At 40.4% G+C, this 72,089-nt stretch overlaps 1 protein-coding gene across 1 annotated transcript; it reads right to left on the bottom strand.

The window, feature by feature from the left end:
* Positions 1 to 31,251: 31,251 nt before the first annotated feature.
* Positions 31,252 to 62,795, bottom strand: SSPN (sarcospan). Its single transcript, XM_069491070.1, has 3 exons — positions 62,514 to 62,795; positions 37,515 to 37,601; positions 31,252 to 31,664 (listed from the first exon to the last, which is right to left on the bottom strand). The coding sequence occupies exons 1-3, from the start codon at positions 62,793 to 62,795 to the stop codon at positions 31,296 to 31,298; spliced, it is 738 nt and encodes a 245-aa protein (XP_069347171.1). The 3' UTR covers positions 31,252 to 31,295.
* Between the last annotated feature and the right edge of the window lie 9,294 nt (positions 62,796 to 72,089).

Here is a 72,089-nt window from a genome sequence, read left to right as displayed (position 1 = left end):
GGCACCGGCTAAATGCCGCCAGAAGTGCCTCATCAACTCGGAACTTCCAGCACAGCCCCGAGAACGCCGCGCTCTCCCCGCGCTGACGGCAGGCCTGGCCCCGCGCCAGGGCGATCGGTTGCGACGCTGGAAACTCCCTGCCTGAAAACAATGTCTGGGTGTTTTCTGCCTCGCAGGAGCCCAGAAGGAGGGTAACAGGTTTAATACATTTGTTGTCTAATTTGACGTCTCTCCCTCTGCGCACCTGTGTGTGTCATCCGCTTTCACCCTCACGCCTGTGGTCAATGTGCCGGCGATGAAAGGCAGGGACACGCGCAGACTCAGCGATGGCCTCATGTTTATTGTCCTCCGTGTAATAAATAGTGTGCTTGGGTGCTGCGTGAGACAACGCCTGCCCCCCCCCCAAATAAAATCGGACCTCGCCCTGCTTTCTAGCTTATAAACCAAGGTTTATAAACCGGATGGAAGACTAATATCCCCCTCCGGGTATGCGTTTCTAAAACCCATTTTCTTATTCTTCACCCTCTTCTTCCTCTTCCTCCTCCTCCTTCCTCCCCTCCTCACCCTCCTCCTCCTCCTGCTCCTCCTTTCCTGGGCCAGAGGCAGGAGCGCACAGCTGATCCTTCACACTCTCAGGGTCAAGGGAAGGGACTTGGAGTTGTTTTTGAAGTAATCTTCCCTTCCCAGCCTTACTTTGCTGAAGTTGGCAGTTAGGAGGAAGAGACTATGAGCTATGAAGGAAACAGAAGTAGTCATGGGAACACCTCTTCCAAAAGTGTTTTCTAGCAGGGAAGAGTACAGGTGAAGACAAAAATGGTAAATCACAGAATCCCAGAATGGGAAGAATTACTTTGGGTGCTGTAAACTTATCCCCCTCACTTTATAGATAAGAAAAATGAGACCCAAGAAGGCTGGTGACTTATGCAAGGAGAGAGACACACGTCAAAGGATCTAGACTCAGCCCCTCTTGTTTCTAAGTCAGTGCTCCTAAGCGATGCCCCCAGATGCCAAACACACATGTGACTGGGAAGGTCATCCATGGGCCTAATCCTACCCCACTACAAGTTCTTACCCCCTTTTCCCATTGCACTAAAGGAAACGGCCCACAGATGTTACTGTAAGCTGCTGTCAGCTATGTCTCTGTGTACATGAGTCAATTCATATGGGAATAGTGGGACTAAGGGAGCACTGAGTTAGGAGTCATGGGTCCTGACCCGCCTCCACTGATCCGCAGCCTTTGAACGGCGTTCAGCAGAATAATCTAGATCAGTGCTGCCCAGCAGGATTATAACTCAGCCAGCCACAAATGTGAGCCTCTTGTGTAATTTTGACTTTTCTGGTAGACACATTTTTAAAAGTAAAACAAAACAGGTGGTATTAAATTTAATAATATATTTTATTGAACCCAATCTATCCAAACTATTATTGTTTCAACATGTCCTCGATTAAAAAGAATGTATTAGTGAGATAGTTTACATTCCTTTTTTTGGTGCCAAGTCTTTGAAATTCTGTGTGTGTTTTACACTTACAGCACATCTCAGTTCAGACCAGCCATTTCAAATGCTGAGTGGCCACATGGGACTGGTGGCTATTGGACAGGGAAGATCTAGATCTGCCTTCTCATATATAAAATGAGAAGAGAAGACTATTGGGGTTTTCAAACTGCCGCTGCTTAGCGTCCTAGGAATTCTTTAGAGGGGCCTCATCAAGTGTCTGTGTCTGTGTGCGTGTGTGTGATATTTGAGTGGGGTAGAGATGATCAGCTCTGGATCTACTTCCACTTCATGCCAATACATCCAGAATTAGCTGCATTTAAATGTTGGACTTTGGCGAGAGATTTTGTTGGGAGAAGAGGTTCTATGGCTAAATAAAGAAACTAAAAACCCTTGCACAGCATAACCTGCAATCTGCACTGATAGCTCTGGCCCAGATTCTGCAGGGCCAGAAAGGAATAAACAGTCACCTGCCAGGAAAGAAAAGGGTCAGGTGACAAGCATGGGAGCGGCCCTACACTCCAGCTGGCTGTAAAAGACATATGGCCCCACAGCTGTGGCCCGCAAGCTGGTGTGTCAGGCACAAACTGACTCCCTCCTGCAGGTTAATGGATAACAGTTCAGGTTGTCGGCCAGGCCTTTGTCCGGTGGGCCCTAACCTTTTCCATAAGCCTGTGAACTAAAATAAATCTTAAGCCCGCCCCCCCCCCCCAGCTGACTGAATAGACCCCCTTTTGGCCAAGGGGACTCCAGAAATACACTAAAGCTGAGTTGCTGGCCATGAGAAGGGAGGGCAGACATGTCTCATCATGCCCCCCTCCCTTCTTGGAGATATCCTTTGTAAATAATTAACAGGCCTAAGGCTATACAAGACAAAATATAAATCACACCTGCAGGTCATCAGTTTACTTAACAGATCACCTGAGCCTGGGTATATGTCCGGTATGTGTCCAGTGGCTTGTCTCTGATTAACAGACTTCCTTATCTTAACTTAAAACATTCTAACCTTTTAGATAAAGCTTCATTTCTTTAACCAATCACAAATCAAAGACTCTGTAAAGCCACCTATAAACTGTAATCCCCTGCTTCGAAATGTCCTGCCTTTTTGGGCCAAACCAATGCACACTTTCCATGTATTGGTTTATGACTTTACATGTAATTCCTGTCTCCCTGAAATATATAAAACCAAACTGTAACCCAACCACGGGGAGACCACTTGCTCAAGGCTTCTCGTGCATGGCTCTCTGGGCCAGGGTTGCACATATTCGGCTCAGAACAAACCTCTTTAAATCATTTTACAGAGGTTGGGTTCTTTTCCATTGGCAGGCCGAAGTGTCTAGAATCTGGGCTGACTGATACACAGAGGTCACAAAGGGGTGGGCTATCTGCAGAACACAGAGCACTGGCTCTCTTGCTCCCCAGGGGTCCTAGCCCGAGGACACTCTGCCCATGGGGGCTCTGTATGTGGCTCCAGGAATTTTCCATGCTGTCTTCATTTTCAGCTGTGACATATAAGAAAGTACACACGACAGCAAAACAGCTGCAAGATTCAGACAGCTATATCATCAAAGGGTGCCGTTGTGGGAGGGTATCATTAAATCCAGCTTCAAGCACAGCCGCCAGCACACCCACTCCCTTCCCCGCGCCAAGCCAGTGTGAGACGGCCCTAGCGGCTGCAGCCCTGTGGAACCGACTGCTGAGGAAAGACACACATTGTTGTTGGATTATTATCCTCCACTTAATGAGTTATTAAGCAGCCCCACTGCTTCAGTTAGACATATGGTCCCCACCCTTCTGGGACTTTAAAAATACTGTGGTGATATTACCGAAAGCTCAGCACTTGTCCCCGAGGCTGTGTCAAAAGAATGAGGACAAGTGTTTTGAAGAGAAGGAAAAAGTTTATTAGTTTGCTGGGAAATGAGGAGGTTGGCAGACTCCTGTCTCAAAGTACTAACGTCCCATCTGTGAGCAGAAGTACAGAGTTTCTAAAGGTTCTGATTAATCCCATAATCCCAACTTGGGCTATGACAATCTCAGGACCTCCTCCAGGATAATGCCCCCGGCCATCTCTTGTGGCACAAAGAACAAAAGACACTTTCCTGTCCCTCCCAACCACTGGCCTGAGGCAGGGATGTGGGTTTTAGTTCAAAAAGGGTGAGGGGGTTTTGAAGAGACAGAAAACATTTTTACCCTTTTTCAGGCCATTCTCTCTGTTACAGTACGATAAAGACGTCTTCCTCATCAGCTGGCTAAGGACTCCCAGAGTGTTAGGCAAGCCAGAGACGAGCAAAATACATAGCAGTCCCTGACACCTTTACACTGCCAAGGAGGTGATTAAAAACATACCCTGTGCATTCCCCACTTTCCAGCTTTTGTTTTATTTCCCTGTTTTAGTGGTATGTGAGTCTTTGGCTTGTGTATTGTGATATTATGATATATAAGGATTATATATTTCGGTCTTCATCCCTGGTTCCTGGCCAGAGCTCCTGAAATCTTTGGAATTTCCTAAGTGATAAGAGCAATAAAGGTCTTTTGTTATTCATAATGAGCCCCTAGCAACCACACCTGAGTTTATGTTAATGAGGTGACTTTTGGAAAGCCCCTAAGGCTGAGAGGCCGGTGGCCCTGAGATCCAACCCTGTGATTAGAGGATTGAAACTTTCAACCCCACCTCCCAACCTCTGGGAGGGAAGAGGGGCTGGAGGTTGAGTCAATCACTGATGGCCAGTGATTTAATCAATCATGCCTACTTAATGAGGCCTCCAGGAAAACACAGAGGGAGGGGGTTTGCAGAATTTCCAGGTTGCTGAGCACCCGGAGGTGCCGGGAGGGTGGTGCACCCAGAGAGGGGAGCATGGGAGCTCCACGTCCACACCTTGCCCTGTTTAGCTCTTTATCTGGCTGTCCAGTCATATCTTTAATATTCCCTTTGTAACAAACGAGTAATCTGGTAAGTAAACTGTTTTCTTGGGTTCTGTGAGCTGGTCTAGCAAATTATCAGACCCTAGAAGGGGGTCATGAGAACCTCCATTTGTAACCAGAAATTGTGGGTAACCTGGGGACCTGCTGCCTGTGATTGGCATCAGAAGTGGGGGGCAGACTTGTGGGACTGTGGCCTTTAACCTGTGGGGTCTGCCCTAACTGGGGTTAGTGTCGGGATTGTATTGATCTGTGGGACACCCAATTGGCACCCACAGAGAATTGGAGAATTGCTAAGTGTGGGGAAAAACTCCACACATTTTGGTGTCCAGAAATGAAGTATTGAGATTATAAGTGACAGCACAGTGAAAAATAGTTCATGCTCTTGATACAAGTTTAAACAGAAATCTTCAGAGGGAGCGCTAGATGTTTCTGCAAGTATAAGGAAAGACACCGCCTAAGTGTCTTGCAACATACAATTAATAATGATAGCCTTTTCCATGTGCCAGACACAGACCTGCACACCTGTTGCTTCATTTAATTTCACAACACCTTTCATCGGCGGCCCATGATTTATAGAGGAAGAAATTGTCTCAGTGAGGATAGGACACTTTCCCAACGTCTCAAACTCAATGTGGTACAACTGGGATTCTATTAATAACTCAAGTTTAAGGGATATGCCAGAGCCCATGCGCCTTGTGTAGAGCATTCTCTTGCCATCCTAGAAGTGGCCTAATCTGTGTATTTTTTAAAAAGAAAATTCTACAGAAATTCTTTGGCCCTAATAGTAGAAGAGAGGACAAGTTAGTATTTTCCTGCTCAGTATTTATTGATTTGGGAGGGGTTATTAATTCACCGATGCATGCTTAGGTTTGGTAGGCATAGAGAAAGCCCTGTCATTGTAAAGTAAGCATTACCGCTCCAATAGGAGGCCCCTGTCCTCCTTTCTAAGAGCAAGTGTTCCCAATACCACTTTCTTGATTCCTACCAAAGGTCTAGTCTTATGTCTTATTTCTATAGCAAAAAAAAAAAAGGGACAAGTGGTTTGAGGAATTATTTTTCTGATTTGTGGATTAATTATATTAAATCTTACAAAGCTTTTCAAATTAATTACATTGAGTTTTACATTTAATAAATTACTTTTTTTTTTTTAAGAAAAAAAAAGAAAGGAAGTGAAATTTAGATTTCCCAGGAAAAAACTGAGTAAAAGCTTCAGGACCTGAGGGACCTTATTCTCAGCTGTCTCACAACTCAGACATCCTCTGCTATACAAATGTGTTAATCAAGCAAACCAGCGGGAAAGCACTTGGGTTTCTAACATTTGCATTTTAATAGAGGCCCCTTGAAAACCCACCTTTTCTAGACCCAAGAACTGAGACTGAAGTGATAGAATGACCTTCGGTTGGTCTGATGTTTGGATGAGAGTTCCCCATTTTCCTAGATGTTCATTTCACACCTTCTCTCTTCCCAAAACTCCAACACTTCTTCTGATCGTTTCTCTCAGCCTGTGCCTTTTTTCCTATTTCACTGAGAAATAGAAGCAATCAGAAAGAAACTCCCACAGCATCCAGCACACCTCCCCATGCAACTGCACGAATCCTGCCTTCTCTCTACTTACGGGGGATGAGGGTCTCTGCCTTTAAGTATTTTATCATCCCCTCTGCACTGCTCATTGACATCACGTAATCTCCTCTCTCCTGAATCAATATTTTTTCCTTTCCTACTAGGCCATTTCCATCAGTGTGCAAATATTCTCTCATTTTTAAAACAAAACAAAACCTTCTCCTGTCCCTATATCCTTCTCTGGCTGCTGCCATATTTCTCTATTCTTTTTTATTAATATAAAAAATGTCTCAAAAGAGTTATCTGTACTCACCATCTTCTATTCTCCTCCTCCCATTTCTTGAACCCACTGCCTTCAGACGTTTGTCTGTACCATTCAGCTCTTTTGAAGGGAACCAATAAAGACATTCTCCATCCTCTTTCCCTCTGCCCATCTGCGGCATTTAACACAGTTAGTTGCTCACTTCCTCCTCCTTCAAAGTTTCTTCACTTGGCTTCTAGGATGCCAAGCTCTATTCCTCTTTCTTTTTTGAGAGTTTGTCTTCATGTCCTCATATTTAAATACAGCATGACCACAAGCTTGGTCCTTGGTCTTCTTCTCTTCTATATCTGTACTACCTTGGAGATAGAGATCTCAATGAGTTTCATGGCTTCAAATACCATCTTTTTACCACTGACTGTATGTCTCTAGCCCAGACCACTCTCCTTAACTCCAGACTTTAACCACCTGCCTGCCTGACGTCTCCACACAGTTCTTTCAGTCATTTCACCTGTAACATCCACCTAACACATCAACTCAAACCTCCTCCTTACACTGCTTTCCCTTGCTAAGTAAATGAAAACTCTATTCTCCTAGCTTCTCAGAGCCAAAACCTTGAAGGCAGGAAAGGACAAAAATAGTACCTCTCACAGGACTGTTGCAGAGATTAAATGAGTCAATATTTGTCAAGAACTTGGAACAGTGCCTGGGATATAATTAGTACTACATAAACTTTTGCTAAATGATTAAAATAAATAATCATTTTTGGCTCTTCTCTTTCTCTCACACCCTGTGTCTAATTGTCAGCTAATCTACTTAGCTCTTCCTTAAAAATATACACAAAATATGGTCATTTCTCCTCTCCTCCATTGCTAATGCCGCCATCACCTCTTGCCTGGATTACTGCAATAGCGTCTTAATTGGTCTCCTTCCTTCCACCTCTGCCCTGCTATAGCTAACCTCAACCCAGCAACCAGAGTGATCCCTTTAAAACAGAAGTCAGATCATGTCCCTTTTTTGCTCAAAATCCTTCAGTAGCTCCCATCCAAAGGCCCTTCATGCTCTGCAAGCCATATCACCTCTACCTCTCTGAACCTACCTCTGCCATGTACCCCTGACACTCTGTGCTGAAGCTACACTCTTCCTCTTTTCTCTTGCTTGAATGTACCCAGAATGCTCCCACCTATAGTACTTTGTATTTTCTATTCTCTCTGCCTGGCTTGCTTTTGCCCAAGTTTGCTGCGCGATTTCCTCCCTCATTTCCTTCAGACACTCTCAAATGTCATCTCGTTAAAAAAGCCTTGGCCATCCATCCACTCCCCATACGATGGTAACTGTCACCTCCACCATTTCCATTTTCTCCTTTTCTGCTTTTCAGGGTTTTCTGATGCTCTCACAGACTAAATATCAGTATTTATTTGTTTGTTATTTATTTCTCCCCCAACTATAATGTAAGCCCTAGAAGGGCACTGCTATATCTCCAATACCCAGAACAGTGCTTCGCACAGAGCACACACTGAATAAATAATATCTGAAGAATTAACAAATGAAGCCCCATTACCTGTGCAGCTGCCCACCTGCTCCCTCATAAGATTGGCTTTTGTGGACATACAGCCTAAGGAACCCACATTTCAGAAAAATTCTGAACCACGAGATACTTCATATCCAACTTTTGCTGAGGAAGAGAAAAAAATAGATTTATTCTATGAATGTGAGTTAAAGTTGTCTAATTAATTAATTTGATAAAGACCCTCATCAGCTGTGACTGCCCTGCTGACAGATGACCTTTTTACATTTTGTGTCTCCCTTTCCCAAACTACCCTGAAGTCATTCTTTACAGCAACCAAGCTACACATGTCAAAAGTACCACCTAGAGGTTGAAGGGTATACAGTGTGAGCAAAGGCACATAGATGAGAAAGTGGGTACAAAAAGCTGCTTTTAGAAAAGCAGAGCAATTAAAAGATAATTTGTGCCAAGGACATGTAACAACTTGAATGCCAGGCTATAGGCTATATAGTCCATAGACCGTGATTAGTTTTTCAAAGATCAAGTAATTTCAAAGCTTGAGTAATTTACTAAAAATTGATTGAGCAATCCTAATAAGCTATGTGCCAAAGAGAACATAATAAAGATACACTTCTTGCCCATAGCAGCTTCTACCGATGAGAATGAAGCATCTTAGCCATTTTCATTTTTATAATAGCTATACTAAGGTATAATTTACATACAATAAAACTTACCTATTTTAAGTATACAGTTAAATGATTGTAGTAAATTTATAGAATTGTACAAATACCACCAAATCCACAGGTTGAAGAAGTTCCCTTCTATTCTTAGTTTGCTGAGAGTTTTTAATCATAAATGGATGTTAGATTTTGTCAAATGCTTTTTCTGTATCCATTGAGATGATCATGTGGTTGGTATTTGTCCTTTATATCTTAGGTTGATTTTCAGATCTTAAACCAACGTTGCATTCCTGGGATAATTCCTACTTTGTCTTGATGTATAATTCATTTAATATGTTGCTGGATTTAATTTGCTAATACTGTGATAGTCATTATTGTGTTTGTGCTCATAAAGATTTTGTGTCTGTGCTCATGAAACTATAGTTTCCTTTTCTGGTGCGGTCTTTGTTTGCCTTTGTTATTGGGGTAACACTGGCCTCATAGAATGAAATGAGAAGTGTTCCCCCTTCTACTTTCTGAGAGAATTTGTGACAGACTTGTATTATTTCTTTTAATATTGAATAGAATTAACCAGTGACATTTTCTGGGTCTGGGCTTGTCTTTGTGGAAAGATTTTTAATTATTAATTTAATTAATTAATTTGTTATAGGTCTACTCACATTTTCTATTTCTTCCCAAGTCAAATTTGGTAAGTTGTGACTTTTTGGAAATTTGTTTATTTCATATAAGTTGCCTAAGTTATTGGTATAAAGTTATTCATAACATTCCCTTATAATCCTTTCAGTTTTTGTAGAGTTGTAGTGATGTTCACTATTTCATTTCTGATTTTCATAATTTGCATCTTCTCTTTTTTCTTGGTCAGTCTAGCTAAAAGTTTGTCAATTTTCTTGATCATTCAAAGAAAATTGCTTTTCTTTTTCTAGTGTCTTAAAGAGAAAGCTTAGGTTATCAATTTGAAGCTTTTTTCTTTCCTGATATGGACACTTGACACTATAAATTTCCCTCTAAGCACTGCATTAGTTGCATCCCTTAAATTTTGGTATGGTATGTTTTGGTTTCATTTGGTTAAAATGTTTTCTAATTTTCCTTGTGATTTCTTTTTTGAACTATGGGTTATTTAAAAGTGTGTTTTTAAATTTCCCAATATTTGGGAATTTCTCAGATTTCTTTATGTTATTGATTTCTAATTCTGTTGTAATTGGGGAGCATACTTTCTATGATCTTAATCCTTTTAAATTTACTAAGACTTGTTTTAGGGCCCAGTATATGGCCTATCATGGTCTAACCATGTATGTGCTTGAAAAGAATGTGCATTGTGAAGTTGCTGGGTGGAATGGCTCTATAGGTTACTTAGGCTGAGTTGGTTGATAGTGTTATCAAGTGTTCTATATTCCTGCTAACTTTTTGTCTAGCATTTCTGTCAATTATTGAGATGATATTGAAATCTCCAACTGTAATTGTTGAGTTGTCTAGCTCTCTTTCAATTCTGTTAGATTTTTTTTCATGCATTTTGGGACTCTATTGTTAGGTGCATTTACATTTGTAATTATTATATCTTTCTGAGATAATGACACAGCAGTCTCACTATTTTTCAAGATTATATTATACCAACTTACTAGCCATTGCCTCAACTTCCTCACAAGTCAAATAGGGTTAATAATATTGGTGGGGTTCAGGACACACCACCCTAAAATATGACTGTAGGAGACCAGAATATGCCACCCCAAAATAAACTTTTTAAGCAAATTGATTATATTGAGCTGGTTATTTGGAGAAACTGAAGACATGGGAGTAGCCTCTTTCTTCAAGATCCACTCTAGAGATTTACTCATTTCTCTGTGTTTCTCCTACGTATGCATGAGGTATACATGTTAGTAAACTTGTGTTTGTTTTTCCCTTGTTAATCTATCTTTTGTTATAGGGAATTCCAGTTAAGAATTATTAAGGTTAGGGAGAAACTTAATTTCTTCTTCATTACAATATCCACTATGTAAATAAATGTAAAGCCTCTTCCCATGTCCCCTTCTCTTCATGTCATGGGATGTGAGTACAAAGTTGGCTTTGAAAACAAGTCTAAAAAGAACAATTTCCAGTATTACTTTTGCTTCTTGTAAATATTGTTATCCATAGGAAAATGGCATGAAGGGCGTCAGGCAAGCTACGAGCCAGGGGCATGGCTTTATTTTTCATCACTATAAGCTGCTGGAGAGCAAACAGTCTATCACTTTATTAGTTTCTGTATAGTTTTTGCACACTGTGTCACTCAATAAATATGAAATCAATACACCCAACTTTCTTGGGCAACTCATAAGCTATCTAAGTCTTGCTAGAGGTATTTCCCTTTAGGTAACAAAGCTGAAAAGAAAGTGAGGAAGTTTTTACCATATAAGTTAAGAAAATTAAAAATGACAATTAAATAGCAGCTACCCTTAAGGTGCAAGGAAGTGTTTCTGGTGGGGAAGAAGTACAGGGGTGGGGGGCCATGAGGGCTTCTGGATGCTGGCGATGCATTTTTTAAAACCTGTGTTTTGGTTACCTGTGTACTCATTTGATAACGCTGTTATTGGTTAAACAGAACATTTGTATTTAATATGCTTTTTCTTTGTGTTTTATATCCAGTTTAAAATAAATAATTCTCTTTGAATGGGTTAATTAATGATGAAAGAGTGATTAGCTGCAGTCCTTCACTAATAACGATGAAAGCTCCATTTTAGTAAGAGTTTACCATGTACCAGGTACTCTGCACAAAGCTTTACACTGTCTCATTTAATTTGCCATGTACAGAATTATCAACCACGTACCATTATCATCATTTTACAGATGAGGACACCGAGGCTCTGGAAAGTTCATTATTCGCCTAAGCTCTCACAGTGAGGAAATGATGAAGGTAGGATTAGAATTCAGGCGTGTTTGGCTTCAAAGCCAGTCCTCTTCCTCATGGACTACACCCATCTGTGATTATCATACCCACAGAATTTCCAGGGAAATGTACTTTATACAGCTACTTTGGTTTATTTTTACTGATAAATAGAAAAAAACTGTTCAAATATTTACCAGAAAGTCCCAGGTTGACTGCCATTTCACAGCTTCGGGAACTAGCCCAGATTGGAGCTGAGGGATATCTCTGGAGAGAATGTAGATTCTTGCAATTTTTGAACTATTAAAATACTAGATAATTTTTAAGTATTATGAAAGAATCAGTTTTTTGTTAGGAAGAGAAAATTAAAAATCTGTACACAAAAGACATTGCCCAATCCAAAATAAACTAAAACATGGCAAATTTTTGAGAATTGATAGGTATAAGAAAAAATAGTATCCATTTGACCTTGATGCTAGAAACATTCTCCTTCAAATAGCCCAGAAGTCAGGACACTGGACCTGCAGATAAGGATACTTAATACTAAGACACTATTTGGCACTGTTGTAAAAAGATATTTACTTGGTCTTATTTAAGTAAATGCAATTTATTGCTTTTCAAGTTTTAGAATAAACTTGATAGTCAAATCATGAACATAAACATAACAATCTTATTGAATAATTATTATGTGCTAGTCACACTTCTAACCACTTTACATGCACTGACATTTATTTCTCACAATACTATGAAGCAGGACTGATTTTTCTCTCTCCATAACACAGATGAAGATACCGAGTGACAGATAGATTATATTGTTCGCCCAAATTTCATTAGCTAATGTTGAATAGAACCAAGTTCCAATAAAGCCTGTCTGCTACAGACCCTGTTCATATAACCACAGCACTATCATATTATAGAACAGAATGTAAACGTTATTAACTTTGCAAACATGAATATAAACATGTGGATAGAAACTAGGATTCGGGAAACAGAGAAGTAGTGTAAGAAACCAGTAAGGGTCACTCTGTCCTCGTCTTGCTTGGTTAGTTTTCTCTTGCTGCATAACAAATTACCACAAACTCGGCAGCCTAAAACAACACCCATTTATTATCTCACAGTTTTTGTAGGTCAGAAGTCTTGGCATGAACCAGCCGGGTTTTCTACTCAGAACCTCACCACGCCGAAACCAAGGAGACAGCAGGCGCTGTGATCTAGTCTCAGGCTGGGGTCCTCTTCCCAGCCCACTGGTTGCAGCAGACTTCATTCAGTTCCTTGCAGTTGTAGGATTGCTGTTCCCCCACAGAATATTCCACAAGCAGCTCACAACATGGCAACATGGCTGTCTGCTTTCTTCCAGGCCGGTGGGAGAGCAGCATCTTCTTTTAAATGACTCAACAGATTAGGTCAGGCCCACCCAGGATGTATCCTCTTGATGAACTCAGACTTAACCGATGAATGACAGGTCCCGCCCACACTTAAAGGAAGGGGGTTATAACAGGACGCACGCCAGGGGATAGAAACTGGGCGGGCCATTGCAGAATTCTGCCTGCTAGTTAGGAAGCAGAAAAATAGCATCCAAAGTTGACAGATGAAGAACAGATATTTAGCCATATTATTTAAAATAAATATTAAATAAATAAAATTAAGACTCATTATAACACCAATTGTAAGATGGCAAAAAAAGAAAGAAAATATGTAATATAACTAGCGGATATTGGGAGGGAGGAGAGAAAAAAATGTCGGGAGCTGAAAGTGAGCTAAATTAGTAGTTCTTAGCCCTAATTTCACAGCAGAATCATCTGAATATCTTGAAAATGACCAATGCTTAGGATCCACCCAAGAAAAATTAAGTCAGAATCTATAGGGAACAGTTGTGGATATGTTTTAAAAGCTCTTTAGGTGATTTTAATCGGTAGCCAGGTAGAAAACCACTGAGTTAAATCTTCATCTTTCTTAATAGGGAGTTTGTAGGTTTTTGTTTTCATTTGGTTTTTGTTTTTCCTTAAAGTTGATAAAATAATAGAGGTGTCATCCTGTCATTTAGAGACGTGGACATAATTATGAGAAAGGGTTAATGTGGCTGCCTCGGAGGGGAAGTGGGGCTGGTAGAAGGATTTGCCAATTAACACTCAGTCTAAACCTGCCTGTACCATTTGATTTTTTTCCTTCTACCATCTGCACTTATTATGTTGACTTATAAAAAATGTTTCCAAGTTTATAGTCCCTTCAACAAGTCAAGAGTCAGTGCTTCCTATGTGGTTAGTACTAAAACTTTACCAGCTGATATGACCTGAATATTACCTGCTTTTCTTTGAAGAAGTCATAGGCACTAAAGTGAATAAAATAAGGACTGTGGTTTACTCCTTCAATGTAGAAATGCAGATAATTTTCAACGCCGTCTCATTAAAAAAAAAAATTCCACCCCCTCACAGCCATTTTTACTTCCTTTGTCAGTCAGTACTAGTTCAGGATAGCTTTTGTATTTGTTTCCCGGGGCTGCTGCAACAAATTAGCACTAACTGGGTGGCTGAAAACAACCCAGATTTATTCTCTAACAGTTTGGGAGTCCAGACGTCTGAAATCAATTTCACCATCCCAAAAGCAAGGTGTGGGTTGGCAGGGCCACGGTCCTTCCAAAGGCTCTAGGGAGAATTGACTGCTTACCTCTTCCAGCTCCTGGTGGCTGTCGGCATTCCTTGGCTTGTGGCCACATCACGCCAATCTGTGGTCACATTGCCTTCTCCTCATCCGTGTCAAACCTCTCTCTGTGTCTCTCTTATAAGAATACATGTGATTGCATTTAGGGTCCCCCTGGATAATCCAGGATAACCTCCCCCACTCAAGAGCCTTAACTTAATCCCATCTGCAAAGTCTCCTTTTGCCATGTACGGTAACACTTACAAGATCCAGGGATTAGAACATGAATGTTCTTGCAGGACCAATAGTTAATCTACCATACTTTTATTCTCTAGATTTTTAATCATTAAGCTAGTTTCCAATGTCTGTCCAAATGATGGAAATATCTCTGAGGTGAAAATGAAATTTTAAAATCTAATTTATTTGGGACTCTGGAAATACTGCAAAAGTAAAATATATGATGCTAAGAAGTGTCCACACTTTTCAGAGTTAAAGATTTTATTTTGCTTGTTTGTCATATCTCTTACTATTTTATGTATACTCTCCTGATTTTATTTATTAATATTTGTCTTCCGTTTTTTTTTTTCCTCTTAAAGTATTTTGTGTTTCATTCTCTAAGTTGGTAAAGGGTAAATATGATGAACTGAATAAAAATATGCCTACAAGTAATTCATGTTTTCATGTATTCTTTGTTAATAACTCTTCTGTTCAAGTCATGATAATTTTTTTCAACATTAACTTTGTTTTTTTAAAAAAGGTTTTTGCCATTTGTACATATTTGCTTTAAACAACAAGAAAACTCTGTGGATATGAAGTCTCTGTTTACTTGTAGTCTGAGAGAATGCCTCTAATCCCTAGGTGTTTAAAACTCCTTCCTTTTACAAGAATAATATTATGAAATGTTAGCCATATTAGACATACTCAGAGCTCATAATAAAAATCGTCCTCCTTTTTCTCTCAGGTTCTTCTCTCCTTCTTTTGAAGTTCTTGAAGAAAAGAGAAGAAAAGAAGGAAGGAAGGAAGGAAGTCACACAGGAAAAAAGTATCAGAAGGAGTTTCATAGTTCAACACCCAGAGCATGTACTTGCTCCAGTGCTTCCATTCACTGGGTCCTCAGGGTGGTGCGGTGACCTGGGACAAAGCGAGGCCACTGTGGTTAAACAAGGGGGGAAAACGGAGGGTTCTTGTCTGGATCTCAGAGGGAGGCCTGGTGCCCTGTGCAAATATGGATAAACCACGCTACTTGTAAATTTCTGGGTTTTGGTTCTTTAAACCAAGCTGTGCCTCCTCCGGGGGCTTAGTGGGAAAGCCATCTAACATTTTCTTCCCTGTGGTGACCGTGTTCCGATCGTGATAAAATGTCTTAAAGGTTGGCTTTGAAAAATCAATGTCCAGCATGACTTCTGTGTGGATGGTGCTGCTCCAGTTCAGGTATTAATTTTAGAAAAGGGCTTTAAAGAAACACTTGCCTAATTTTCCAATCGAGCCCTTCCTTTTGTATTTCTGAGAAATTGTTCATCCTTCTAAATATCAAATTTGGAGGCGTAGTCAATTATAAAAACATGAAGTATTTTCATAGCCCAAACTTTCTTCCCAACCGCACATCTTCCCTGTGTTTGTGTGTGGGTATATATGCATGTGTGTCACGCGTGTGGGAAGCAGAGGGGACGAGCTCCATGTCACGCCACTGCTTACAAATACCCCGGTGGCTCCCCAACTCCTTGCTGCGGCCACAAGCTCCTCTGTGACCGCAAATTTCCACTTCATTCCCATCTGGGGGCAGCCTGCCCTCAGACACTGATCAAGATGCCCGCGTCTTCTTTCTGTGGCTCTGATTTCCCAGCCTCCTTCCTGGGCTTTGGCATTTCCTGTTCCTTCTACCTGCAAAGCTTCCTCCCAGACTATTGCCTGGTTCTCTCCGATCGTTCGGGCTCCAGATCAAACAGCATGCCCTTCCCTCACCATCCTCCCTTTCACTCTCTCTCCTGAGACTGGTGCTCTTCATAACACTTGCCCGCTGTCTAACATGATCTATTCTTTGCTTATCTTTTCGTCTGTCTCTCCCACTTGTATGTAAGCTTGTCTGTGCCATCGATCTCTAGACATCCAGCTCCTAGAACCGTGACTAGCACAAATTGGGTCTATTGAAGCTTTTACATTTCCTTTCCCTCTTGTCCTCGGTTTTTTATCCTGTGACCAAGTTATAATAAGAAGTACTTGATGGCAGAAGATCAGGGAAGGACTTGGAGGTCCAGGATCTTGAGGAAGGCTTGGGCATCGGGGGATGAGGGCTAATGCCACCCTCCACCCACCCCAACCTCAGGCGGCCCAGCACAGCTGAGAAACATCTTGTTACCTCTTCCCGCAACGTACACCTGGACTCTGGAGCATGTCGATAAGTTAATGATCCAGGAGCCATCGGCTGTTTCTAATACACGTGCTTCAGGCACGGCATGATTAAGCACGCTGGAAAGACGGCACACATTCCCACACCCATGGTGCACACGCTCTGCCCTTGCTCATGCCCGGGAAGGGGCTGATTTGGTGAGTCACTGCAGGTGAGGGGGAAGCCAGGCCCAGAGGAGACTGCAGCGGAGCCCATGGTTTTTTTGCCGCCGAGGAGAGCTGAAATGGAATCTCCTCGCTACACAGAAGTGGGAGGCGGGGAGCAGTGATAGCGGTGGTCCTGTCTCTGCCCAGGCTGAATAACTTTCATCATTGCTCAATTTCAGTTGAGTTAAAAGCAGACAGATTGTTGTTGTTGTTGTTTTTAGTCTTTTTTCTCCTTTCAGTAGGTATCCAAAAGTCTAGAAATTGATATAATTTAAAGTTAATGAAAAGAAAGTTCAGCAGCTGCATCGTGTTTCATGCCATTCTTTCCTTCTTCTTGGGTGGGGCCTCTCCCCAGCCCTCTAGCTTTCTGTTGTGTTGCCAGAACGCTGCTCAGAACGGAGCAGGCGGTTCTGAGGTCATGGCAGGCTTTCCCGGCCTGATTTCACATTAGTCACTTACCAAGATAAGCTGGAGCCGGGTCCTTTTTTCAAGTTGAGCAGGTGAAGAATGATTCTCACGGTTCTGGCGGCATGACCAATGGTGGTGCTCATTTCTCTCTACCTACTGATGCCCAAGTCCAGTGGGTTTTAGCTTTATGTTGTATAGTTGGTCCCTCTCTCACATGCAGTGGGGAGGAGTAAGACCTGAGTGTTTTGGAAGGAGTTTACGTAATTAACCAAGTTATCCATTCTTTCTGGGTGTTGTGTGTTTGCATTGGTTGGTTGTATGAAAGACATAGATAAAAATTCAGTGGAAGCTTTTCCTGCGGTGTGATTTCATGAGCATGACCGGGGACTCCCTGATCACTGTTTTTCTTGCCAGCATAAAATGACCTTCAGAATGTATCAGTGTCAGGCCGATTAATTGCCACTGGAAATTTTCTTTAGAGTCCCTCTCTACTTTCTTCTTTTTCCTTGTGTGCCAGTAATTATAAGATACCTCCTGAGAGGTCCACTTGCAACCCCACTAAAGGCAAAAGGACTGACACAGGACTGGACGGCTTGAGGATGTGATGGAGAAGAGAAATGGTTTTCTTTACTTTCCCACCAAACCTTTCCATGCAGCCTGGAAGGGCTGGCTCTGAACTCTCAGGACTCTTTAAAAGTACCAGCACGTATCTCCCCAGAGGACCAGTCCAGCTTTGACAGGGACATCACCAAAGGCATAGGAAGGTGATGGGGAAGGAATATCTAATGCTGATTGGCTATAGTGGCATTTGGAGTAGAGCCAGGAAGCCAATCTCACTTCTGAAGACTTGGAGTTGGTGGGACTGTCATTCCCTGTTACAGATCTGATGCCTCAGTGAGAAAGCCCAACACATACTAGTTTCAGAGAGGGCTTGTGGTATTAGCCAGAAACCAGACTTCAATTTAAAAGTCTGAAGTCTACCAGAGATTTTTCTAAGAAAGCACACTCTGGAAATCTCTATTTCAAGTGTTAACTGTGAATGTGTATCCTTTAATGACTAAAGCTGGGTTTAGTTGTAGGAAAAAGGATCCCTCCTTGCAGCAAGTCGTAACTGCGCTGTTTTCCTGAACACCTGGTCAAACATAATAAAATAATCCCTCTCTTCTTCCATCTCTGGCCCATGTTTTCAGATGCAAAAATGAGCTGGGAAACAGGACTGATAACAGGTAATGGTAATGATAAGCATAAATTGAGCCCTTAGAATGTTCCGGGCACTCTTCCCAGCACATTACAGATATTAACTCATGTAAGCCTCACAAATGACCCTAGGAGGTAGGTGTTCTTTTTTACCCCCATTTTATGGATGAGGGAACTTAGGGACAGAGTAGTTAAGGAGTCTGTCTGAGTGTATATAGAGCTGGTAAATGGTAGCAAAATGGTAGCAAAACCTAGACTTGGACCCCGGGAAGCTGACTGGTCTTGAGTCTGTTTTTAACCACTGAACCACACTGAGGCAGACGGGAAGTTCCCTTGGGGACTGCAGTGGCCAATGTTATATAATCAGCATCAAGGGCACATTCTCAAAGAAAGAGGCTATTTGGTCTGCCCCTTAGTGTTTCCTAGTCACACTTACAGCTATGCCTCTTCAAGTGAGCTCTTGGGTCCCCTCAAATCACCTTTTCTCTTCCTTCACTCGAGAGTCATTGAGGTTGGGAGAAGATGCATAACTTTTATTTTACTTTCTTTCATTCTAAAAGAAAAAAATAGACAAACCTCCTAGGATATATTAGCAAAATTAATGTAGAGGTTTTGCCCTGTCCTAGAAAAAAAATCAAGTACGTGCCTAGCCTCCTTGACAATATTCAGCAGGGATTTCAAACCTGTTGGAATTAGAGTTTGTGTGATTGCAGATCCCAATCAAACAGTAAAAGTTTCAAAATCATAAGGTAAAGAGTAAAAAGAAAGGGGAGATAAAGCAAAACCGTGTCAGTTTTAAGCCAAAAATTTATGTTAAAAAAGAAATCCAGAGAAAGAGTTGAGCTGAGTGACCTGGAGCAAGTCATTTAACCTCATCTGACCTCAGTTTTCTCATCTGTAAAATGAGCAACCTGGGCTGGAGGCATTCCTTCTAACTCTAGCACAATGATTTTAAGATAAGAAGTAACCCTGAAAGAGGTGAGAGTAACTATTTTTTTTTCACTTTTTATATTTTTTTCACTTTTTATATTTTCCTTATTACCATAAAACAAGTAAAATAGAAACAACTTTTGACTACAAGAGTCAAACTTTAAAACTTAAGAGCTGAAAAAGATTTCTCCCCTTTGCTTTGTGTCAAGGGCCATAACTGCACTTGGAGAACAATGCCCAGATGTAGAGTGTGGATGGAAGTGTAATCTGGGGGCAGAAGAAGAGAAATACTATCTCTAAAAAACATACTAAAATCCAGTAATTTCAAAAAACCCCCGCCTGAAGCCTGATTCCCCTTAAGAAAGAATTCATGCACCTTTGGTAAATCCTAGATTTCTAGAGAACACAGTGTGAAAACCTTAGTGCTTATCTTTAAGTAGCTCACATGTTCATTCACTCTGACCTTCAACTCTTTTTCATCCAGAAACTGCTTTGTGTTACAAGAGTAATGAATATAAAACTCTGCAGGCAGATACCCAAGAGTTTTCATGCTCATGTCTTCTTGGTCCCTTTCCCTGGTTTTGGTTTTTCCTCCTCTGCGTGAAAAAAAAAGCAGAGGAAGAGAGGAAACTAGGGGAAGGAGGGAGAGGTGGTTTGGGATCCAGTGTGATGTTGGCTGTGTCCCTCTTTTGACCTCATAGAACCACTACTGTTGGTGCCATGGATGTGGCTTGGAGTGTCTGCTCATGGTCAGATCAGATCCCATGACATTTCCCCCAAAGACAAGGAAGGCATCTCTCCTCCAGCAAGACAGTTTGCTCATGTCTGTACTTCATGCCTATTTTTAATTACTGACATGCTGTGAGTCTAACTCTCATCTATCTTAGCTCTTCAGAGGACCCAAGATGTCAATTTATAGAACTCTACATTTAGTCTTGAGCAGAGCAGGCTTGCGTTTTAAGCCTACTTCTGGCACCACCCCATGGGGCCTCTGGGGCAGACACTGTGGCCTGGTAAGAACAACTTTGGAAAAGGCCTCCAAAATTTTTATCTGGTGGATTCCAGGCCTGACCTTGACTATCAGGACATGGATCTGTAAAATTTACAGATACCAGCTTGCTACGAGCCATCTTATTGTCACATAAAGGTCCTTACCAGGGCTTTGCCAAGGTCCTGCCCCTACATGGAACCTGAGTTACTAGTGCTGAGCAGGGCTCAGGGACAGAGCTAATGGATGGGTAGGAAGAAAATAACTCTACCAGCTGGGTTTAAAGAAAGAAGTCGTATGTGTCTGTGTAAACACTGAATTCATAAACCCACCGGAGTCTCCAAAGCAAAGATGGCAGGACTGTTCTTCCCAGTATACACTGCTCGTTACTACAAGCTTGTGTTACCTTTTCACTCTTTTCAAAGCTATGTGAGGTATTTATTATTATAATCTGAAGCCACCTGCATCTATAGGGGTAGGGAGTGGCCCATGGGCTGGCTCTGGGCTCTGAAAGTCTTATTCTGGCCCTGGCATAATTTATCCTCTGGACTCCCAGACACCAGGCTTTGGAAGCTCTGATCCAGTTTGCTCACTGAGCAGAAATCATGGCTGGGGAGTAAACACAAGAAAATTGTTTGTATTGCACTTTCCAGTGTTTTCAAGGGGCAGATGGACTGCTGGTTTTTGTACTTAGGCTCCAAAAGATAGAAGCTATTAACTTGTGTTTCTGCAGAGTGCTTTGCTGTAGAAATTTTGAGTGCTACCACTATTTTCCTGATTTCCTGATGTGCCCCATGAATATTTGTGGACAGTTTATCATCATCATGATCATCATCGTCATCAAACACTTACTTAGCACTGACTATAGGCACTGTATTAAATCTATTACATAAAATACTAGCTCATACATCTATTACATAAAATACTAGCTCATTCATTCTTCACAAAATCCCCATTTATTTTCCTTCAGATAAGGAGACTGAGGCAAGGAGGCACAAAGAGATGAGATGGCTTGTCCAAGGCCACACTGGAAGTCAAAGCCAGGTAGCCTGGTTCCAGGACTGTACTCTTGAGGACCATGATATGTGTTCTCTCAAATACATGTAGTTGCGGAATTCAAGGGCTCCTCAAAATATTGTTCTGGGATTACCCAAGTCTCGTTAAAGAGGACTGTGTTTTTGCATATTATTTTCATGTACTTAAAATATGTAGACTAGGCCGGGTGCGGTGGCTCACGCCTGTAATCCCAGCACTCTGGGAGGCCGAGGTGGGCGGATCATTTGAGCTCAGGAGTTCGAGACCAGCCTGAGCAAGAGCGAGACCCCATCTCTACTAAAAATAGAAAGAAATTATATGGACAGCTAAAAATATATATAGAAAAAATTAGCCGGGCATGGTGGTGCATGCCTGTAGTCCCAGCTACTCGGGAGGCTGAGATAGGAGGATCCCTTGAGCTCAGGAGTTTGAGGTTGCTGTGAGCTAGGCTAACGCCACGGCACTCACTCTAGCCTGGGCAACAGAGTGAGACTCTGTCTCAAAAAAATAAATAAATAAATAAATAAAAATAAAATAAAATATGTAGACTATTCTTAAGGAATTTTTTTACTTTAAATTTTGTTTTTATTGTGACCTTAAAGTGATAATTTATTGATATTTTTAATTCTACTCCTTTCTCCAGTCTCTTAACTTCTCTACTTTTGACCCTGTCTCCAAAATTCCCTAAACCAGAAGTATTTTTAGAACTAGAAGAGGCCAGGGAACAAAACAAGAAGGGACAGTGACACCATTAGAAATCTCTGCTAGTTTGGTAAATTTCCATGATTTCCAGTTGGAAGAATTTTTTTTTCTTATAGTTTTTGGGCAGTATCTGAATGAAGCCATTCTATAGAGAGTTAGATAGGATTTTATTAATAATCTTCAGAGAAGATGATTTCATATACTACAGAAATAGGGATTCTACAAGATTCCTTGGTAATTTCTTTCATTTCTTACACATTCATAGTTAGGAACTTCTTCCTAATGTCTATTCTAAATCCTTCCTACATAGCCAGTTGGCGCTGAAAAAGAAAATGGGTTTGTAATGACACTTCCATGAGCTATGCTGAGCACTGCCTTTTCATTCTTGTCCTTGCAGTTTAAATAGTCCCCACCCATATTTGGATGCAGGTTGTATACAAATAAAATGGAAGCAATCCAGATTTCTCATTTGAGGTGAACTTGAACTTCACCTTGTCTCCTGGCAATAAGAAATCAAAAGAAGTAGGGTTTTTTTTTTTTTTCCCCCTCACATTACTTTAAAGTTGGTGGGTTTTCCAAATTATGTGTCCTATAATGGAGGCAAGTATGTCCTTCAAGAAGCTTGGACCCAAAGACTAAAAGGGTCTTCAGTGATTAGGGGAAATTCCTCTTTTAAAGCCACAATGGAAAGCTCCTTCTACTGCCAACTTTTTGAAACTCGGTGAGCTGAATACGATGAGAACTGAGCCACATCTGCACACAAAACTCAGCACAACGCAGTTTTTTGCACTCTCAGTTTGGCAGCTGCTGTCCAAAGATCCGTGCATTGAACTTGGTGGACTGGCACCTGAGGGGAGGCATCCAGGGAAATGGGAGGGAAAACCATCGCAAGGGGAGACGGCCCCTCACCTCTTGTCTTCATGCTGCCCAGGGAGGCTTCACAAGGCGGTTGGAGATGGCTGCACCTCACCAAGTTCAGGGACCCTTTCTGAAAGCTTTGCTGAGGACTCTCATGTCACTGAGCAGGCAAAGAAATGTGCCTCCACCTGAAACTGGTCACGTAGCTAGTCCCAGATGAGAAATGTCTGCTGCAGAAAGAAATAAGCAAAGGCCTTGTGGGATCCTTGAAAGACTCTGAGGTCCATGGGGAGGAGTGAGCAGGCTGGAGCAGGCTGTCCCCTCTCTCTCTCTCCAGCGTCTCTCCCCAGGGCTGCTCTGGCAGCAGAAGCAGATGGAAATGCCACCTAACACAGAGTGTTTTATTCGTCCTGGTCTATACCCCTGCCTTAAACAGTGAAAGCTCCTTGGCAACTCCATGCAGAGGTTCTTTTCATTTTTAATTGAATCCTAAGAGGCATACTTTTTTTCCTAAAGGTGCCAGCTTAAAATAATTACTAGAATTCCCAACAGAGCTAATCAGAGATTCATAGACAATAAAAATGGAGGAGAAGACCTTACCCAATGGGTTTCTGTCATTCTGCTCAGAAGGCTCCTGCAGTCCAGGGCAGTGATCACAGTCCTTGGCATTGTGGGCTATTAATAGGAACCTTGAAATAAATCCCTGCCCTGTGAGATAAGAGAAACTGATTTCATTGCCCGGGTATCTCTCCTCCGATGACCAGACACCTTCCATTTTCATCAGCTGTTTATCAAAATCAGATTACTAAAAAGAATAATCAGATCAGAATTATTTATGCCTGTCTCAATCTTGAATTACAAATGACTTTCATGTGCTGCTTGAGCAAAGTACTGTGACCTATAGATGAACTGGCCTTTGTATTTCCTCTACCTGGTACTGAACTTGTAATTCCCCAAAGACCATAGTCATTCAGTCTCATTGTTGATTATTGATCTAAGTAAGATAGGTGAGGCAAGCTCCATGGGGGCTGTGGGTATGTGGGTAATAGATTCTTTGTGATAAGTCCTAAGTCACTAATGGGTTATTTCGAGTTCTCCCAAGTAGAAGACAATGGAGCATTTAGTAGGTTGTGGAGTTACGTAAGACATCTCTTTCCAAACAAAGAGGAGGCAGGACACCCAGCCAAAGGGTTGAGCACAGGAGGCTGTGTGGTCTGGTGGTTCCAGGGAGAGACGTGGGGCCAGGGCTTCCTGGGTTCAGCTACCAGCCGAGACTCTGACTCAGGGGGGACAGAGCCAAGTCTCTTGGCTTGAGGCAGACAGACTGTAAAACCAGGAGAGAGAAAACCACAGGTCTGTGCTCAAGGACTCTGGGGGAAAAACACATTTTGGGGGAAAAAAAAAAAAGATCTCCCTGGTAAGTTACAATTTGGGACTTTTTCAACAAGAAATGAGCATTTTTTCCTGCTTATTGGCTGACATGTCCTCCTCTGGGCAGCAACGTGAAGCCAAGCCAGTGTCTGAGGGTGTTCTGTGTGGGATGAATAGAGAAGCCCAGGGGTCTGAGCAAAGTTAGTCAACCTTGGTGAGTTGTCACAAGCAATGCTCTGGGAGCCAGGCACTGGGGACAAAGAGGTTCTGCATGAATTCTTCCCTTTTACTCATCCTGCCTTCCACAATAAAATGCTCTCTGAAATCGTGGGAGGAAAATCCCTTCCCTGACTCCTAGATACCTCCCTTCAACCAGTCTGAGCAGAGATTTGCTGAGATGTCAGCAGCAGCTGCTGACCCACACAGCTTCCCAAGCCGCAGTCGGAGCTGGGGCTGACGGACAGTGTTCTCCAAGGCCCACCGGCTCCGAAGCTCTGATTATGCTGGTCAGACAGAGTAGGCGGTTGCCCACACGGTTGGGTGGGAAGGACTACTGGGCAGTGCTCCACTCTGGCATCATGCCTCATTTCTCTGGATCTGAAAGGTGTTCTGATCTTTAGAAATACTGTTAAAATGAAAACAACATTTATGGGGATCTCTGTGTTTACCAATAGCTCAAGTTCACGACACCTTGGTAGAGTCTCATAGCCATGGGACAGGGGAGGAAGGAAGGGGCAGATTTTGCTGTGAAATGAGGTTAGTGGGGGTGGGGGTGGGGATGTCTCTTCTCTGGCAGAATAGAGATAGCCCAGGAGAGGAAAGAGAGAGAAATCCAGAAGCGAAGAGGGCCTTCTTGGTCATTTTCTCCAGAGCTGCCTGCAGTGGCTTTAAAATCTGGTGGGGCTGGGGGTTGTACCAGACGGTTGCTGCTACTCTAACCCAAGCCAGGCCAAGTAGAATCTAGGTTTGCACTGGTGGTCACCTCGTTCAGCCTCCAAATACACTGGTGGTGTTGCTCCTCCCCCCATTTGCCCCAGTGCACGTCCCCAGCCATTGGTGAAATAGCCAAGCTCAATGTCTGGAGCACTAAGCATTCCTATATTAAAATGAAGTAAGCTCGCTCTTTCTCTTTGTGATTTTATAACCATCCTTTTGTCACCTCGAGGCAACCTAGAAAAAAAAATTAATAAAAAATTAAATCTACTCTTATCAGTGAAGGTATCTAAGGGAACATTAAATATTTGATAAGACTCCTATCCTGAGTGAAAGAGAATTAAAAATAAGCCATTGAGGTTAGTGACAGCTATAATCACAAAATTTTGAGACTCTGGTTCCTCTGTTTTTGACAGTCCACTATGGCTGGCACACTACTCTCAGGCCTTCCTGTGACCAAAGGTCTAATAAGTGTGTGTCTGGGAAGATGTAGGGAGACCGACTGAGGGTGGATTTCACAAGATTACAGTCATTTTCTCTGGTCACTCTGCCACTGTTCCCTGTGATCCTTGAAAGTCATCCTCTTACTCTCTACGATCACACCTGGTCATGCAAAGACAATATAGTAAGAATTTCTGGGGAGAAGGGCATGGGTAGGAAATCAAACAGGGAACGGGGCACCCTGCCCAGAGAGAGCTGCAGCCAAAGTCTCCAGGTTCGGGGGCTCCAAAGCGCTCGCTGACTTCTCGTTGTGTGGTCCCCTTGTCAGGTATCACCTAAGTCTCCCCCACGACTCCTGGCAGCATCACATGGGCCTCGGTCCCATTCAGGGGCCCCTGCCGTCCTCTCCAGCAGGCGTCCGCGTGGGACAGGAAGGACCAGCCCACGTCCCATGAAAGAAACTCCAGGCCTCCTCATCCCCCGTCAAGAGGGTCTTGCTAAACAGAAGGCTTCACATTCAGATGAAATCTTTGTATTTGGATCACTGCTATAGTATCCACTTTTTCCCAGGCATAACAGATGAATACATGTCCACACTCCTTTGATTAAAGGATCTTTCTAATGACCTTCCCAAACAAGAAAGACTTCCTCTAAGCACCTACCCATGCTCTGGAAAGGATCAATAAACATAAATTAACATTTGTTGGAAAGAAAGGAAAGAATGAATTGTCTCTGCACTGACATCCCCATATATTAGTTTTATTTGCAGGTCCTTATAATCTGAATTTAAAAAAATATAATATCTAATATTAGTCCCATACTTTATAAACACTAACTTATAAAAGATATGAATAATAATTTATCATAACCTGTTAGATAGGCTCTATCAAGGGAAAATACAGATTACTGGCTGTATAATTTCAATAATTAAATTTGCCTCAAATTTAAAGATTCATGTTAGTGTTTTCATATCCAGCTTGGAGAATGAAGCTCCATGTGCTGTTTTCTGACTACACTCAAAAGTAAACCTTTATAATTCTTGAACGAGAATCAGTGACCCACAGAGTCAAGCATACCAAAGGTGCTTAATAGTTAGTTTTTAAATAAATGAGGGACTGTACATTACAACCTAATATACAGTGGACTGATGATGTACAAAAGCTCAATAAAGATTTGTTTTAAAAAGTTGAGGTTAAATATGCAGTTAGAAGTAATACGAAACATTAAGTTAGAAGTAATACGAAAAACAGGACAAATGTCTCAAGTTCTACTTCTGCCTGGCAGAAGAACTGAGATAAGATGGGCACATTCAAGAAGCATCCACACGTGCAAACCAACAAATAGGGATCCGACCTGCGCATATTTCCATGTGCCGTATGTCTATCAATAAACACTGGTGCTATCTTATTTTAAAAGCAAAATTTCTCTTTGAGGCCCATTTGATAATGTTTCTGGTTTATGAAAAGGGAATCACAGAAGGGAACAGCAAAGCAGAACTACTTTTCTAGTTTGATGTGGGGCAGGAGCTTGCATCAAGCAGAAGTGTCACAGGCTATGCACCACCTGGCTAAGGAAGGAAGAACCCAAGTGCATATTAAGCACCCTCTATGAGCCAGCCACGTTGCTAAGTGCTGTTTCACCGAACTGCCATGAGACAGTTATACTTTGCTTTGCATATAAGGAAACTAAAGACTGAATGGCTTTTCCAAAGTCACCAGAGCCAGTAAGTACAGCCAGACTTCCAACGCTAGGACCTACTGCCTTAACACTAAGCATAGGAAACCCAGCTCAGAGTATGTGTCCTAAATTGTTGCATTCTAAAGATTTTCTAACTCCATGAAACAAAAAGAATAGTCATATTTTTTGATATAATCAACTATTTAAATGCCTTGGAGTTGGTAAGAGGAGGTCCTTGAGTTCAGATCTGATATGGAAAAGGCTGTCAGTTTTTCTATATAATGAAATGTAGAATATGATTGCATATGTGGCACTCAACATGCATCTCATTCTTCAGGCCAAGCTTTATTTGACATTAGTAGCTATACAATTGAAAATCAGCATTTCAGGTACCTTTTGCAAGATTTTTTCCAACTCAGACTCTTTTTGCCTTAGGAGCAATTGCAACCTTGACTTCTATGATGGATGCAGAGTGCCAAAACAGAGACAGTGACTGGAACAAAGGAGTCCAAATGAATATTAGTTTTTGTCTATTCCAAAATCAGATTTTTGAAATAAGCACTACCCTGAGAGATTTTATGTGTACCAATTCATGTGTAATGAACAGTCATTTTAATGCACATCCAAACACAGTGTTTTCTAGTATTATGAAAATTTTATTAATAAAGAAATCTGCATTATACACATCCCCTTTAAAAACAACCACCTCAAACATGTAGAAACACTTTGTTTTCTATTTGCTACTTGATTAATACCAGAAGAATGAAACCACAACACCAAAGTACAGACCAGTATTTTTGAAGGGGATAATAATCATTTGAGATAATAAAGTACTAGAAAAATCAGAAGAAACAAATCAAGGTATTCATTTCAAAGGCTAAACCACTAATTCTTCATCCAAATGAATGTTTCCACTGTGAGTCAATATATTTGGCCATCAGTTCTTTTTAACGCTATCCTGAATGTACAATGTACATCTAAACGCACGATAGAACTCTTTGAGTATAGTAAGAACTGACAGACAACATGATTTACAGAAATTTATGGCCACATAGCAATAGTTCAGAGACAATCACTAGAAAATATAAAGGTGTGCTTCATGATAGGAAATGATTGGTTTTGCCGGGCAACTTTTAGGTTTGTTTCTGATGATCTTTAAATAACCACTCCACCATGGTCCTTTATCCCACCCTTCAGTAAAATGTTATAAACATATTCCACATATGCTGCATGCAAGAAAGGAAGTACAAGAATATTAAAAGACTCTGATGCCCTGGACATGAATAGAAAAATACGTATATAATGGGTTCTCGCTGTCAGAACAACACGCTGATGTCTGCAGCTGGAAACCCCTCAGCAAAGAGCATATACACTTTTAAGCCAAAGAGGGAAAAAAGTTAGGCCTGTTACTTGACTACAGTTTCTAGGGCTCTGGTGTAGCTATATTTTTAGGCATGGCTCCAAGGAGCAGCCTACACGAATCTGGATGGAGTGAGGAAGGCACAGATGGTGGTCACGTGAAGGCACAGACTGACTGAGTGGGCTCACTTACAAAGTCTGTACATTTAGGCTGCTGTATTCCTCCTATTTCAAGTACTGCCAAGACCCGGCTGTTCCCCTTCTTTCCAAAGTCTTGATTCATTTAATTCTCCTGAAGGAGGTGGAAGAGGAGGAAGATTGCGCAAATCTTACTGTTTTATGGTTTCGAAGAGACAGTCACCATCTTGGCTCCTTGTCAGATTTTAAATGTAACATTTTGCTAAGTGTAAAGCTGTGTATCTGTTCCTTTTCTGTTGCCGTTATTGTAACTTCAATATTTGCAAAACACAACATCAAAATACTTCAAATCCAGCCCAAAGCTGTTATTCATGCAACACAATTCTTACACGTATCAATATACAGTGAGCTCACAGCAAAGGAATCTTTTTTTGTTTCATTCTTTCTTTTTTGTTCCTTCTATTCACTTATGAATTTTTTTTCTCTCTTTGGGGATTTAAGAATGATTTGATCACACAATACTAAAATCCCCATTTTGTGTGTGTGTGTGTATGTGTGTGTGTGTATATTTGACTATTATGCTATTATAAAGCTTATTACCACATCAACTCTTATTGGTTGCATTATTTTTTAAAAAAGGAAGCACGTAAGCTAGTCTAACATTTGAAATATCCTATGAATCACTTATAAAGTATAGAGCACCTTAATGATGTGGAGAACCTTATTTTTTTAATATAAAAACCTGTAGTGTAGGCTATAAAAAATTGTTAAAGATATTCAGGATGTTCTTCTAGTGGTGCCTGATTCAGGGTAACTATCATTAAAGCGTTACTTTCTTACTCTTTAAAGGACAGCTTACAAATTCCAGATTCTTAGTAATTTTCCTCTTTCTGTAGGAAACCCTATCAAAAATCAAATGGATTCAGTTATTAGGATATTTTTAACAGGGCACAAACTATTTTTCAGGTCATCATCAGGATGCTTGGTATCCTGTCGACGTAATTTTTGTGTGTGATCAATTTTGCTCCAGAGACTTGTCACTGGCCTCTCCCATGTGCCTTGTTGGCCTGAGCTAAAATGGGTAGGAAAGCCATTTTTAAAGCAGGTCAAAACATAAAACGGTGTTTTATCTGGAGGACATAAAAGATATTTACAATCCTTGAGCTTACTGACTTAACGTTTTCCTTTTTACCTGGATATTTGTATTATGTGGAAATTGACACCATTATCACAGTCAATGGAATTATTCATCTTTCTTCTACAGCAAACAAGAAAATGTTTTTCTTTTAGGGTAGAATTTCATGATTAGTGAGGTATATCAATAGGCAACGTAGAGAGGCAAATTGAGCTCAATTTTTATCTTGAATTTGTGCTTTCAACAGAGAGCATGCAAATAGAGAAAGTTCTTGATAACATTTATGTTGCATGAATTTCCATTTTGAGCTCCTTCCTTAATACACTGAGAGAGCTCAGAATGTAATAATAACAGAAGTTCCCCCCCACAGGGGACTTGTGCTTTAAGTTACAGTCACTTAAAACAAAACTAAAACTACGGTCCAAGTCAATGGACATACTGCTCGAATAAGAACTTCAAAACATTATGTACAGGTTCTGTGCATACAAACCAGTAGTAGGATTATCAAAAGCAATAATACAGTTTCGTGAATGGAGCACATCAGCATTACTCAATCCTCCTCAAACATGCTTGGTTGTGATACTTCTCAACATATCACAAATGTGCTTTTTGTATCAACATTTCCTATTACAAATGCTCCTGTTTTTGTTTACATGAGTGTTTTTAACCTGAGCTATTAATGTAAAAAAATTTTTTTTCCTTGTGGTGCTTGGCTGTCAGAAGAAAAAAAAAAAATCTTTATGCCTCTTCTCTTGTGAGAGTAATTTCTCTTAACACCGACAGTGCTGCATAAGTAGAGTCAGAGCTCATTAAATAGACTTCTGAGCATAATTATAATTAACAATTAGCTAGAAATTAGTTTTAATGATTTGTTTTAGACGATAGAATAGAAGCATAACGTAATTATTTTTAAACCTTCTACATCATTAAGAACACAACTACTACCACCTTTCAATTATTGAGAAGCAGACAGTCATCCAAAGCAGTTAGCAAGTGATCTACTCACACAGCCCAACTAAGGGAGCCAAAGAAGAGGCCGCCGCCCCAACCCAGGTGTTTATAATTACTCAGCCTTTTGCAAAATCTCTCCCTTTTCTACCCTGCTCCTTTACGCTATTTCATGCCTTGAAGACATCTCTGCTAGGGAAAATAAAGAGATCCAACCTGGATAGTCAGCTCTTCCCCCACCTCCTGCCTTGCTCCAAGACACAGAGAGGACCAGGGTGGGAGGTGGCATCAGAGGCGGACCCCACAAAATTTAACAAGTGGGCCTGAAATTCACAAGTCCCATCATCAAACTAGACTAACAGGAAAGAAGATTATGTAAAGTAATGGATAAAATGAGTAATAGGAATAAACTCCAGACTGTAAAGATAGATCTATGCCATTCTTTCCCTGTTCAGTGTTCTTTTAACTTTTAATATCCCAAAATCAATTTGGGTCTTGTTTTTTTCATAAGACTGTTCAAAAATACAATAGAAACGTAAAGAAATAATCTTTTGGTTCCTGAAAAATATAAAAATATTCATTTTGAACAGTGATTATTTACTGTCAAAAGGTTTTTATTCCTTTCTTTGTTTTAAAAAAAAAAAAATTTGTTTTTTAACCTCAGCGAATGAGCGTGCTGTTTTCTCTCCCAACTTTGAGCAAGAAGGTTAGGCCTTCTGCTGCTGACTTTCGGAAGTTGTTAGGGAGCGCATCCTGACACCCACATAAAACACCTGGTACCTATGTTTCCACATCACAAAGCAGGCCAGCAAGCACACAAGGCCACAGACCAAGTTAAGAATCATCTGGATGAGTAAGAACAGTTTGAAAGTGCCAGTGACGCTGGTACAGTCAGTCACATCCCGGTACACAAAGGTCCTGCTGAGCGGCTCCGAGGAGGAGGCCAGTTTGCACTGGCAGGAGTCGAGCGCGGTCTCACAGGTAAACTGTGTGAGCTGCGAATAGTGGTGGGCGGCAAAGGCCACGGCCAGCACACAGACCGTCAGGCCCAGGGCACTCAGCAGGAAGTACGACAGCTGCAAGAAAGCACAAGAAAACCTTTCTGGTTACAAAGAACACTGGATGACTATTTGCAAAGCTAATGAATCAAAACTGTTCTTTTTCTTCTCTTCCAGAAATTCCCTGGTAGAGGGGCTGTCTCTCCTAAGAAACACAGCGCCCAACACATGCAAATAGCTCCCTGTTTATTTATCAGTGAGCAATCCTTAAGCCCTGCTCACATTTTCATTTGCCATCCAGATGCTGAGCCCTTTTCGTGAATTGTGACAGCCATATTAGCCTGACTGTGGGATGTTTATGTCTAAATGTGGCGATCCCAAGCGAGCTAGCTATTCCTGGGTGGCACATTGTGCTTATTTTGACCTTAAGAACTGCTGATATTAAGACTGAAACAAGACTAGGAAGTAAAGAACAGATTTCTGTAATGTCAACATCACATTGGCCAAAATTAGCAATGATTGGTAAACTAAAAACACAGGTTAATAATAATTTTTAAAAAGACTATGTTCAATATAGTGTTTGCCAAACTGTGTCCATGAATGCCAGAGTCCCAACCAAGAGGTGGCTGAGAGAAAAAAAATTATGGCTCCAGAAGGCAAGAGACATGATGTCAGCTTCATCACCTATGAATCTTATCCCGAGTCCAACTATAACTATGTAGTTCCTGAGCGTCAAAATAAGCTCCAAATGGTTCCTCGGCCACCAAAGTTTTGAATCCTGTTGACTTCCATGTTAGCCTCGGTACTGGAAAGGTCTGGTTAAAGCTCTCACTCTGCTGCTAAAGAACTATGGAATCTCTGAACAATTGAGTCATTTCACTTACATCTGAAATATTCAGTGGTATGGCCACAATACAATTTGTTTTACAGAACAAGAAATGTTTTCGTGATCGGACACCTATTGGAAACATTTCTCTTAATGACCTACCTGTTGAGGTTCTAGGTAAGGATCAGAGTCCTCAGCTTTTGGGACTGGTGTATGTTGTTCTTAGTACAAGATTTACAGCACCACAGTCAAAAGTTGCTCTTTACAGGGAACAATTCTGATGAATGAGAACTTCCCAAAGTAAGATTCCAGTCATTTCCAGGTTCAAATTAGAGTATCTCTGAAAAGATTATGTTCTCCTCCCACCTCTAATTATATATAATTCAAAATAAAAACATAGGCAAAACTATAAAATATCTGTAGGAAAGTCCTCCAAATAAGTGATCTTCCACACAATGATTTTGCACACGGTGACAATTTCAAATGTTTTCAAGTCTTAAATATGGAATATCGTACTTAAAATTTTATTTTTTCTCTTTCTTGAATGGGGGGTGTGTGTGTACATGTGCACACCTGTGTGCATAGTGGTTGCTGGTTCCCCAAGCATATATGTGGTTTGCCTGTAAGGGAATCCATCAGAGACCATATAATGCTTGACCGTATATCTGAGGTCATTGGAAGAAAATGGAACTGGTTGAAGCCATTTTTGTCTGAATACATCTTAATATGTCTTAACCAAGGAGTGCATGAATTTTTTAGCTCTTCTCACCAAAGATATCTTAAACACATACACTATTTTTCATTTTCAAATCATTTGAAGAGTTGTCAGATATAACCCAAGTATCTTCATCCATGAAACTTTATAGAAACATCTCATATCTCAGGGACATAACAAGGGGTATACTCATCATGTTTAGTGTTCCTTGGAGGAAGGGAACCAGATAAATACAAAGTGGCACCATTATACAATTTTAAATGGAAATATTTAATTTGTAATATAGAAAGTACCACCTTCATCCTGTCCCCAATGTTTTCAATGACTATATTTTATGCAAAAAATGGGAGTGCTTAGGCTAAAAAATATGGTTTTATTTTGTGGGGCTAATGGGGCAAAATTTTTGAACTATTCTGGGTTGTTCTGAAATATTCAGGCTTGATGATTGACTTCAATTCTTGGTGCCAAGAGCTGTACTGTGTGTATACGCCTCTTGTATCTGCATTTCCTGTGCAGCCGGCAGAGAACTGGAAACTATTTGCTCTGGGAACACTGGTATATCTTCTAGCCAGCAGTGAAGGCCCAAGTTAAAATGATCATTTCCTAACTGGTAGTCATCTACTTAGCAGAATGGCCCCAATAGGAGTTTTCTCTACATGTTTTACTGCCATCAATGGATGGAGGTGTAGGTGGGAGGGTGGAGTCTTGTATTAACCCTCATAACTCCAACACACATGCATCCTTAGATAGCAGATCTCTGTAACATTCACTGGGGCAATATCTTAAAGCAATGACAATAATCTCTCATTCTCATTCTGCAAATAATCTAAATAGTTGCAAAATATTTTATTCTCTCATGATAATCATAAAAATCCATTTGCTGAAAATGGAAATTTTGCCTATTTTTAAAAGATGACTTTTTGGCTCAGAGATAAAAGATTTGCCCAAGATCATTTAACAAGTGCACAGCAGTACTGGGTGGTGATTAAGAGCATAAACCAGGGAGCCAGATTGCCTGGGCTGGAATCTTGGTTCTGTCCTCACTAGCTGTAGTCCCTGGGGAAATTAATCAATGCCTGTGCACCTGTATTTCTTCATCTGTAAATTTGACGTGATGATCATAACAGCACCTACTTCATAGGATTATTATAAGGATCCAAAGACGTGATATCTGTAAAGAGCTTAGAACAGTGTCTGGTACGCATAGTAGCACTATTTAAGTATTTGTGAAATAAATAAATTAGTAGAGATGGGAAGAGGTGCCAGGTCTCGGGACTCAGGATATCAACTCTATTAGCTTTGTCTTCTTTTCTGTTATGTGGGAGTAATAATGCATAGCTGGCTTGTAGGAAGGATGTAAACATTTACACAAACACAGTGGTTGCTCAATTTTAATTGAGCGCTTAAATATGCTAGAAGCCGGCAAGAGCTTGGCTTCTTTTACTATGAATACATTTACATCCGTGCATATCTTGCACACACAATGACTGGGCTTCTTCCATTCGGAGAAAACATCAGGCCAAGGAAACCAGAGGGAGCCACGGAATCAAGTCTCTTATCCATTTTAAGACATAAATATATCCTTAATCCCCCAAAGCCTGTGGGCTGCCTCTGCAGCGCTGTAGCATTTTTCCTCCACGGCTTTTAACTCATCTGACAGCAACAAGCTTCTGGGTTAGAATATGTAATTTAAAATCAAGTGGCTTGCTTTACCTACACAGCACGAATAAACTATCAGCGAGAGTGTTTACGATGACCTTGGGAATCCGAACAAATATATCTCGATAAACGCCGGGCGCGGGAGGCATCTGTCGTGCGGGTGCCAGCCCGTTAGTCTGGCGCTCTGCCGCGGGCGGGGGCGCGGTGGCCCCGGGCGCTTATGTAACCGCAGTGCCCAGGCGCGTCCCCGCCCGCCCGCTCCCTGCCTCTAATTGGTACCCGGCTGCAGCTCTCACGTTCGGTGGCTTCGGGAGGAGGGTGGCTGTGCTTCGATTTAATTACCTTCCCCGGTGGCCTGGATGGTAAGGGCCCCTGTGCAGCACGCCGCTCGGGAGGAGGCTTGCCGCAGCTGCCCCGGGGGGCCTCCTGCATGTGGGCGGGAGGGAATGTGCCCGGAATGTTCCCGCAAGCACATGACCCCGACACGTTTCTGAGCCTCCAGGTGAGCGCTGAGAAAGCCAGGCCACGAGGAAAGGCAGGAGGCGCGCCCCGCGGCCGAGCCGGGGAGACAGAAGGGACGCGCCCGTGGCCTCGGGGGCCTGTCAAGGGGCCTGTGTTGGGGACTGTTCCAGCTAGCATGAAAGGAGGAGAGCCTGTGGCTGTTGTCTCTAAGAAGGGAGTGTGTGCGCGAGCAGATCACAGTGAGACTGTCATTAAGGCCTGATTGCTTGCCCTGGTATCTGGTCATTCAACAGGAGGAAGTAAATCCTCCATTCAAAGCTTAGGCCAGGGTGCCAATATGGGGCACTAAAATGCAGCTATGCAGAGGAGAAGCCCCTTATGAAGGTGCATTTCATGTCCCCTCCCCCAAATGGGGTGAGAAGTATGAGGGAAGTCAGCTGTACCCTGTTGTGTCACTGGAAAACCTGGAGATTGGCTTTAAGCTCGCTTTCCACCTGGTGATAATCTAGAGTGCAACCTTAAAGAGCTGGCAGCCAGCATCACTAAAGGTCAGAGAAAAGTGCCTCAGTATTTGTCAATGTCTGTCAATGGTGGGGGAAAAAAAAGGTAGCTAATGAGATCTTCCTAGTGGGGAATTCTCAACCTGGCTGACATTGGAAGCGACTTGTTTTTTCTTTCTTCTTTCTTTTTGTTTTCTCTTGCTCCTTATTTTAACTAAGGTGCAGATTTTGAGGTGTGGCTTTGGGGGCCTCTGTGAAACTAACATTTTTGCCTCTGCTGTTTTCTGGGATCATGGGTAGGAGTGATGAGGGCATTTGACATAAATTGATGAAAACCTGGTTTAGGTTCTTTTTCACCTACTGGATGAAGTTCATATAATTTAACAGGCCATTTCTTACTAGGCTTTCTGGCTCCCCCCCGCCCCCAATCACCAGGCCTTGCTGTTTAGTCAGACATCTACCAAAAAAGTAAACATGAACTGATGTCTACCTATCTGACCTTTTAAGGAAAATCCTCACATAGAAAAAGTACAATTCCCACATGGAGGCATATCCACCAAAATTCTAACTTTATCAATTTTTAAAAATAGCATCTATTGATTTTTCAATTAAAGTTATGTCTAACTATTGGAGAACATTTCTAAATTATAGAAAAACCACAAAATGCCCATAGAATCCCACCATTCACAGATAACTTTTCTGAACACATTAAAATTTTTTTTTCTTCTGTAGGATCACATCATACATTTTGTGTAACCATCTTTTTTTTCATTAATTAATATAATGTAAATTTTTTATTCCACTAATTACTTTTTATAGCATGATTTTTAAAATATCAGCACATTGCTTTTTTATGTCAACAGCGTCAGAGCTTCAGTTGACATTCCAACACATCTTATTTTTTAATCTTAGTAATTTCCAAATAATATCATTAATTTACACTGATGCTTTACTTTTTCTTGTTGTAGTGAACAAAAGAATATCTAGTTTTTATACGTTTTCTTGTAGAAGAAAAGTAAACAATGTGGACCAAAAAAAAAAAAAAAAAAAAAACTTTTTATTCTCTGTTATAATAGAGAGAAAATGCGGGAATTTGATTTCTACTAGCTCTGATTGCTGAGTTCAGTGTTTATGTCCTTAAACTCTGAAAGGGTGGGTCTATGTTTCCCTTTGGAGTAGATTCTATTGTGCAGTGAAAATATTGTGTGCTTGAATTGGCTCCAACCAAATGCACTGTCCCTAATAGAGAAAAAAACACATGCAAATAAAAGACACACACACTTGCCAAACCATGCATATACCACCCTCCTCTTTGCCCTGAGACTCTTGGCACAGATCATTTGGATGCACCCAATGTACTTTTTCTGTCTCAGTGATCCCACCTACAAGAGGAAATACACTTAGATTGCTTCATTATTAAAATATTCCAAATAACCCCCAAGATATGGAAGTGGGTGCTGAAAGAGACACCTTTTCCCTGGCCAAATGTTTTCTTGAACTGATGAATGTTCAATATTCCTTTTAAGGACATTGAAGGGCAGACTTCATGTCCTCCATGCCAACCTAGTTCATAGAAATTAAGACTTTAAAAAAATCAGCATTACCTTTGGGGTCTGGATCAATGCCCTCTTAAAACATTTTTGGCCTGCCTAAAAATGCAATTTCTTGACTGATCAGATATGCAGCCCTTTAAAAAGGCACTCCTTTCTTTTGTACTTGGATTTCTTTCTATGCAATATAAAAGAGAAAGAAAAATCACAACTTACTTTCATACAAAACTGGATACATGTCCGCTCGTCAACTTGATATGAGACACAAAGCATAAACAAGCCAAGATAGGCCACTAAGCAGACCTGCAATGGAGAAAAGGGAAGAAAGGATGTTATCTCAGCAAGTTGTGCATGCGAATCACATCAATATTAGTGTCTTTCACCAGTGACATCCACGTGATCAAGCTGTCCATTTTATTTACTTTACGTGCTGTGGTTTTTCTTTCTCAGTTTGTGGAATACTGTTTTTACAATAGTTGAATCAATTTATTTCAATATAGCCACTACTTATTAAGTCCTTTTGATGTACCAGTTGCTATACAAGCTCCTTAAGAGTATATGATGATAAATAAAGTTTACTCAAGCTTAATCAGTTTATAGTCCAGCACAGGCCAAAATAAATGCACACACTATTCTAAGGCAGGGTATTATGTGTCAAATGCTCTTCAGAGAAGAACAAAAAGAGGAAGAAATTACATTGAGTTGGACAAGAGAAAAGGCTTTACCCAAGAGATGGATTTGAAATGGTCCTGAAAAGGGATATTAATGATCATTAACATCAGCTAAATACTTGCATATGCTGGGACTCTTCTAAGTGCTTTATGTGTATTTCCTCCTGTAACAGTCACAGAACTCTGTAAGGTAGGTGCTATTATGATCCTCGCATCGTAAATGAGAAAGTGGAGGCACAAAGCTAGTGTTAATAAAATAATGGAACCAGGATTCAAACCAGGTAGCCTGGATGAAAAGCGTCAGCATGAATAAAAGTGCGGAGGTAGGACTGCACAAAGAATTTGTGGAAATGATAGCAAATGTGCACCCATAGTTAAAATAACAAAATACAGAGCAAAAAAGGGAGGATGGAAATCTGAGGATGTGGGATTGATTTGGTAAGTAGTGGCACTCCCTTGAAAATGCTGGAGTGGGGGAATGACCTGATTAGAGACAGGTTTCAGGAAAATGAGCAGTGGTGTTGGGTGGGTCGGCAGGGAGAATGTCAGGATGTTACTTTTACTAATCTGAGCAAGATTAATATATCAGGTGGGCCAGAGCCCAGTTGGTGGCAGGCAAATTCAGAGAAAGAGCTGGGGGGACAGGCATAGTCAAAGCAGAATCTGTACGCATTGGTTAAAGCATGACTGATGGGGGAACCTGCAGAGGGAGAAATAGAAAGCGACCTCCAGGTTTCTGAGAGTCAGTGATGGAAAGAGGGTGGATGTGAAAGAAGGCTGCCTGGAGGAGCAGCGACTTTGAGAGAAGACATACTTGATTTGTTAGTCAAACTGGATTCTCTTTTTCATAAAATGGAGTTTCAAAACGATGATTTAGAGTTTCTAATCAAAGCATATCTATTCACATTCAATTCTGGAAGGCTTAAAATGCTGATAAAGTTCTATACTTTTCGATAGAAAACATAAGCAACAGAATTTCATTTTCTGATAAGCACAGTTTTCCTAAAGACAGATGTTGGAAAGGTTGATGAAGAGTAACCCAGCAGGTCATTAAACAACTGGTTTGGTAATATTCATAATTCCTACCCCAGGGCCAGCTTGAAACCATAGGCAATCCTGTTAGGGTGGTAGAGCTGTTTGCAAAGCCAACATAGCACTTTAAGGTAATATTTCTATCCAGTTCTTCCCTTGGTTACACAATCAATAGGCTGCCCGTGCCCTCATCGGTTCCCAAGTTGAGAGTTGTTCACATTTCTACTGCACCATGAAGCCAAAAGCCAAGCCTTCTTTTAGTACAGGCTGTTTCCAGGGTTTTCCATCATTAGGACTGGCGGCATGGTTTAATAGCAGCGGATAACATGTGCAGTGGAGGGACACAGCATTAAAACATTGAGCACGGCATGGACTGGAGAGGTCTGGAGAGAAAACAAAGCCGACAGGACCTAGGGCGGCAGCTTCTTAGCAGAGGGCTGGCAGATGACACACTAATGAGCCTAAAGTTATTTGTGTAGCTCCTAATGTGGGCGACATTCCCAAGTCAGGGATGAAGTTTTTTTTTTAAAGCTCACTTTTAAAAAATACTAAATTGGGGTATAAGTTTGATGAGGCCTCTAGGGGTTTACTATGTATTTTCACATTCAGAACTTACAGCACTTGAAACAATAGAAGAAAGACCTCCTTTTTGTTTATTGGCGACAAACCAAATTGAGGCTTCTAAACCTGCTTCTATGGGGATTATTATATCCCTAAGCACATGCCTGTGAGTTTCTGTCTGCAGGTGCACGGGGTCAGGCTGTCTCCCACAGAACTATCTTTGTCCCTAGAGACTGCTGTGCTGAAGTTGGCAATTGCCAAGACTTTCCTTTTTGTCTTTACAGGAGAGACATTCCAATAATAAGGCCTAACTGACCAGCATCTTAAAAATCTGATTTCGGTGCCTCTCCTTGAGCAAAATTTCCCAGGTCAGCAATAGCTACTTCTTTAAAGCCTTCATTTAGCCTGGTTGCCAGCAAGAAGTTGCATAGGAACACAGGATCTCATTCTAGAGCATTTCACTTATTCAGTGGACAGAGGTTTATTAAGGACACACCATGGCCAGACCGTGTGCTATTGTGTGACCCTGGGAGATGAGAAGTGAAAAACATAGTCCCTCATCCCAAGAACTATCCAGCCTCCAAGGATTCTCAGTCCTGCGGGAAAAGAAAGGAGAGTAAAGCTACAATATCGTGTAAGGCGAGAACCACGTCTGCTGTAGAAATACACAGAAGGGGTAAGGTACCTGACGGAGATGTGGGGAAACTTCCTGGAAAGATGGGTTTTGAAGGATAAACAGAAATGAGTTAGAAGGAGGGTGTGAGGAAAGGTATTATGGGCAGAGAAAGTAAAAGTAGGGGCTACGGTAAGGAGAAATGTAGAAAATATTCAAGAATTCTTGTAGGGCCAGTGCAGAGAAAGACAGGAACTGCAAAAGGTGTGTTTGCAGAGATGAACGAAAGACTTTTATTTCAACTAGGACATTTTAAGCAAGGGAAGGGTGTCATCAACTTTGCCTTTTAGAATGGTCCTTCCATCTGTGAAGAATGGATTGAGTGGGGGACTATTTGGGGTGGGAGCACCAGCTAGGAGACTGTTCTCCTGTGGAGAACTGATGAGCACCTGCGCTCAGGTAGAAGTGGGGAAGGAGAGTCCGTGTGTTTGAGTGACAGGAAGGAAGCCGAATCCAGAGGCTCTAAAGACCGGTTAGATGTAAGGGCTGAAGAAGAGAGAGGGGTCCGGGAGGTGCTCAGCTGCCTACCTGACTTGAGTTGCCAGGTGGGTGGTGTAGACATTTAAGGAGAAACAGGATACAAGAGGAGGGGCAGAATGGGAGTGGAGATGATGATCCCACACGGACCCAGAGCTCAGCCACAGGGGCCTAGAGTCAGGAACCAGGTCTGGGCTGGAGACAGGGATGTGTCAGTCATCAGCGTATGTCATGGAAACACTGGCCCATCCAGAGAGAGGTTAGTGAAAGCAGAAAAGGGCCAAAGAAGTCGCACAGTTAGGAAGAACCTTTGAATCTTTTGAACAGAAAGCATCTCCCATATATTTCTTATAATTTTGGTTGTACATCAGTCATACCTAAAAATTATGAAACTGTCCTTTTGGATTTTTGAAAGCTTCACGTCTAGGTCTTTTTGTAAGGTATTTGCTATAAAGCTTCGATTAATTCAACATATTTTAATTTCTTGGCCTTCTGATAGGGCTCAGTAGGTTCTGGGAGGGGGGGTTGCTTTCATTTTCTTACCTATAGCTTTGCACCTTCTAATAAGATTTCTTTGTCAGAGAGTTATTGGTGTTGAGTGTAAGCACGTTTTAGAAGGGTAGTAGTTGTTGAATACTTAAAACTGAAGGCTTTATGGCCATGGCAAGGAAAACAGTTTTCTCATGCCAGACCAAGGGTCTTGTTTCCTGAGCTGGCAGGACGTGCCAGGAAGACACGGTGTTCTGGCTTCCCAGGTGAGGAAGGGGGGCTCATGTTAATGAGCAGCGAGACCGGCCAGGCTACCTGGAACAACGTTCCTGGAGTCCAGGCCAGAGCTCCCATGAGCTATGGTGAGGTGAGGCCTCCGGGACAGGCAACAGGCAGTTAAGGTTTTCAAGAGAGACGGCTCTCCTTGGACCAGGCACCCAGTCCTGAGGCAGACGGGGGTTGTCAGAGCACACAGCCAAGTGGGAAGCGGGTCGCACTGGGAAAACTAGTCCTGAGAGGGCAACAGAGCAGCCAGCATCTTATAACAAGATTTAGTCCATGCATCGGTGGATAATTACGTTGATAAGAAGAGCTTAAAGTGACGTCTTTCACAGAAAAACAGAAAAAGACAATAATCATCATTTTAACCTATCTTTCGATTTGTATTTCTACGATTTGGGTAGTGTAGAGAGAAAACCTAAGTCCTAAATTTCACATTCTGTCTGAAGATATGTTTTGTCTGTACAGAGTGAAGTCAGCACTCTCTCTTGTGAGTTAGAAAGTTGAGCAGGGTTGAAATGTTCTCTGAATGTTAAATGCTTTTCTGTGGCTGTATGAGTGCTGCGTCTTGTCAAACATTGCCTTTGTTTTTGTGATCTGGCCTATTGTCCCTGCAGTGGTGCCTTTGGAGGGTTGGTGAGAATAAAAGGCAGAAGGTGGCCCAGTGTCTTGGAGATTTATCTACATATTAATTTTTTTTCCTTCTCGTTTTGTCACAGCTAGAAGGTATCACCCTAAAACATTTTGTGAGAATGAGAATTATTGGTATTTACTGTCTCCATGTCATACGTATTTATATTCTGGTCTTGTGACATTCACACAACCTCCAATTTATTTGTTTTCTTCTTTTTGTTGTTGACAGAGCTGCTTGACAGGGTTGTCTGGGGAATACAGCCTTCCCCTGTCAAATGCCTTTCAATGTTTCTCTTCTCCTTCCATCCCCCCCTTTCATTTGTGTACGTGAAATTCAACTCTATTTCTGTAAGTTAATCAACTTTCACCTGCGTATTTAAAGTGCTTTAATTCAATCAATACAGTACCAAGATGAGCTCTCTTCTCATGTTTGCACAATCAATTGATCAACAAGAGAAGTAGCAGAACTATAAATGTTTCTCTGGATATTTCTTAAGAGAGCTTCTATGGATTGTCATCTATTTAATATAATCTAAGGAAAAATATTAGAAGGCATTTTCAACAAGTGATAAATATATTGCAGTCTGTCAACTGAGTGTAGTCTCACTCAGGAGGATTGTTAACACATAATGTATGAGAAAATTAAATAACATGAAACAGAACATTTCTTAAGGATCTATTAAAGGTTGCTTATTGGATCAAGATTTCAGAGGGATTAGAGAGAATGTTTTATCATGACTTAAACATTTTTACTGGATTCTCATTGCCATTGCCTTATGGTAAGAAAAAGTCTGACAGTGTGGTTCAGCATCACTTGAAGGGCTTGGTAAAAGCCGGTCCCATCCTCAGAATTTCTGATCTAATAGGTCAGGGTGGGAACTGAGAATCTGCATTTCTAGCAAATTCCCATGTAATGCTGTGGTCCTAGGGCCACACTTTTGAGAACCACCAGTCTAAGCTATAAACATAGTCTTCCAAATGCTGATGCCTGGTGTGGGGTTTACCGAAACGGGTCCAGCACGGTACACTAACTAGTGGAATTTCCTATAGAGAATTGTTTATTATGAGCAATTAATAATACTAATATCTACTATTTATGGGCATTTACAAAGTTTTAAGCCCAGAGCTAAATACTTTACATACATTCCTGCATATAAGTGTCTCAAAAATGCATTTTACAAGGGAAAGAAAACTGAGGCTTCTGAAATGTAAAAGGCTAGGTATACATTCATTGCACCTGATTTTTTTTTTATTACTATTGGGTAATAAAGGTATTGGCTCCAATTATTTTTCCACGAAGAAATTTAGTCTTTGCTATTGTAGGAGTCCTTAAAATGGGGCAGGGGGAGCCTTATGTCTTCATTACACTTAAATATGACATCATTGCAGAGCCTGTAGCTACAATGCATGTGGTCAGAGGTTGGGGAGCATCTCTAACTCATCAAGTACTGGGATGTGGCATTCTGCTACTGTTGACAGGCATCAGCCACTCCAATCCAAAGCAAAGCAATCACTTCCAAAATTGTACCGTCTCTACAGTGGCATGATGGTAAATGTTAAACAACCAGTTGGGGAAGCGCTATTTGTAGCCTTTGCTAATTTCCATGGTGTAAATACTTCTACTGTGGCTGATTTCAAGGTACGAGTAGGAAGTCATTGAGCAGAACTGGGAAGAGATGCATGCAGTCAGCTTTCACAAGCCCAGTGGAAACACTGGAGCACCTCTACCACATTGTCTGCCTCCTCTGTGTCCCTTCTTTGACAGAAGCATTTGGTTACCAAGTGGGATTGGTTCGTAGCTAAGTTTGGCACATTACTCTTTATTAATTGTTGGGAATCTCTACAATCAGCTTACAGAATCAGTATAAAGGTGCAGAAGGGAGAGCGAAGGAGAAATTGCAGTTCTTATTTTCTGATTTGTGGAAATAGAGTAAGAGTGGTCACAACATGATCTTTGAGATCTTGCTATCAATGGCCACCCCAATCTAGGTATCCCGCCCCAACTGATTTTAGCTCGACAGCCTTTATTGTGGTAGGGACCGGGAGTATGAAGAAGCAGCAGCAGATATGGTCTTTGCTCTTTAGAAGTTTACAGTTTAATCCCCGCTTTGCCGAAGGTCAGGAAAATCGACTGCCATGGGTGATGTCATTTGATCAGCGAGGCCAGGCGTGCAAGTGAGCAGAGAATAGCACCTCCCGCCTAACTGATCACGTACCAAAATCCTGAGTCCTTTTTACATGTAATAGACATTGAATCAGCTGGTTTTGTTTTTTACAATGCATTATGTTTTAAAGGCAAAATTTTTGATGTTAATCAAATGGGACTTAAATATGATAGAATTATGAAGGATATCCCCTTCCTGTATTTATTATTATTTTTAATTATATTTTAGGTAAAAGCAAGATAAAAGAACTCAGAAATGTACTCTTTATCCTAATTAGATAAAGTGAGAAAGGTGAAAATAACTCTCAGAATCATGAAACATTAAGTAACAGTTCATTCAACAAGTGATAACTGCTTATATGGTTCCTTTCAAATTAAATATAGAACTATAAGTATAATTAAGGAGACAGTGCTGCATAGTGGAAAATTTGTGAGCTTTTAAGTTTGAATCTTGACTCTATTATTCTACTAGCTAAATGATCTGGATAGAGTTATTTATTTTTAGCCTTAGTTTCCCTATCTACAAAACGGAGACAATAATGCTTCCTTTTGATAGTTAATCCAAGGATTAATGTAAAGAAGGTGTCTAATGCCTACCATATAGCTACAGAATAACTAGTAATGATGACTATCATCATTGTCATTGCAACTAGACTCACTTTTTATTAATGTATTGAGTATTAATTTATTAGAATAGACCAAAATTAGAGTATATGTAAGGGCTACTACATGTATTATCAACATAGCCATGTTTAGAATTGATGACACATGTAGCGTCTTGGTTACATATACCATGCAGTCTACTTTGCATTTGCACATACAAGGCAGTCAATAAATATTTGTTGCATAAATAAGTAAATCCATTTATTTAGTAACTACTTTTGAGCTACTTTTGCTTTCATAGCAAAGACCCACTTTTCAAAAATCTTTCTAATAATATTGACATAAATAGTTTGCAAATACCTAAGAATTATTATAAATCTTTTTCTGCTTCTTTTTATTTCTGCCACAACCTATTTATTATCTACTACCCAGGAAATGCCAATCTTAGTAACCATGTTGAGCTCTATATGTTTCTCTGATTACACTATTGTGGTTTTACAAAGACAACCATTTAATTTCTGAAAAAAAATGCTGTTAAATTAAAAATAGTTTCTGGACATAACATATCCAAAATTAATATTACTTAAAAAAAACACAAGTGTTTCAGCCAAACTTAGTGCACAGATATTCATAGCAAATTTCAGAAGTAATAAGGGTGTACATATTAAGATTGAAAATCAACCATAGGGTTTATGGTAGAATTTACCATCAAGATGAGGGGAACACTGAATATTAGTGGACCAGTATTAATACTCAGAGCACTGATCATTATCTTGGAAAAATGTTTTTTCTTGGTTTTATCAAACAAAGCTCAAAATAGTAGCTTCTTTTCCACTACGAGCAAAACTATAGCTAGGAACAACTTTTTACATCTAGGAAGTTTTGCAAAGGACTGTTTTATTTGGCCTATGATCTATCCAGAAGGCATTCAATGCCTTTTCATTTGTCTTAGGGATCTACAACCCCAGAGTGTCACTGATTTTACTCTTTTTTTTTTTCATTACAGTAAAAGTTGCCGATGGAAAGCTCTAGTGCAGAAATCCTCTGTTTATGGAAGAACTAAGTTCTGCCTGCCCCTGAGGGGTTTGGGTTTCGACACACACAGAGCCTCATCTGTGCATTTCCACATCTTTCTGGGGAGTTGGGGAAAACAATTTGTAATATTGATTTTGCAAAGATGACCTGCGAGATTATTTTTTAAAAGAAGCTGGTGGAGTTCTAAGTCAAAATTTCTCAGTGAAAAGTCAATGGTAGGTGATAAATTCTATCACAGAAAAGTATTTCCTTTCATGATCTAAAGAGAAAAGACACTTGTTCAACTACATCTAAATTTAGCCCATTTATTACATCCACTCAATCTTTTTCTCCCCCTTTATAATTGTCCTTTTGCCTGAGGAGTTGATATCTGGAAGGTCTATGTCTGAATTACTATAAATGTAAGTATTTTTCATACATGAGTATTTAAAGCAAACCAAAGTAAATGATTTATGTGCTAATTAATTAACTTATATTAATAATACAAAAGTAGGCCTGTCCTCACCTACAACTTTGCTAAATCTAAGTCTCTTTGGAAAAGACATTGTAAAAATAAAATTTTTAAGAATCCATGCAGTAATTGTTAAGGAAATTATGGCTTATGCAATTGCCAGAAATGACAGTGGCTTCACCTGCTCTGTTGTGATGAGAGCTCTGATTGGTTGGCAAGGAAGTATGGAGCATTAAGGAGCACTCACATACCAGGCCGAAGTCCTTAGTATGGCTAGACACATCCTTTCTAATTTAAAGTGGTAGGTTTTATCATAATTTTAAATTATCTGATTACCAGAATTTTATATATTTTTTCTTGAATTTTTTCCCACCAATGTTGCATTGTAACTTGCATTGCTATGTAGTTTAGCCAGATCTGTTGTACAAACACAGAAAGAGTGGGAAGAAAAATGTGCTTGGTCAAGTGACTGCCCTATTTCTCAATACACATTGTGCTTTGCAGATGTTCACTCATATCTCATATGTTGCTTTGTAAGATATTAGAAAACTACCCTGATGCAACTGGTAAAAAATGAGTTAGAACTTGTGACCAGCAGCTGGATGAGGGGAGTGTGAATCCCCCAAATCCTATGGATATAGTGTGCTCTCCTTGATGTTCCTGCCAAAGTGTGGCTGGAAAGCTGGGAAGATCTACAAGAGGTGTGCCAGCACAAAGTTGCTACAATTGATAATTTCCAAAACTCTTGCTTGAAAACGATTGCAAATAACTCATCATTTAAAACCAATGAATCCCACAGCTAAGTGTTTCATCAATTCACAGAAAACTGAGAAGGGAAATTCAACAACTATCCCAGTATATGACTTATCGTGGAGACCTTCAGGTAGAATACCTTTTGTTTGGGTTTCATTTTCGTATTACAACACAGATTTATTTGTGTATCTAGGTGAAGATTCATATTTTATAGGAACTGCTGGGAATTTTTGCAATTACATCCTCAAAAGACTGAATAAGCACAAACAACAGAATTGTGAAGTAAAGTTGGTTATAGATGAAAACAGTCCTAAGACACAAATTATACCCTTGACCTAAAATGTCTTTTTCCTTCCTTACCTACCCAGGATAGTACTCCTCCTTCAATCATTATATTCATTCTTCAAACCCTGCTCACGAATCTCCTCTACTGAGAAAGGGTATCTTTTATATGTTACTTACTTTGTATACATAAGCTCGTTTATTCCCCCAAACAATGCAATAAAGAAATAATATTACCCTATCTTATAGAAAACTGGCTCAGAGAGGTTAAGAAACTTTCAAGTTGATCCAAGAAGAGTTTTAGAAAGCATCAAGAGATTTTATTTCTGCGTAATATTAAGGACTAAATTATATGAAAGTTCTCTCACTATACAACACTTTAAAAGGCTGGATAAAATGTAGCAAATGTCCTTTATACTAATATCAGAGTTAGCAAGAAAAATATTATCCAAGAAATTGACAAGGGTGAAAATCAAACCAAGGAGGGAGAAGAGTACAGGAAGAAAGCTGCCCAGTCTTGGCATCAGAAAGTTCTTGGTTATAACAGCCACACAGGCCAAGAGCGCCGTAAAGAGATGGAACTAAGACTATGGCATATAGGCAGGCCCCTTAAGTGGCTACACCTTTATAGGATTAGAAAATAATTATCCTGCTAGCGCTGGAAGTTATCAAAAAAATTTTTCTGTCTCAGCTGATGGGGGTGGAGGATTTGAGTTTTTTCTGCTACTTGCATGATTCTGGGACCTATTAAGATGAGAAAGTACCATGAAAGTGACCCTGGGGAGAAAAAGCTTGTTTATTTCAACAAACAAATTGTAAGGAGGATAGGGAGACAGTGAGAGAGAATAGAAAGGAGAAAAGGGCAATCTTTGAGTAAAGGAGGCACAAGAAATATACAAACCAGTTGCAGTGTATATATCTTATCGGGATCCTGATTTTGACAAACCATGAAGATTCATGAGTTAATCATGGATATTTGAACACTGGCTTGATTGTAGTAAGAAATTAACTTATTAAGTGTAATATTGATATTTCGATTATTTTTAGTCTTCATGTTTTGACTTACATAGCAAAATATTTATGCATGAAATGATATAAAGTCTGGGATTTACTTCAAAACAATCTAGTATGTGGTGTATGGGTATGGAGGAAGTATAGGAGCATACAGATGAAACAAGATTGAGCAGAAGTTGATAACTATTGAAGCTAGGTGAAGAGAAGGTAGAGGTACTTTATACAACGCGGGTATGCTTGAAATTTTTCATAATAAGTAGGTTAAGAAAAAAAAGTGGCTCTAGGCCTGTGATACCATTGGGACATATGGCAAGACAAAACCATCTGGAAAGGTTACACCCTCAAGTAGGCCACACAAAATTATCACACAGAGAGGGAAGATGAACTCAACAAAACAAAATTGTCAAATGCATGAAGAATTAATTTATTAGTGAAGGCCATCACTTGCATGCATGTATGTATACACACACACGCACACACACACACACACACACTCACTCTAAGAATTAAAGCCAGAGAATTACAGATAATGAAGCTAATAGGCAGAGCCCATAAAAAAGTACATTCAAGATAATTAAAGACATGCAGGAAGGAATTAAAAACATGAATAAAGAACAGGGTACTTTTAAAAACACCAGGAATATATGAAAAAAATCAATCACATCGAGATGTTCTAGAAATAAAAAATAGAATTGCTGGAATTAAAAACTCAGCTGACAGGTAAAGGGCAGATCAAACCCAACTGAAGAGGGGAATAGTGAAGTAAAAGATCTCAGAAAACAACCGAAAATACAGCACAGAGAGGAAAAGAGAGATGAAACATAATGGAGAGTTTAATAAATAGGGAAGATAGAATAAGAGTGTTCTAAATGTACCATGATAGCAGTTCCAGACGAAAGGACTAAAGAGAAGAAAGAAAATATTTGACAAAAAAAAAAAAAAAAAAACCTGAAATCTTTTCGTAATTGATGAAAAACACAAAAATCTTATTAATAGATTCAGGAAGCATAACCAGTCCTTGTAGGATAAACAAAATAAGACTCCACATTTAGACACATTATAGCTAAACTGTAGAACACCGAGAACAGAGAGAAAATCTGAAAGCAATCAAGAGAAGAGGCATGTTACCTATAAAGGAACAACAATTAGACATTTAGTAGACTTTTTAGCAAAAATTACAGTCCAAAAATAATGGAATAATATTTTCAAAAAACTGAGAAAAAACAGCTGTCAACCCAGGACTAGAGGAATGTTTTATAATCATTAACTTGTATGTAGCTATTAGAAAGACTAAAAATATTAAATGAAAATGGGCAGACTCATAAGGAAAAATAAACAAATCCACATAACTTTGGGAAATTTAGTACGTATCTCTCAGTGACCTTTAGATTAAGCAGAAAAAAAAGTCAGTAAGGATGTGGAAGATTAAACATGATTAACAAGCTTAATTTTAAAATACAGAAACTAAAGCCCAAAATTAGAGAATTCACATTTTTCCAAGTATTCATGGAATGTTTATAAAAATTTGCCACAAAGAATTGATATTATGATAAACATATGAACTGGGCACAAAGCAATTAAATTAAAATCAATAATCAAAAGACCCCCCCAAAAAGACCCAAATAAATAGAGAGATCTTGTTTGCTCATGGATGAAAATACAAAAAGTATTTTTCTTAGAACTTGAAAAGCCAATTATGTATGGAAGAGAAAATGGCTAGGACTCACCAAGACAATTTTGAAGAAGAATACGATGAAGGAGGAACAGGTTGGGGATGGGTTGCTGTCCTATCTTCCTTATATCAAGATACATTATAGTGTTATTTTGATTTGGACAATGTGGCATTGGCACAGTCATAGCCAAATAAAACAATGGAACCGAAGAAAGTCACAGATCAAATGTAATATGGAAACTTGATAGATGATAAATGGGCATAAGAGATTAGTGTGGAGAGGTCTGATTGTTTATTAAATGGAGCTAAAACAATTAGCAATTTATATGAGAAAAAAATATAGACCCTACTTCAAATCACATGCAAAAAGTTAGACCACTTAAAGATATAAATACAAACAGCAAACTTTTAACATTTTTAGAAAACAGTATATAAAAAAATATCTTTATGACCTTGGGGTAGGGAGACATTTCTTTAAACTATATCAAAGCACATACCATAAAAAGGATTGATAAATATAAATACATTAAAATTAAATATTTTTCATTACAAAAGTACCATAAACAAAAGACATGATACCAACTAGAAAAAGATATTTGCAGTACCAAACCCACAAAGATTCAGTAGCAAAAGTAACGAATCCTATTAATATAAATAAGCAAACAACCCAAAGAAAATATTAATATTTTTGAATAAATAAATGATAGAAAACAAAATAAAATGGCCAACCAACATAAAATATGTTAAACTCCAGTAGTGATCAAAAAATGCAAATTAAAATAAGATACCATTGCATACAAATAAGGTAGGTAAAAAAAAACAACCCTGATTTACCATAGGTGGGAATGTAAATTAGTCCAATTTGATTTGGCAATATCTAATAAGTTGAAGATGCCTGTATCTTATGACCTAACAATTCAACTTCTAGGAATGTGCCTTAATGAAACTTTGAATATGTGAACAAGAAGCCATGGGATCAAGAATGTCCACTGTAATATTGTAACTGCAAAAAAAAAAAAAAAATCAATTTGAAAACAACCTAAATTTTCATCAATAGGAGAATACATAAATTACCTATCATCTATTCCTACACTGAAATACAGCATAGCAAACATGAATGAATGGATTCATGTATTATTATGAATAAATCTCAAAAACAATGTTGAGCAAAAATGATATTATGACCCCCTTTATATAAAATTTAAAACATAAAATAATTATTAGTTATGCATATATACATACTTTGTAAGTATGAAAATAGGCATAGGCATGATTAATATCAAACTCAGGATAGTAGATACCTCTAGGGAGGAAAGGAGGAGTGGAAGAATGTGATTAAAAAATAAAACACGGGGGACTTCAAAGCACTGTAATGTTTTCTTTCAAAAAAAACCCAAAGCAATTCTAACAAAATATTAAAATTTGAAAAAGCTAGGGATGAATAAGTGGTTGTTTTATTACTTTCTATATGTTAGTATAGAATTGAAAATTTTTATAATTTAAAAAAATCATAGAATTGCACAGCATTGCCCATACTTGTTCAAACTCACACAAAAATGAGAATTCATAATCATTATCAAACATTTTTTTGCAAATGGTTATAAATTAGTAGAGCCGAGATTCTACCCACACTTGTCTTACAGCAAAGCTAGGACCCCTCCTACAATTTCAGGCCCCCTTTCCTTTCCTTTCCTGATCCTTCCCTGCAGGGTTAATCATGCCCTCCTCTGTGCTACCACTGTTAGCACTTGATTATTTAAACTCTATTGTAGTTGGTTGTTCATGTGTCTCCTCTCCCAGACTAAGCTCCTGGGGGGACCATCCCTGGCGTATGGAAATACAGAGCAAGAGTGGCTAAGATGTGAGACATTCCTGTTGCCCTAGAAAGTTCTCCTCTCTCTTTTACAGGCTTCCGTGCTGTGGCTTATCGGCCACCCAACTCACTCTTGTGATGACTTACCAGAAACTAATCACCAACAAGTTCTGTAAACACTTATTTTTGCAGAATAATCTATTTCCAAAGAATGTACAAGAACCAAAGCTTGTGTCCCAACATTTCTTATGAATTAACAGGAGGGGGAGAATTGTTACATATGGTATTTGTAACAAGGAAAAAATAAACAACCTATAGTTTATTTATTTCATTTTGGGATTTTTCAAGCCCTCAGGAGAGGGAAAGGAATGCTGTTCCTGTGGATTTAGCCTGTTCCAGTGGTGTAGTCATAGGTTCGATGTCATTATCCAGGCATAATTAAGTAGGCTCTCAAATGAGGTCCCAATCTAGAAGTGACTGCAGAGATAATTCTACATCGAACCCCTGGGTTCCTTAGGTGAAACAGTACAACAAATAGAAATATATTAAAGAGCATGGTATATAGAAATTGTACAGTAAATCAATATAAATTCAATTATATAACATTGCAACAGGAGGATAAGTGGGAGAACCATTTTGTTTAACTTTAAGAAAATATTATCGAGTGGTTTTTCTAATTGAGAGCACTTTCAAAAATAAACAGGGTATAAGGGAACGTAAAGTAATATATAGTAATATTACTTCTCATTAGAAAAGTGTTTGGTCCTTTTCAGTGCGAGGAGGTCAGTGTCCCCAAGCAGCCTGCCGCCTCTCCCGCCTTTCTTCCCTGGCCTCCCATGGCAACACGGGTTAGCCAGACACTGAGCTTTTTGTGATGCGTGTGAGGACGGGGAGAAGGGGAGCGAGGCTTCAGGGAGGTCTCGAGGTGGAAAAATTTGTGACGCACTGGATTTGGTGGCTGAATGAGAATTATTTATCGAGGGTTCCATCACACAATAGTTATGGTCACCCTACGTTCCCTTTTAAAATTCTAGTTGGTCTCCAAGCCCTTCATGCACACCGAAACCCTTTAAAAGGCAACTCAAACTACTTGTTCATGAAAAGATTATGAGACCGAGCCAGCCCGTGTGGGTTTGGTCCTTCTGTTTCAGAATCTGATTAACAGAAAGCTTGAGAGAAGCACAGAGACTTATTGGGCATATAACTCGTAAACTAAAATATCCCAGTTCTGTACTTCATCTGCATGCAGTCATGAAGAAATTCCTTTTCATTTATTACAATTTGTTCACCGGAGGGAGTCTGAGTTTGCCCACTGCCTTGGGAGCTCTACCCTCTCCCTGTGGGAGGCACAGTCCTCCTGCAAATTCCTTTCTGAGAGGAGAGCACCTCTGCCCTCCAACAGAAATGATGAGGACTGAAATGCTATTGCTTTTATCCTGGAAAAATGCCTCCTTCATAGCTTTCTTGGCACAGCTCAACAGGAAGATGAGGCTGAGCCTGTGCCTAATGGCCCGGTGTGCACGCCACACTTGATACTTTAGAAGGAAACCTGGTAAGTGTTATTTCCCCCCTCGTAATAAAGCTAAAATTCTCTCCCTCGTCAGAGAGTAGTTAACACATTAGCGGTCCCCCTCTTTTCTGGTCTCCTGTCATTATCTTCCATAGAAGAGAGAGGCCTTGATAATAACTTATCTTAAAGGGGTTTTTAGTGGCTCGTTACAAAGAATGCCGAATCAAACACTTTAGAAATGACCACTGAGCAGGATGCCACTTAAAAGACATCCTCAGGCTCCCTCACCACCTCTCCCAGCCAGGGGAGAGTTGCTCGTTTCTGCACCGACAGAGGCAGGCCCAACAGAGCCTCTTCGGCTGAGTCTGAGAATGCTCATTTGTGAACAGTTTGCTTTCCCATGTCCAGTCTCTTACTGGCCTTCTGCCAGCCCTGTGCTGACACACTCACATTCATGACGTTCATGGTTAGGAAGGGGCTGTGGCTCTAGCAGTGTTGGGTCAGAGAGCATCAACTTGAAACGTGCTCAAAAATCAAATGAGATATTACAGGATCCCTCTGGAATGTTAATAGCGGCCATGCCTTTTGTGGGTTACTCATTTGGGACTGAGATGGGACCAATTGTTATGAAAGGCGGAGTGTTTGACAGTTTTCATCCGTCTTCCCTTGTCTTTCCCTCTCTGGTGACTTGGGTTTGTGCACCACTGTACTCGGTAAGGGAAAAGCGGAGCCCAGCTATTTCTAAGCTGGACAAACAGAATCAAACCTATGAGAAGCTCTTGAATACGTGGGCTCCAAGTGGGGATCTAGCAAAGAGTTGTAGGCTCCTCCTAGGGGCTTTTAGATAATATTAATAAAGCCCCTGGTGGGGTCACCCCCAGGGTTTTATTCTGATACCTTCCACAGAACAAGGATCGTTCATCTCATTTTCAGTATCATCATCAAAAAGGAAAACGATGGCTGCACATTCTAAAAAGAGCTGAGAGGTGGCTTCCCTTGAGTTCTAGAAAGACTAAGTGTGAGATCACTGCCCTCCACAGGACAGCAGGCTCATCCAATGGCTGAAAATATGAGCATCCCCCAACGGTACCACTCAGCCAACCACCTTTGGCGCAGAGCTCAAGGTGTCATTAAGCTACATCTTGACATCAGGTTACTCCCTAGAGCATTAAGGCAGGCAGGACATTTACGACATGGTGGTTCCTAAGGCTTAAAGAGCTAATGCCACAACTGAAATGCCTAAGCTACCCTTAGAATCGTATTCACTTGCTGGAGCTACTTGATTTTATTTTTACAGAAATTGGACAAAAGAAACAATCTGCACACACAATGAAAACATCTTCCATATGTTTCACTACTGGCAGGAGCACAGAGCCACGCCACGCGGTTGTACCGCCAGGTGTCAGTTTGCTGGCTCAGAAATTTCATCGGAAACATTCAGACTTCTAGCTGTTCCAAGAAAGCCGTAGGGCTTTCATTAATAAGCTGCAAAATGAGCTTAAGAATCACTGAGGTGGTTGTACAAACGTATAACCCTCAACGAAAGTACGATGGCCTGAATTGTGTCCTCCAAAATTCCTATGTTGAAGTGCTAGCGCCCTAGGTGACTATATTTGGACATAGAGCTTTTAGGAGGTAATTAAGATTAAATGAGACCTTAAGGGTGGGGTCCTAATCTGGTAGGATTGGTGGCTTTGTAAGAAGAGGAGAGAGGGAGGGAGATCTTTCCCTTTCTTCACGTGCATGAACCAAGAAAGGACCATGTGAGCACACAGCAAGCAGGCAGCCATCTGCAAGCCTGGAAGAGAATTCCCACCAGACTCAGATCATACTGACACCCCTGATCTTGGACTTCTAGCCTCCAGAACCGTGAGAAAATGAATGTCTGTTGTTTAAGCCATCCAGTCTATTGTATTGTATTTTGTTATGGGAGCCTGAGCCTACAAAGACAGAAAGAAAAATATATTTTAGTTAATGCCATATGTGTAGGTGTACACACATGAATTTTAAAATTAACCGGGGTGATCGAGTGAGCTGCCTCACTCAGGCATCTGACAGTTACTCCTGCCAAGTTTTATCTCAATACACAGATATCTGAGGCTGCATCCAAACCATCTGAAAGAGGGTGTGCCTCTGAAGTAGGTTTTTATATAGTTTATGCTATAAAGCTTGTTCCTAGTATCTATTTTTTTTTAAAAGAAGTTCACTGTCAGCTTATGAACTCATTGTAACAAACCTAGCCTTGAACATTCACAGCAAGTAATAACTGGAAGGCTAAAATATGACATCATGAGGTCCCGTCCAGCTCTAGATTTTGATGGGGTTTTTGTGACCCGTACTTCTCTAGTTTGCCAGGATCTAGGCCCTAAAAATGAACTGCATTTTGCAATGAAATGATACCTACTTAAGGTTTAATGACCAGATTCCATTCTTGTCCTACAGTAACGTAGAAACATGCATACTGAACTCTTCAACATACCCTTGTGTGTATGCTTTTAATGTTGACGCTAAGCCTTCAGGACACACAACGAGCAAGTAGATCCAGTTAAAAAACACCCTTCATAGAAATGTCACAGACAAGGCTAAAGGCAAGAAAAGGCCTAGAAAACATTCACTTCCTCAGACCAAATTGAAAGTGGACATCATACTGGCAATCTATTCCATTATTAGATCAAATATTAAGGAATCCTATGCCACTGATTTCTTCATAGAAGGTAGGATTGGGATTAATAATATCAACATCCAGCATTCAGCCACATCAATATTAAAATGTCTTAATTTTTTCTAGTTAGGAGAATGTAAAATAACTCAAATGACCTCTTCTTCCTTTTTTTAGTCCTACCATTTTATAACATAAAATAAAATATCTAGGTAATGCTAAGTTAATGTGTTTTGAATACTTCTGCAACCCAGAAGCCAAAATAGAGTAATAATACATTCTTTATTATTACTTCACAGTTCTCTTAAATGTTATAAACTTAAATTTGTCTGTATTTGAATAGACAACTACAGTCAGTCCTCTGTATCTGTGGGTTCCATGTCCATGGAGTCAATCAACCAGGGATTGAAAATAGTTGGAGAAAAAAAGAATAGTTGTGTCTGTATTGAACATGTGTAGACTTTTTTTCTTGTCATCATTCCCTGAACAATACAGTCTGGGAAACAACTATTTATATAGCATTTACATTATGTTGGGTATTATAAATGATCTAGAGGTGATTTAAAATATATGGGAGGATGTATTAGACTATATGCAAATACTATGCCATTTTATATCAGGGACTTGAGCATCTGTGAATTTTGGTATCTGTAGGGGGGCCTGGAACTAATCTCCCACAGATACCAACGGACTACTGTATATAGTTTAAAAGCAGGCATTTGAAAATTCAAACAGAAGCTCTGATAAATGGCAAGTACGGAATAAGCAGACTTCAATTCAACACTTACTGACTATCCATTATGTGTCAGGGGATACATGGTAGTCCCGTGAATATATAGTATACTTAAAGTAAGAGAATAAATTATTTTATTTTTCATTTGATTATCCCAAAATTCTATGCACTAGTATTTTTATCGTAAAAAATTAAAACCAAAATGATCACTGACATTTCAAGAGTTTCCAGAGATTAACCTTCTGAGTTGAATATATCCACGAAGCAGGATTGACCTGCCACTTATTTTTTAAAAAAGAAAGAGGATTTAGGGACAACTTCCTCATTATAAAAGCACTCCCTTGACCTTAGCATATCTGGCTTCAAATGCAGCTGTAAGTAGAGGTGAAAACACATTTCTCCTGATGATTCTAAGCAGCTAATGATTTTGTTCAATCTTAACCTCCCTTATTCATATTCTATTCCTGAAATTCTTCAGCAAACATTTCACCAAATTCTTGAATATTCCATTTTATTTTCCTATACTTATTAAAATTAATTTATTTTGCCACACTAATTCAATTACATTCCATTTTTGTACTTACTACGAGAACTTCATGTGCCTATGAGATGATTTTCCTGTCATTATTTATTATACATATTCAATGGAGATTGAGTTGGGCCATGTAATTATCACTCCTCAGTTCCTAACAATCCTATGACATTTGCTATAATAAAAATTATTTCCCAGTGGTACCAGAGATGCTACATTAGGTTTTGGAAGCATATTAAAGTCCCAATATGAGGAATAATGTATTATTATGCAGTGTATTCCTAAAAATATAATTCCAGATTAGAATTTTCAAATGTCAATACTCCTTATTTAGAAAACTGACACCACTTTTAGCTTCCTGGCTTGTTGAAGGGTCTATCCAAAACCCCATGCCAAACCTTTCTCTCTTTCGTTTTTTTCTTTTCATAACAATGATCAAACCATTTAGCTAAATCATTATGTCTTGCTTTCCCTACTTATAAATTATGGATAATAACTGTATCTGTTCCTTACTTGCTATCTGTCATATGTCTACTTGTGAATTTCACAGTAGATTCTGTTTTAAAATAAATAACCACCCAATTTTCCCTTCCATTAAGTCAAGACTTAAAATAGATTTTAAAAATCTGAATACACTTGCAATTTGAATTCCTTAGAGAAAGTTAACATATGAAAACTGTTATCAAAATTCTTGACAGGACTTGTAATCATTACAGATTTATATGACGAGTTTTATGAATGACATAAAATAACAGAAATGTTCTTCTTTTCTTTTAAGCCTTGCCTTAAACTTTCTAACGTGCTTAATGTGATATGTAACTCGGGGTATTTTTTTCCCAGGGGGTGGGGTATGGAAGCAATGGAGGGAGAGTGGGGGAAGCTAAAAAGTACAATAAGGCAAAGAAATTTTCACTCTCCATAGAACTATTCCCTACAAGGGCCAAGAGACTAACAAACACTAAACATCCCCACCAGAGAGGAGAAGCAAGAGTTTGCTCTTAAATTGACTTCAGAGTAGAGATGCCAAAGCAAATAAATCACTGCAAATGAAATACTCTGCAAGGTAAATGGGCTTTAAAAATATTTGTGTAGGTTAAATTTTCTAATCGGAAGTATTCATTACTGTCAGATATGATAAGGGCACTTGTCCATCAGGATCTGGAGATCTCCTCCAGGTATATTATTCAGTGTTTTTAGACCAATGCCTGGCGTGACAGACACCCTCCACCAATGTTACTGAATGAAGAAGAATAAGCTAAAGTTCAAATATGTAATGCTTCACCTAAGCCACAACTGTATTCATTTGAGTAAGAAGGAAAGTCCCCAAAGTTCTTAGATTCTTTCAAACCATACACATTTTTCATCAGTATGCATTCCCCAGTGATGAGCAAATGTGAATACTATTCTATCTGACTTAGCTACTCAAGCCATTGATAGAATAAAATGCAGAACAAACTTCTCTTTCCTAGGGTCCTGTGCCCTTAGCCAACTGCATCCTAAAGATGCCATGTCACTTTGTTTTGTCATTGTGGCGTGACTTACAACCCTCAAACCATCTATAAAGAGTTTTAAGAGATGAACAGCACTTTTACAGGTTTCATAGTATCCATAGTTGCTCCATTCTATTTTTCTTTTCCTTTACAGGAATCTTTTGTAGCTATAGTAAAACGGCTTCAGTCATCTCTCTGATTGGGGGTGAGTGGAGTCACATTTATGGATAAATGTTAACCTATTTGTGGCCTGCCACAACGTAATCCCAGCATTTTGAGAGACCGAGGCAGGAAGATCGCTTAAGGCTAGGAGTTTGAGATCAGCCTGGGCAACATATCAAGACCCCCATCTCTACAAAAGAAAAAAATTAGCTGGATGTGGTGGCGTGCACCTGTACATCTAGCAACGTGGAGCCCAAGGCAGGAGGATCGCTTGAGCCCAGGAGTTCGAGGCTGCAGTGAGCTATGATTGCGTTACTGCACTCCAGCCTGGGCGACAGAGTGAGACCCTGTCTCTAAAAAAAAAACAAAAAAGAAAAGAAAAAAAGGAAATAAACTATTTGTTTTCCTAAACTCCCACTGGACATAAATCTCTGATCATAGATCACCAAAGGCCTCTTCATTCTATAACCAGAAGTTCACTGAATATTCATCAAGTCACTCAGACACTGGCCAAGGAGGAGTCACCTAAGTGGATTTATCCACATACCCAGGTTCTATTATGAGAATGGCAATCCCCAGATCCCAAGTTAAAGGGATGGTAGCCCTTGTAAAATGAAGCAACTCCCATATGATAAGAGGCAACCAGAATAAAAGGAAATAGAAGAGCGAAGCATGTAAAGTTGTAGGTGAGCTGGGTGCATCAGTCATCTGGGATTCAGCCTACATCCTGGAAGCTGGTGTGGCTCTGCCTAGCCCCATGGATTGGCCTGGACTGCTTTGGTCTGCTGGGTCTCCAGAACGGGGCAAACTTTTCAGTATTCCCTGCAGGATATACCAGACCAGAATCACTCTGTATCCCAAAAAGAAAATAGCCCTAAGGAGGCCACTCTCCTCCAAGTTCATTTTTATAAACCTCCAGGGAGATTCAGAAAGTACTAGACTAATCTAGTATCACTGAGATTGCTAAATAGTCATTGGGCTGAGAACAGAGACAGGTGAAATGGCCAAATTGATACTCCTTCAGAGCTCAAACTGGTCTGGGAAAGGTATCGAGTCAAAAACGACTGTTCTGCAAGAATAGAGATGAAACGGAAGCACTTAGCCTCTGAGGAGTGCCACTACCAGTGACTGCGTCCCTAGCAGCTAATAAACAGAGCTAACTCATTGAATCTTAACCACTCAACGGCACTGTTCTAAGTGCTTCACATGCATTCGTTTATTTAATCCTCAAGGCAACCCTAAGAGGTAGGAATTATTATTACCGTTGTGATTTAATCAGTAAAGAAATGGAAACCTAGAGAGGTAAGTAACGTGTCCAGAGTTATTCAGCAACTAATGGCGAGCTAGGGCTCAGCACCAGGTGCAGTGTTTACACATCTGCACCTCGCCATCTGCCTCCCTATCATTTCCCTTCCCTGAAAGCTTGGAAGAGTGCCCTGTGACCAACCACAGACAGCTTGGTGAAGACAAGCATGGTGTCTGTGTGACACAGTGACACGTTGCCCACAGCTCTGGCCCTGCAGGGGTGAGGGTAGTTCCAGGCCCAGCTTCTCAGAGACCCTCCTCACTAGTCTCAGGACATCCCTACCAGCTGCTCTGCTCTGCATAGATTCTCTGTTGAACGAAAGTTTAAGATTGCAGATGTCATCAGGGCTGCCTACTGAGAGCAAACTTCAAATGAATCCTAGATTATAAAAAAGAAAACCAGAAAGAACAGAGACCTGGCTGTATAGAAGACCCTTTGTGCCACACCCAGGAAGCTTCCAGGGCAATTAGGAACATCATATCCCAAAGGAGCTTTATTTCATGAAATTTCAGAGTTGTATGTTCATGCCTTAAACATTAAAACAAGTTTTTTTTCCCCCATATAGTTTGTTTCTTTGGTGCTGGGCTTTTTGAAGTTGCAATAAAGAAAGGACAGGAAACACAGTCGCAAACGATATTCAAAAATGCTGAACGAAAGAGCTTCATTCCCGTTTCCTTTTAATTCACCTAGGCTTAAAGGACAGACATTTTTCCCCCCTGAGTATGTTGACAATCATTGAGGTGACTAAAATACCTAGTATATCTTAGTGAAAAGCTATTTTTAAAATCACTTGATTTCAAAAACTCCAATCATGATAATTTCATGGGAATTCTTAGTACAAAAATTAAAAGTTTTAAATTACTCTGCAAACATTTGTGAATTCAAATACTCTTAATTAGAAAATACCTGCATTGATGCATATGTATCAGGTGTCTTGAATGTCTGTCCCTGATGCAAAATGATTTTGAGGGTTGTTTTATGAGTTATAGTTCCTGTGGCCAGTAATAGCAGCAATGATGCAATATGAGACTAGGAATCAGAAGTGTCATTTCTAGTCTCTCCCAACTCTGCCACATTTAATCTCTGGGCTTGAGAATGTCATTTAACTTCTCTTAGCCTGTTTCCTCATGTCCAAAGAGGAATAACAATTCCCACCTGCAAGCATTGTTTCATAGGTCAAATGAAATAATGTGTGAGAGAGTTTAATAAGCATCAAGGCACTGTAATATAGCATAATATTAAAATTACAAACCAAATGTGGGTGGCAGTGTGGCTCAGTGAGGAAAATGCAGATAGAGTCTGGTGTAAAAAGGAATCAACCTTGCTGAATGCTTTGCCAACCCATGACCCTGGGTGTGTCTGTCTGGCCTGAGTTCTCTCATTTAAGACCTGAGAATGATAATAACTATCTCATAAGTATGATGTGGGGATTAGAAACTCTCTCTCTCTCTCTCTCTCTCTCTATATGGCCTTTAGCTGGGCAGGCACACAGTAGGTGTTCAATAAATGGCACCCGTTTTACATTAAAGAATTCATTTAATCAAGCCAAGTATGCTACATGTTTCAACACCCACCAACAGCTGAGCAGTGCTCTGCTTAGAACAGTACATCCAAATAGCGGGACTCCCAAATATACTTCTGCCACGGCCAGCGCCCTGGGTTTATCCCACTTTAGTCTCCAGTGGCTTAAGGCTGTGTTTGCTGTATTTGCATTTCCTGCCTTAGCGCATTACGTAGTAAAACTTACTAATGGAACTTCAATTTAGAGAATAAAATTAACACTACCCAGTGTGGCAACTCCAAGTACAGGCTTTTTCCTCACCTGCTTTTACTAGAAACGAACTTACTTCACTTTTTGCTACTTATTTAGGGCCAGGGGTGGGGTCCGGGGAACAAGATAAGGAAAAGCCCAAGGGAATCTTCTGTTATCGAGTCTGTTCAATCTGACCCAAATAAGCAGCCTTTGAGATTCCCTCCCCGGCTGCAGAGCGTTAGAGTCAGGCCCGTGGAGGCGTTCGGAGCAACAAGCAGGAGCGGGCGCGAGTCCCACCGCGTCCAGCCAAAGCCAAGTGCGCCGGGCATCGGTCACCGAGCGGAGCGCGAGTTAGAGGAGTGGACCTGGGCAAGGGCACATGCAGTTGGGTTAGTCTTAACTCGACCTCATGCGGCTTTGCATTCCTGTTTGGCAAACGCGCTTAGGCAAAACAGACTTGATGCTTACAATGATCCCAGCCCAAAATGGAGTGTCTCTGACTAGCAGGGAGGAGCTGATGCTCGCCATGAGGAAGCCCACCACGGTCACGGCGATGCCCAGGGCCAGCTGCAGCAGGGCGAGCAGCAGCGGGAACCGGCAGCCGCAGCACGTCCGGGCCTCCTCCTCCCCGCACTCCTTGGGGGCCCCTGTGCCCTTCTTCTTCGGCCCCATGTCGTCGGGCCCGGCGGCGTCCGCGGCCGGCGGCCCCCCCTGCCTCTGCTGGCCGCGGGGCTGCTTGTCCTTGCCCATGGCGGCTGCGGGGGCGGGTGGGCGGCTGCGGGAGCGGCGCCCTGGGCCCGGGAGCGCGGCGCGCGGCGGGCCGAGCCTGCCCTGGTATTCGAATTACGGAGGCTGAACAAATATGGAAAACATTTGGAGCCTACTCGCCGAGCCTCCAAAGGCCACGGGGCGCCTGCAGCGGAGGGGGATTCGAGGGGGGTCGCCAACTGCCAACGCGCCGGGACGCAGCACCTCCGCTGGGCCCCGGGCAGGCTCTGCCCATCGTGGGTGCCTTGGGGTGGGTGGGGGTGTATTTATGTGTTTTCTCCTTACTCAAAACTTCAGAACTCTTTTGGTTGTTCGTGTTTCCTGTGAGGTGCAATGCAAGGTGATGAATGTTTAAATCATTTGAGTTTAATTAATAGACAGTTTAATCCAAAGTAGGCATTCCTGGGCTCCAGGCTGTGTAGTCATTTCCAGAAGTTTAAGTTGTTCTTATTTTCCAACAGAGGCATGGGCTCTTCTCTTTCTAAATTCTGTAGTCCAGCTGATAAGGGCATTTTTCCCATTGAGGTGTTTGCTTTTGAAATAACTGTTTATAGAGATGTTGGAGTAATTGTGAACTCTCTCACATGAATTTGTTTTTAAAAGCTCTTTTAATATCATAGTTTATATGGAGTCCCCAGCTAGCCTTCACTCATCTCCACAACACTGCCTACGGGGACTGTCCACCTTTGAGATGGATAATTTTGTTCACTCAGTCAACATTTAAGAGTTATTTTAAAAGCGCCTACAATGTGCTAAGATATAAGGATATTCAAGGTAGACCTGGTCCTGGCCCAGAGTCACAGAAGAAATCAATAAAACTGATTATTCTTAGTCACACATTACTCAGTAGTACTTAGAGCAAATTTCAGTGAAACCACTAAGAAATGATCCCATCACTTTGGGAGTATTTGTATCTCCTTTGGTATGATCATTGTAACATTCAGACAGCTGTATTCAACGATAAATGATAGCTTGGTGGGGTGGTGGCTTGTGCCTGTAATCCCAGCACATTGGGAGGCTGAGGTAGGAGGATCACTTGAGACCAGGAGTTTGAGACCAGCTGGGCAACATAGTGAGACCCTGTCTCTCCAAAAATAAAGCAATTAGCCTGTGTGGTGGTGTGTGCCTGTTGTCCCAGCTACTCTAGAGGCTGAGGCAGGGGGATTGCTTGAGCCTGGGAGTTCAAGGTTGCAGTTAACTAAGATTGTGCCACTGCACTACAGCCTGGGCAATAGATAGAGACCCCGTCTCTTAAAAAATAAAATAATACATAAATAAGTATAGGATGTTGCCAGGATGTTAGACTGCTGGTTATTTGCTATCACCTAATTTAAAGAAAGTCTAACTCCCTGCTCTGTTTGCTTAGAATTCTAAACTGATCATCATCAGCTCTCATTGTAAACTGCCAAGACCCCACAAGGTACTTTTGAAGGTATAAGAGATATTCACCCTTACTTATTTTGTGGATGTCAGTGTTTGCCTTGAACCCTCCTTCTGGACCAGTGAGACAAATATGATCCATGGAACAAATGCAATAGCTTCGAAAGTAGAATCTAAACCATACATCCCAGTTCCACGCAGAGGCAGTAGAAACAGCGCTCACTCTCACCAGAGAAACTGACTGAGGCAAGGTCATTGTCAGCTTTGGGGCCCTCACACCACTAGGATTTCTATTGTGAACAGACAAAAGCTGGCATTACACCAAGATATCCTCCTGACTTGGGCCTGGCTGAAGACAACTCAAACGACAAAACAGAAAAATGCTTGGTTTTCCTATTTCAATATAGTAATCATTTATAAAAAGCCAACTGACTACCTGGAAATCAATTATTTGTTATTAATAATATGCCTACCAATTATTATCTATTCTGTAACAAGTACATGTCAGATGCTTTACGTACTTTACTGTTATTCTTTACAACAACCTTGTAATTGTAGTTTCCAATTTTAAAGATGAAAAAAGTTGAATATCAGAATCATTAAGTTACCAAATTATTAAGCCATTAACCTAGTTAGGAATGAGGGTAAGAGGAACCAGATGTGAATTTTAAAGTCATTGGTCTTGTGGGTTACCTGTTTTATTAATTACTTCTTTGATGTATATTGCCTACAGGCAAACAACTGAATAGCCTATTTAAATAGTTTGTGATTTTAAACAATTTAATTATCACGGATAGGATTGTATCTGTCATAGCATAGTTATTGACTTGAAAGTAAGACTATCTCAGTGCTTTACAAAAATATCTTGATTCACCACCGTAATATATACAGTGGTTGCTGGAGACGGTTATTTGTATTATTACTAATTTATAACTAGATATAGGCTCTATTTGCTGATCATACTATACTGCTGGGCTGTCATTTAGTTAGGAACAAAATATTCCTAGCCTTTTCCTCAAAACCTTAAATTAGATGTATGCTAGAATACAAACAAGATAATAGGATATTGCTGTAGGTTTGTCTTCTAGGTTTTGGAACTAGTGGGTTACAACTGTAAAACGGTTGTACATATATTCTTATAATAAAGGCTTACTTTTAATTGCCTAGCTGAGACAAGTTACAAATGAAACCAGTGTTGATGAACAACATCCCAGATAAATTGTAATCCTTTTAGTCTGATTACAACTGCCAACTTCAATTTTCAGCTTCCAGCGAAGAAGGCAGTGGTTTAGGGAAACTCACACTGGCTCAGATTTCCAATAGCGTGGTTGAGTCCGGGTTTGAGGGGGCCTGGTCTTTGGCAATACCATGAGATAATAGTGATGAGGATGGTATTTCCACTAATTGGGACAGGAAAGTAGAAACAGAGAAGAGGGTGAGTTCTTATCAAATGGTTAGTGATAGAGAGTAATCAAGGCTAAAATGAGATCAGACCATCGTTACGGACACAAGGAAAACTTTTCCTTTAACATGTTCTTTCCACTGAGAAAAAGCATCATTTCTAGTTCGTCATATAGTTTAATAGAAATGAACGGGGTCTTTTTAGTATTCATAAATTACGATGTCACTGTTTATAGCTTAAGCAATAACCTCTTCAGATATTTATATTACCAAGAAAAAAAGTACAGCAGAAACAAAGTATTTTCAGATATTCTTTACTGCTCCCATAACTCAAAACCAACAGAGATTGTACATTAGAAATTGCAGGAGAGTACTTAATATATGGTTTGGATTATTTTGATCCTTTGGGGAAAAAACCAAAATCAAGCTTAGTATCTTTATCTTTGCAGTGTATCTCAGACTTAACATTATTTTGAAGTATTTATCCTTCAGAAGTTCAGAGTAGAGAAGATGATAACTCTTTAAAACTAGTGTCATTAACAAAATGTCCTTAGGAAATCCAACTAGAAATAATCTCTAAACCAACACATTTATGAACACATGATGTTAGATTATACAAGAACAGAAAAGGATTTCGTAGAAAAATTATTACAGTTCCAAGGTCTGTATCAAGTCTTTTAAATGTGTAATTATATATAAAATGTTAGATTAGATTTTATTTAAAGAAGTATCAAATAATCTGCAGAAAACAATTGGAAATTAATTTGTGATATGTGGTATTATTGGTCCCATATGTCTCACTGGCCTCCATACCTAAAGTGGCTCTAGGGATATTACTGGTGTCTGTGTATGTGTGTGTTTGTGTGTGTGTGTAGATATTTATATTACCAAGGAAAGAAAGCTTTTTTTCTTTTTATTTATTTCTATGTCATTAATAATAAATGTGTCTTTGGCTCATTTTTTTTTTCTCAGAAGAATTGGCACATTTATACTTTTTACATGGCAGTTTGTATTTTCAACTTAAATATCATATGGGCAAAGGTACTCTTTATAGTCAAGAGAAGGCTTGTAACTTTCTCATTCTATAGAGATAATAACTCTTAATCATTTCATCATGCATTTCACCTATTTATAAGATGCTATTTATAATATCAAATTTTTCTGCATGTAATTTTGATGTTTCCACTGCACATGATGAAGTATAAATAACTAAATTTATCTTAATTGAGAAATACAGGGAGAAGAGTGGATAAACAAATGGTGATATATATCCATACAGTGGAATACTACTTGCCAATAAGAAAAGAAATGAACTATTGATAAAGGCAATGACTTGGACGTGCTGAGTGAAAGAAACCAGACACAAAGTAATACATGCTGCATAATTCCATTTATATTAAAATAAGAAAAAAGGCCAAACTAATCTATGGTACTAGAATTTAAAAAGTAATTGCGAAGTTGGGATGAGAGAGTTGACTAGAAAGGAGCAGAAGGTGACCTCAGCAATGGAAGCAAGTCTATATCTTGGGTGGTTGTCATATGTGTGTAAACAGTTGTCAAAACTCATTGAACAACTGTGTATATTATTGTATGTAATGACACCTCAATTTTTAAAAATACAATAAAAAGAGAAATGCAGGGAGTCACTGGATAGCCATCAGTAATTAACAATAGAACAAGTAGGGGGGTTTGCAAATTTAAGTTATTTTTCCAAATTCTCCTCATTTCTCTCCTGCCTTTCTGGATCCTCTGTATTAATTATCTATTGCTGCATAATAAATCACCTGAAAACTTAGTGGTTTGAAACAATAATAATTATTTATTATTTCATGGTTTCTGTGGGTCAAATATTCAAACATCACACAGCAGGGATGGTTTGTTTCTTCCTGTTATCTGGGGTCTCAGCTGAAAGATTTAGGCTGGAGGCCTGGAATCATTTGAAGTCTTAACTGAGGCAGGAGGATCTGCTTCAGGGTGGCTAACTCATCTTGCGGGCAAGTTGTTTCCTTTCCGTGTGACCTCTCCACCTGGCTGCTTGAGTATCCTCACAACATGGTGGCTTGTTTCAACCAGAAGGTGAGAAAGCAGGGTAAAAGCTACTCTTTTCATTACACAGCCTCAGAAGTCACTCAGCAACACCTGAGCCACACTCAGTTCTTTAAAATCAAGTCAGAAAGTCCAGCCCACATTCAAGGTGAGAAGAATTAATGTCCATCTATTGAAAGGAAGCATATCAAAGAATCCAAGGCATATTTTAAAATCACTACACCCTCCTCCTCAAGTCTCTCCATGGATTGTTCTTGCTTGGCTGTCCTCCTAAATGTTGGCATTCCTCAGGGTTCCCTTCTGTGTCCTCTTCCTTCTTACACTACATATTTCATGGCTTCCCTGGAAACTCCCAAGTCTATTTTAGGAGTCCAGACTTCTCTCCCTAGCTCTAGATCTGCAAATGCAAATACCTATTCACCTCTCCATTGAAAAATTCCAAATAGCCAGGCATGGTGGCTCATGCCTAGAATCCTAGCACTCTGGGAGACCTAGGTGGGAGGATCACTTCAGCTCAGGAGTTTGGGACCAGACTGAGCAAGAGCAAGACCCCGTCTCTTACTTTTCTTTTTTTTTAAAAAGGTCTGAATGTACCTCAAACTCACTCTGCCTGTGAACTCCTCTGAGAAATCAATTAAAATCAATGTAAGGTGTCCATAGACTTTAGTGACAAGGTGGTCATTGGTTACAGTTACCAAAACAATTCCACATAACAGTTTCAAGATTTTAGTAAGTTTAAGAATGAGTAGGAGGTGAAAAAAGGGGGTACACTCAGCTGTGAGGGGAAGGAAGGAGATAAAGCCATGGCTAAAGGGATAAGACAAAGTCAAGGAAAACTTTGCCTTTTTTGTTTTTTTTTTTTTAAATAGAAAACACTTGAATGTGCTTGTGTGCTGAGGTAGAAGATGATAAAGATGCCTGATGGAGAGGACAATTGATCAGACAAGTTCCTTGAGCAGGGAGAATTAGTCTTAGAGGAAAGTCCCTTCCCAGGCTGAGGTGGGAGGAAGGAACCTGCAACTCCAGCGAACGCAGTTAAGTTCTCAGCACAGGAGGGAGGCAGCCGAGAGAGTGCTAGGACATGCATGCAGTGAAGGTAGGGTCAATACTTTTCTTCTAGAGACTGCAAATTTTAGATATAGAGCCATTCTACTTCCGCATCCTGTCCCACAGCACATTTTATTGCTACATCTTTTAAGCATAGATGAGTTTTAATAAAACATCATTTTCTGAAAATTTTCTCTGAAACAGGCAAAAACATAATTTTGTATAAATTACAATAACAATAATGACTCTGGATGTTTATGTATTTTTATAGGCTACAAAGTCCTCTTACATAGTATCTCTTTAAGTCTGAGCAAAACCCTGTGAAATCAGAATTTCTTCAGAGTGGCTAAATGACTTGTTCCAGGTTTCATTTTTTTTTAAACCTAGGTCTCCCTGCACTAAATTCAGTGTTCTTTCCACTTATACTTTAACTGAATGACTTGGATTTTTATTGTACAGAAAAATTGCATTGGTATGATACCTTGCACATACAGGCAATCACATTCGTTAAGGGAACACGGTGCTTGCTGTGTACATAGATATCCCTGCCACGTGCTGGGGCAGTGAGAACAGGGACTGTCTACAGTCCTGCCCGTAGGTCCACGGGGGCAGGAACTAGGCTTTCTTAATGACCATTGGTCCCACAGTACCCAGCACAGTGCAAAGGACATTATGTGGTTTTAATAAATATTTATGAATCCTAAATAGGCATGGAGTCATCTGGATTCAGATATTTCTGATATTTCGTAAAGAAACAACATTTCTTTAAGATCCTTGAGCTGCATATTTTGTTTGCCCATTTTTATTTTTTGTTTTAAGAGTCATTTTTAGGAATAACCAGGATACTTGGGATGAATTATAATTAGGTTTTCTAAATAATAACAGTAAAACCCTCACAAAGTCATTTTAAATACCCTGTGTGTTATACGTGCAAACTGTAAGATTTTTGTTTTGACCACAAATCCCCCTCCTTAGTTGGAATAGCTGAGTCATTGACTCTAAGCCAGATTGACATCTTTGATCATTTTTATAATATGCATGTTTCCATGGACTTACTCCTTGTATTTAGTTCCTTATCTAGTCATCAACACCTTTAAAGACATCGTGGCCCTAAGTCTATGTAGGCTGTGTTCTTTTACTCCTGCGATTCTTCTAAGCATTCTCTCACTTTTATGTGGTTATGAGCACAAACACTGGATGTGGACTGCCTGAGTCCTAATCTTGTCTCTAATTCTTAATGGCTGTGTGATTGTGGACAAGTTCCTTAACCTCTCTGAGCCTCGGCTTCCTCCCAGTAAAACGTGAATATTGAAAATACTTACCTCAGGCAGTTGCTATGACATCTAAATACAATAATTGATGAAAACATGAAGCACATTTCCCGGTATGGGTAAGTAATCAGTAATGGCTGGCCAACATCCTGGCCTGCCTTCTTTTCTTATTCGCTTTTCCCTTCCCATGCATTATCTTTCTCTGCAGCCTGTCTTTGGCAATCTTGTTCTCATTATTTCTCCTCCTACACTCTCCACGAAAAGGATCATCCTCCCTGTCCTTCCCTTATACTCACTGCCTGAGATCGCTGGTTTTGACTACTGAATTAGTGCTTTGCTTCACAGTACCATTTTATTTCTCCTCACCACCACCCTCTGCACTCTCACCCAACTCTGTAATTGAGACTTTTCCAGAATGGCCCCTAGAGGAAGATGACTCACCCCCTTTTCTTCTATAGTGTACTCTATGTCTTTAGAGCCCCGGATCCTCTCTCTGAATCCACCCACAGGTGGAGGGAAGTGACCGTACTCAGATGTTGTCTGTCACCCACCCCAGCCAATCATGAAAGGCCTGCCATTTTATTTCTAATCTTTTGCTGTGCACCTTATAAAGGTTCCATTAAAATAAGTAGGAAATTCACACTTGATTTCCCCAATTGATTTCAAATTATGTCCTAGAACGTACTGAACTGCAGGCATTTCAAGGACAATGTTTTGGTAATCTAATATTAAACTAGAATTAGCCAAATCTTGGCCAGAAAAAGCTCACATTTCTCAAACATTTTACTCCCTAAAACATCACACATCATTTTTGAGGTGAGGCCTAAAATCCCCTTTATATTGAGGAAGGATCCCTCGCCCACCCCAACATGGCCGGTGGGACTGTTGCTCACCCATGGCCACAGGAGTGGGCCCTTGGCCCTGGCCAGGCCAGCATGGCATCCCTGCCCTGCATTGAGTCTAAGGGTTGGGTGCCTGGAGGGCAAAGCCAGAGCAGGATGAATCAGAACCTTTCCATTAGGTGTGAGATAAGGATGCTAGGGTGGAGGGTGCGGCCCTTTCTTCTTTTGGGAAGAGGGGCTGCCAGTGGAAGGCTTTCTCTCCCACAACTTGAAGGGAGTCTTTCTATGACAGGAGAGAATAAAGGCAATGTGCAAAGAGAAATAGAAGCTAAAAGAACCAAAAAGATGGGGAAGGAGGGGAGAGGAAGAAAGAGGGAGAGAGACAGAGAGAGAGAGTGGGGGAGAGAGAGAGAGAGGGAGAGAAAGAGAGGGGGGTGGGGAGAGATAGGTGGGTTTGATGACCTTATTTGAGTCCTGGAAAGCAACTATGGCTGAACAAGCTCAGCCAGGAGCATCCTGAGGAAGGAGGCTGTCCTGCTCACCACCGCATCACCATAGCTGGTGTACACTTGCTCAATCCTTGCTTGTTGAATGGTTAAATAAATAAAGAAGCCAATAAATATTCCTTTTATTTAAGAAAGTTATTTCTGTTTCTTGAAGGTGCCCTGACTAAGGCACCCACTGTGCTGACTCTCAGCAAGACCCGTGAGCGTCCTCATCTCTGCAGTCACAGAGCTGCAGGAGCAATAAAGAAAATGTGTGGCAGTGACAAGTGAGTTCATTCCCCAAACGATGGGAATATTAATATAACAGAATGTTTTTGTCAAATTGTGAGGGAAGATACGAGGCCATTCTGGGGCAGGGTAGATATTGTATAAGGTGTCTATTTTGCTTTTGCAATTTGGCATGTGTGGAAATGCCAGGTACTATTTCATAATCTGTACCACTTTTAGCTTAGGTGTATTTGTACCCATAAAGCATCATGGTCGACTAATTATACTTGGAACTTTATTTCTCTTTTATTAGCCTAAATCATAAAATGAAGTGGTTTGTTAACAGATACTTGTATGCACCAGTTTTTAGCCAGGGATGCAGGTCAGAAGCATCTGTAGAGCATTTAAAAAGTGTTTTTTTCACGTGCCTGATTCAGTTACGCTGCAGGGGTGGTCCGGACATAGGTAGGATGTACTCTCCTGATTAAGTCCTACTCTAAAAACCTGCCCAGGACACACCCCAACCAAGCTCAACACTCTTTCCATCCCTAAGGCAAAAGGAAGCGTTTGTTTTGT

Source organism: Eulemur rufifrons, chromosome 16 (genome assembly GCF_041146395.1).
Source record: "Eulemur rufifrons isolate Redbay chromosome 16, OSU_ERuf_1, whole genome shotgun sequence".
NCBI lineage: Eukaryota > Metazoa > Chordata > Mammalia > Primates > Lemuridae > Eulemur > Eulemur rufifrons.
The sequence above is the reverse complement of the archived record's forward strand: the minus strand, read 5'-3'. Positions and strand labels throughout refer to the sequence as shown.

Bases quoted from the DNA above. Each gene is read 5' to 3' on its own strand.
- SSPN (XM_069491070.1), bottom strand. From the start codon at position 62,795: ATGGGCAAGGACAAGCAGCCCCGCGGCCAGCAGAGGCAGGGGGGGCCG. The intron at 37,602-62,513 runs GTAAGCATCAAG...TCTCCATTGCAG, and splicing joins CATTTTGGGCTGGGATCATT to GTCTGCTTAGTGGCCTATCT. The intron at 31,665-37,514 runs GTAAGTTGTGAT...GCTTTCTTGCAG, and splicing joins GTATCCAGTTTTGTATGAAA to CTGTCGTACTTCCTGCTGAG.